Raw genomic sequence first — 72,089 nt, forward strand, 5'->3', positions numbered from 1 at the left:
ACTGACACAGTTATCATATACACCATCACAAGGCAATGCTTTAAAATAAAAAACATTATTATAAAAAGCATTAATACCACCACATTCATTATCAAATGAAAAAGTAAATCCTTGTTTGTACAAACCGTGAAAGGAAATAATATTTCTCGCCATTTCAGACGAGTAACAACATTTATTCAAATCTAATCTTAACCCACTACTTAGCAACAAAGAGTAAACTCCAATCTTGGTGACATGTGAAGCTTTCCTATTCCCCATGATCAAGTTTATCTTCCCGTGCTCCACATTCTCACTTCTTCTTAGTCCCTGCAAATCAGAACATATGTGAATACCACAACCTGTATCAAGGACCCAAGAATTAGAATATGGTGAGTTATTAGACAATATACCTGCATGGTTGGGTTTCACTTTCCCATCCTTAACATCTTGCAAGTACTTTGGGCAGTTTCGCTTCCAGTGCGCCTTTTCATGGCAATAGAAGCATTCAGCCTCTTTAGGGTTGGCAAAAGGAGTGACATAACCACCTTTGGTTCTACTTAAAGAGGAGCCATCAAGAGACTTTCCCTTGGTACCCTTCGAAGGGGTCTTCCTCTTCTTCCCTTTACCTTGCCCGATGTCCAGAACAGGGGCGGTGGTAGGATTAGGAGTGATAACAAGCGATTTACCTTTAAGACCACTTTCGGCGGTCTTCAAAAGTCCTTGAAGTTTTCTGAGTGTGACCTCCTCCTTGTTCATATGATAGGTCATTCGGAACTGATCATAACAAGTAGGTAAGGAGTGCAATATGATGTCAATAGCCAACTCCTCGGGGAAGTTCACATTCAACTTCATCAGACGGTCCACAAACCTTTGCATTTTTTGCATGTGGCCCGTGATGGGTTCACCATCCTTCATTCGGGTTGTTATCATGGAGGAGATTATTTCATATCGCTCTTGACGAGCACTCTGATGGTATCTTTCCATCAAATCCTGGTGCATCTCAAAAGGATAAAAGTCCTCATAGGACTTTTGGAGCTCGGCTGTCATCGTGGCCAGCATGATACATGCCACTTTAGTGGCATCTCTCTCATGAGTCCTGAAGTCAGCGATCTCCTCTGGAGTAGCAGAAGACTCATCAAGTTCCTTCACCATGCAAACTCACTTGGTACCCTTAATATTATCACCTAATCGATGTACCGGTTAACCACACACGCTCTACCGATCTATGATAAACATTAAGTGTACATGCAACCCTAATACCACTGTTGGGTTTTGAGCATTCTAACACTGTTGGGTTTTGAGCATTCTAACACTTCCTAAGTGTACGCAATTTTGCATCAAGTATCAACAAACAAGCCTAGGCTCTGATACCACTGTTGGGTTTTGAGCATTCTAACACTTCCTAAGTGTACATGCAACCCTAATAAACCTTGGATCTATGTTTGTCTAAAATACATGCAAAATTTGTTTTACAAGGTTTATAACTTATCTAGCATGGCATGGGGAACTTTTAAACATAATAGAACTAGATGAATTACATACATTTGTTTGTGAATTGATTCCTTAGGAGTTTGAGAGCCAAACACCAATAATGTGAATGCCTTAAATGGAAATCACAAATCACCACAAACTTGGAAAACTTACGAGAGAGTATATCTATGCTCTAGAAATCGGCCACCTTTCTTCACACACACTAGGGTGTCATTTCATGCATTACAAGCTTGTTTATATAGTGCACATGATTAGGGTAAACCCTAATAACCCATGTCTTTTCCTTTCGAAGGATCCATGGGTTAAGAGCTCCATGGATCATCCATGGACTCCCATATAAGCTTAGCCCATTACCATAATGAGTGTTAGCCCACACTATATAAATATAATAGCCCATGTTTAATTAGTCACCATTTGATCACTAAATTAATTCATAATTAATTTAAGACGAATACTAATTAAATAATACAATTTCATATTAATATATTATAACTTATAATATATTAATAAGCCGCAAATATATTCTTCTCATAATGTTATCCATATAAATAGTTCGGGTGAAGTGCAACCCAAATGGACCATGTCGGGTCGGGTCAAGTATATACCAAATAAGTTATGGACTTAGACACCTTATCCAACACAGGGCTGGCAGGAGCCCGCCAGGCCAGGCTGGCGCGCTAGAGCAGTCTAGGCCATGCTAATGGACCATATATCATCAAGTCCCCCCAGTCTGATGTTATTGGTACGCGGCCAATGACATCGGACTGGACTTAGTCATATAAATCGTGTGTCGTCAAGTCCCCCTAGTCTGATGCGATTGGGTTGCTGACAATCGGATCGGACTAGATAAAGCACCAATACATTAAATAATAGAGAGAACGATCGAACCTCATCCACGAGAGCCGTGGGGTTGTGCAATGAGCCAAACATTGCTTATGCGGCTTGAGCTGACTTGATACTCCTTCATTGAGAGGAGTGCGATCCGGTTGGTGTGACGCAACACAACTGTTGCTGCGGTCATGTGGATCAAAGCTGCAAATAATGTTATTGCGGAGCGGGGCTGTTGTACGACATGGATGCCGTAGCGTTTCTATCGTTTTGGAGAAATGTCATCGATAATTATCTTCACAGTCTGTTTTGCATGAGCATTGATAAACATTCTGAAGGTGTTTCTTGCTCGAGCTATTCCTAGTTGGACTTCCCCTAGTCTGATGTGGGTAGTGTAGGTAGCCGCATCAGACTATGTTGTCAAACCAATAAACCGTAAGGTTGTTGAGCATAATATAAGTGGCAGATATTCCGAGAGCTGTGCGATTAGGTTGCTAGTGAGGGTCACGCAGTGAGACTATTGCCGATAGCCAGATAACAGAATTCTTGAGAGACAGGAAGTGAGGCTATTGGTAGGATATATGCAGCGATATTGTTGTTGAGAGCCAGGCAGCAACGACGTTGAGGGATACGCGGTGAGGCCGGAGGTATGTGTTGGGCAGCAAGACCGTTTCCGAGAGCCAGGAAACAGAGATGTTGTGGGATACGCGACGAGGCTACGGGTAGGGTTGCACAGCAAGACCGTTTCCGAGAGCCAGGAAACAGAGATGATGAAATGTAGTAGGTAGCATGGTCGATGTCGGGAAAACCTTCTTGCTGGAGAGTAACCTCACTATACCAGGATGCAATGTAGACAACGCTTCATCGATTGTCCGAGCACAAGAGAACCATGATGATTGTGAGAGAGGAAACACCAAGAGCGTGGTGTTAGGTGTAGAATAAGCTTGCGATGCGCGACTTATGGTGCGAGACGATGCGAGACTTATGTTGTGTGACATAGAAGAATGGCTTAGGCTTAGAATTCGGCGATCATGGAGAGGTTACGCGAGAGAGTGTCGCATGGAACAGATCGGGCTTAGCTACCAACGATCATAGATACATCATGCGAGAGAGCATTGCGTGGAATGGATCGGGCTTGACTGCCAGCGATCGTAGATACGTCATGCGGGAGAGCATCGCGTCGAATGGATCGGGCTTAGCTACCAGCGATCGTAGATACGCCACGCGGGAGAGCATTGCGTGGAATCATATACGCAAAGGTTGCAAGCCTTTGAGTCTCGTTGGTGGAGCATGCCGCTGATGGAGTCGGGCTGAGAAGCCAGGCAACTCGAGGCGGGGGTACTGAACCTCGCATGCGGAGCTTGCCGCTATAATGGAGTCGGGCTGAGAAGCCAGGCGACTCGAGGCGAGGGTACTGAACCTCGCATGCGGAGCTTGCCGGTATAATGGAGTCGGGCTGAGAAGTCAGGCGACTCGAGGCGAGGGTACTAAACCTCGCATGCGGAGCTTTCCGCTATAATGGAGTCGGGCTGAGAAGCCAAGCGACTCGAGGTAAGGGTACTGAACCTCGCGTGATTGGGTGTAACATCCCACAATCTATGCGTCTAGCTCGTGTGATCAGTCTGGGTTAAAGTGGAATGGTACCTGATGCTTTGCTGCATCGCTGGTCGTACTAATAATTGATGCCTCGGTGTCTTGACTATTTGTCGAGGGCTATACGGGGATGCTACTTAGAGCTGGATAGTGTAGCTACCGTCAAGTGGTGCGTAGCGAGACCGTCGTCGAGAGCTGGTCATCAGGGCCGCTGAGAACTAAGCATCGAGCTGCTAGCGATAGATGAGCAGCACGACCACTGAGAGCTGGGCAACGAGACTACAGAGGGTTGAACGACGGGGCTGATCTTTTGACTCGGAATATTAATGTCACCTCGGGAGTGCACTATCATGTATAGCATCAGCTTTTCATCTACTTTAACTCCGCCCCTTCGGAATAAAAATCGCTTCTGCATAGTGTCGTACCAACCCTACTCCCCCCCCCTTCTTAGAGGAGGCAAGGAAAGGAAACAATGGATGCATAGTTGTAGGAAATTGGGCAACACAGCTACTGAGAAAAGCTAAGCGACCCAAGTACTAACAAAAACTGGGTAGCGCAATTAGCACGACTGCTGGGAGTCAGACAATGTAACTGCTGATGACTAGGCTTTGCAGCTGCTGAGCTGGGCCGCATGGCTGATGAGGGTCGGGCTACACGACTGCTGAGGTCCAAGCAATGCGGCTATTGAGAGCTGAGCAACGAGATTTCCTAAAGTTGGTCACCATAGGTGTTGATAACCAAGCAACACAATTGTTGAGGGTTTTTTCAGAATTCTTCACGAGTAGTAGTGATGTACTACTCTTTTCCTCCTTTTTTTTGAAAATATCGAGTGATCCGGGCCGCAACGTGTATTCTGAAAGCGTATTTGCTGCGTGGGGCTTGCGGCACGCGGGTATAAAATTGTTGATTTTGTCTTGCAAAATTGGACCATTTTGTATTGTGGAGGAAGCCCATTAAGTACAAATTTGTATGAAGCTCAAATTGTCACAGCCCAAAATTGCTATTATTTTCCGTTAGGGCCCGCAAATAATTAGCCCCAATTCATATTCTCTTGTTTTTTTTTTGAAAATATCGGATTTGTTGGATAAAATCGCAGCACATGCCGATTAACCCCTTTTGTCTTGCAAAAGATAACCCACTATTATGTTGTTGAATAGCCCATGGAGCGGATATAGGTGAAACCCAAATATTGTAGCCCAAATACTGTGATCCATTTATGAAATGGACGCTTCTACATGTAGGCCATCATTTATCAGGCTTAAAGAAAAAAGGATACGCCAATTGGTCTTCACTGTCGCAATCCCAAAAGAAGAAAACACGTCTAGGGATGGTATTCGTCGTGGTCGCCAGATGTAGAAGAGGTTCGGCGGTGTCTGATGTCCTGCGTCACTCGCTGAAGGTAACCGGTGACTATAAGAAATCTGACGATGGGGGAAGGCCATTGCTGGAGTGTGCTGGTCGGAAAACACCATCAAAATAGCAAGGCTTTGGCCTCGCTTGCTGCCGATGGTTATTGTAATGGTGGGGCAGCGGGTGACGATGGCGATGTTGGGCTGTTGGGAGTCGCCGGAAGTGTTCGATGGTGACCAGAGCGGTGATTTTGGTGGTTTTCGTTGGAGAATCGCCGCCTGGAGGCTAGATCGGCTAGATCGTTTGAGCGGTGTGGCTTTGCCGGCGGCGCCGATCAATCGCGTCGTCTTGGTTAGGACCGATCGGCCAACGGATGCAGTTGTGCTTTAGATCAAACCGGCGACGACTTAAGAGAACAGGGGCTGCAATCACCATCGGCGCTGCTGTGAGCTACCTATAGATTGAGTGCGATGGCGACCAGGTTCTTATCATCGGAGTCAAGGGCGCTTGGTGGTCTTTCAGCCATCCAGGGAAGAAAGTTGGAATCAGTAATCGACTTCTAGGAGTGGCTGGTCTGCTGGGTCACCATTGTTGAAGGTAGATCGGAGGTGGCCCAGCGATGCCTGATGCTAGAGCTGTTGTTGTCGGGTATTGATGATGATTGGTTTGACTAAGGTGCCTTAACTTCAGGGTGGTAATCACGGTGGTAGCGATGTACGTCTGGTGGCAACGATGGTTGTTGACATTGAGTCTGCTACTGACGGAGGGCTGACCGGTGGCGCTAGCATTGACCGGCAATTGCAATTGTTGATGAGGGTTTTGTTGACTGCCAAGAAACATGTTGACCGGGAGGGCCCCAACCTTTTTGTCTTCTCTGTTCATTGATCATTGGACCACGTGGGTCCCACACGGGTTTTTAACTTTTGGCTTATGGTGTACAACCTGTACACCCTTCCCTTTTGTCGGTTGAAAAGAAACAGACTGTAAAAGTCTTGTAACCTCTTTTTTTTGCTGTTTACTATAAGATTGTAACCTCTTGTAACCTCTTTTCTTTTGCTTGAAATGAGCTGTATACATTTTCATTCTTTTTAGACTTTCCGTTCTTGGTTGTATTGGTTGGATATCTCTTTTTTTTTTGGAAACCATTTACTGAAATGGTAACTAAAAAGTTAGGGTAACTCCATTCCCCCTTTTCTTGTTTTTGTTGTTGGCTCAAAATGTTGGCTCAAAAGAAACATATTTCACCATTTTTCCATCCCCTCTCTCTTTCTCTCTCTCTTTTTACTGCAGTAAACTATGAAAAGGCCAGGGTATATTTTTGAGGTAAAAATTATAAAATATAATCTAATGGGTTTAGTGAGAAAGGATTAACGATTTTGTGGGTTCTGTGACATGTACAATGTATACAGCTGTGTGTACAAAAAAATAATAATTTTAGGGGTAGAATTTTCACAGGATATCATGAGCTTAAGGGATTTTTTTGAAGGTTTTTGTAAAATGTACAAGCCATATGGTTGTATGTACAAATGGTTGTTACAGAAAATGCATAACTGAAGAAGAGTTTGATAATATGTGAACAAGAGATGGGGTAAAACCCATAGAGAACCTCTTTTCTTCTCAACTTACTGAAAAAACCTCATCATATTAAACAAAAACGAATCTAATCAAGTGTTCTTCTCATTAAACCTTCTTTACTCTTCAGTTTGCTCAACAGGTATGAAAATCTTTTGTTTTCCATCTCTAAGCTTCTAGAGGAAGCACCAAATAAACAACTTGAATGAAGTTGTACATGAGAAATTAGGAACCAAAACCGATTTTCTTGAAAATGAGCAAGCAAAAGAGATAAAGACTTGTAAAATATTGTTTGTCCTTCAATTTGCTGAATAAAATTCGAAAATATGAACAAAGATGGAGGAGAACTCATAGAAATTTCTTTTCTCCCCAACTTTCTGAATAATCCATCAAAATATAGATGAAAATGAGATCTGATAAAGTCCTTTAAGACTTGAGAGTTGCTCAGATGAACTAAAACAAAACATATCTAGACATCTGAGCAAAAAACAAGACAGATCTGAAGATGTAAGAGAGAAAATAGGTTGATCAAAAGATTTATATGAAAAACTAAGCAGATCAATAGATCTGAACGAAAAACTCATAAAAATTTCTTTTCTCTTCATCCTACTCAAGAAACCCCCCAGAATATGAACCAAAAACGATTCTAAGAAGACTTTTGCAGACTTGGGGAGTGTTTGAGTGAAGGAAATCATATAGATCCATATATCTGAACTAAAAAACATGATGGATCTACAGATCTAAAAGATGGTGAAGCAAATTTGAACAGATCGTGGAAAAAAATAAATAGATCTGAACAAATGATACTAGAAATTAACTGATCTGAGGAAACCTGAGATGAAAACCCATAAGATCTGAACAGATGTGAGTAGGAACGAGCTTGAAACCAACTGAGGATTTTGCTACTTGCTCGAATCCGGGATGGCGCCAAATGATGAGACCTGGCTCCGAACCACCTGCTCTGAGGATGTGCTTCTGCGCCGGAGACGAATCTGCGAGGTCACAACAGACAAGGCCGTTAGAGCCGCCCCAGGGACTGTGCCCCGGGAGCGGACTCCGACGGTCAAGTTAGATCATCTAGAAGATCTGAGATGGTTCTCTTTAGCTAGAGAGAACCATCTTGGTGCTGGTGGTGTATGGTGGTTGACGGCGGAGGGTGGCGGCTGAGCCACCCAGCCGGAGTCTAGGGTGGCGGCTGAGCCAAAGGGAAGGATCCCTCTCCATGGAGGAGGTACTGTTCATTATATAGGGTACAATTAGGTCAAGGGGAATTAGGCCAGGCCTTGGGCCAACCCAATTCAGGCCCAGCTAGCAAGGAGCCAGGCGAGGTCGCCCAGAGGCGTCAGGCGGGGCTGGCGAGCGCGCACCAGGCAAGGCTGGTGGGCGCGCACCAGGAAAGGATGGTAAGGGAGCGCCAGGCCGGGCCGGCAGGAGAGTCCCCAGCGAGGCTGGCAAGGGAGTCCCCAACAAGGCTGTCAAGGGAGAGCCAGGCCAGGGAGCGCCAGGCCGGGCCGACGGGGGAGTCCCCAGCAAGGCTGGCAAGGGAGTCCCCAGCGAGGCTAGCGGGAGCGCACCAGGCATGGCTGGCACGCTAGAGTGGTCTAGGCAATGCTAATAGACCATACATCATATATATATATATATATATATATATATATATATATATATATGTATATATATATATATATATATATATATATATTATTAACTTATAATACTATAAAGTATAAGGGTTGAATTTTAACTTTTAAAATTCTAGGGGTTGGAACTAAAGTTTTATAAAGTGACTTTACAAGTTCCAAAACTTGAGGGCATGTTTTGTAACTATTCAAAACTTTTCAACTTCATAACTTATGAGTTAATGGTTTATTAAAATGAAGACTCTTCATTTTATGTAACCTATGTGTTCTTTAATGGACTTTAAAAGAAAAGACTTTTGGTAATCCATAACTTGAGGACAAATTATGGACTCCATTAACACATTTAGATCAAGAATTAAACTAACAAACAATTTGCAAATAATTCTTATGATCTATCAAACTCATAAGCGTGTGAAATTCATATCAACAATTTCAAGAATCATATAAACACATATAAAACTTGAAATTTTGATAATATCCATTGAAAATGGATTAGCATAATCATTACCACACCAAAAATAGGTTTTACAAGTCCAAAATGGTTTAGGGTAATGATTCTAGTCCATTTCCAACAACAAAACTCAAAAATCTGCACAGGGCCTCCTACTCGCCGAGTGCAAGAACCTACTCGACGAGTAGGATGAGTTTACACTTGGACTCGTCGAGTCCCCCCATGAACTCGGCGATTCCACTGATCAGTGAACAAAATTTTTGACTTTTTCAAGCATTTTGCATCAAGTATCAAGAAAGCAAGCCTAGGCTCTGATACCATTGATGGGTTTTGAGCATTCTAACACTCCTATGGTGTACATGCAACCCTAGAAACCTTGGATCTCTGTTTTACTAAGACACATGCAAATTTGATTTTTCCAAGGTTCTTATCCTAACTAGCATGGCATGGGGTACTTGTAATATAAAAGCAAGTAGAATAACATTCCTTTCTTGTTGCTTGGATTCCTTAAGAATTTTGTGAGCCTAGCATCCCAAATGTGATGCCTCAAATGTTTCACACAACACCACAACTCTTGGAATAACTTGAGAGAAGCACACTATCACTCAAAATCGGCTAGCCCTCCTTGTTCTTGTCTATGTGCCGATTTTGCTAGCCTATGGGGTCTTTATATAGTGTGTCACAAGTAGGGTTACACCATGTAAACCCTAATTGACATGGTTTTTCATTTCCTCCATGATCCATGGGTTTTAACCTCCATGAAGCAACCATGGAGAACCCTATGGGTTTTAGCCCAATCTAATGAACCATGGATCATAAGCCCACTATATAAGAATGAATAATTTACACAATCAATCCCCATATATTTAATTAGTCTCCTTTTGATCACAAAATTAATTCCAAATTAATTCTTAATCAATACTAATTAAATAATATGATTTCATATTAATATATTATAACTTATAAAATATTAACAAATCATAAGTGTCCTTTTTTTTCTCATTTTGTCTATCCAATTATCATGATGCCATGCAACCTAAATGGACCATGCCAAACCGGGTCAAGTACATACCAGAAATAGTTATGGACTTAAACACCTTATCCATCAATAACAAACATAATCAACTTAGCATATCATATCACAGAAGCATCTATCATACTACATAACACATACATAAACCTATAAGGATGTCGTGGGCACCCCCACAGTCTTATACCATCATGCCATAGGCTCCTCCACATGATCGTTACCTAGGAATGTCATGGGCTCCCCCATATGGTCTTATATCCAACTGCCATGGGCTCCCCCCGGGGTCTTCCATGCAAATATCACATAATCACTAGTATACCACTTAATATAGAGCTAACTATCATACCATATATCTCTAATACAACTAGTGTACCACATATCATAAAATGGACCGACCTTGGTGCCTTAGACCCATTGGTATGGTGAGAAGACTCACATCTCACGAATGCGGAACTGACAAGCTAGAATCAGATACGTCCCACGTGCTGCTCCAACTCAACTGCCTATAAGCATCATAAGATAGACTTGTCATCATCCCAAAATTACCCTCAAAGTCAACCCTGGTCAACCTTGGTCAAAGTCAAGGTCAACAGTCCATGTTGACCTCAACTCGTCGAGTGCATCTAGCGACTCGTCGAGTTCCTATCGAGTCCAGAAAACCTGGTCCAACCCTAGCCAACTCGTTGAGCTGTTTCATCAACTCGACGAGTTCACTTGATATCCAGAAGGCGGGGAAACCCAATCCGACTCGTCGAGTTGCTAGAGCAACTCGTCGAGTCCCTTTTCCTGTTTGCTTGTTTTAATGATACACCGAATGCAGGGACTCTAGGGCTTGGATCTGAAGCCCTAAGGTGTCTAGAAGGATAAATTTTCCAACTTTACCCTCTAGAATCAGTCTAAATGCTCTAAGGCCCTTATTAAAGGTTGGAAAGCTCCAAAGCTTTTCCATAAGTGTTGGGTTATGAGCATTCTAACACTCCTAAGTATACATGCAACCCTAAATACCTTGGATCTATGTTTTCTCTATTATACATACAATTATGAACATCCAAGGTATTATCCTAATCTGGCATACAAAATAATAAATATAACAAGATAGAATACATACCTCTTTGATGTAGAATGTCTTCATGAAGCTTGAGTGCCTAGTGCCCCAAGTGTGACACCTCAAATGGTTCACACAACACCAAATGCACTTGGAATAACTTGAGAGAAACTTGAACACTCCTTGAAATCGTCTAGCCCTCACACTCACACATTAGTCCACGATTTCTTGAGCCATGGGATTCTTTTATATGGTGGCTATTAGGGTTACACCATGTAACTCATAACTTTACCCATTCCTTATGCTCCATGGATTTTAACCTCCATGGAGTATCCATGGGTCACCCCATGGACTTAGTCCAACATAAGGAATCTTGGATCACAAGCCCACATATATAAGAATGAATGATTTACACAATCAACCCATATATTTAATTAGTCTCCTTTTGATCACTTAATTAATTCCAAATTAATTCTTGATCAATACTAATTAAATAACCTTATTAATATATTAGAACTTATAATATATTAACCAACCTTAAGTGTTATTTCTCTCATTATAGTCTATCCAAATGCATGATGCCATGCAACCCAAATGGACCATGCCGGGTCGGGTCAAGTCTTACCAATTATAGTTATGGACTTAGACATTAATCCAACAATAAGGTCCAAAACTCTAGGGATCTGGAATTCCTCCTTTCCAGAAGAGTTTCTAGTCCTCAAAACGTTCCAAAGATGGAGGCTTTATGGATTCAACCCACGCTCATTTGAATCACTTCATGGATTTTATCACGAGTGATCATGAGACGATAATATCTTATATTCTTCAAACCTAGAGATATGAGTTGTTACTATGAGTTGGTTATACATTGATTGCACGAAAACACATTGGTAACTCGATGTTATAAAACGTGTCTTTGTGTATGATTCAACAAGTAGCAGAACAAGCCTTATGAGTCGTAGTTTATCCATTCCTTTTACCTTCGGGATAAAAGCGATATCTGTGGGCCCCTCGATGATTTAATGATGACACATGTGAGTGCTTGGCCAAGCCAGGACTGATTTGATCTGTTCAATCAGTCAGTCGTCATGAATCGGAAATCGGGAAACAACACATGGACAGAGAGAATCATTTATAATCCATGTCTCAGTCCATATGATATCTAGAATGGAGGAATATATGATCCCTTATCTAATGGACAAGTCATTGACAAAGGTCAGAGTTCATCGGCAAGGTCAGAGTTCGACAGAAGCTTTTCAGAGCTACGATTGCTAGTCAGGGTTTGAAGTCATACTCAATAATAGTTTTAGACTTATCCAAGTGGGAGACTGTTGTATTAATGTCTAAGTCCATAACTATAATTGGTAAGACTTGACCCGACCCGGCATGGTCCATTTGGGTTGCATGACATCGGGACAATTGGATAGACAAGATGAGGAAAAAGGATACTAGTGATTTATATTATTATATTATAAGTTCTAATATATTAATATATAATCATATTATTTAATTAGTATTGATCAATAATTAATTTATAATTAATTAAGTGATCAAAATGAACTAATTACATATGGACTCTAAGATATATGTGTATGATGGGCCAAGTTCATTGAGGTTGGGCTAAGCTTTCATGGATAGTCCATGGAGTGTTTAACCTATGGATCATATGAAATGAAAGGTCATGGGTATTAGGGTTTAACCCTAATCTCCACACTATATAAAGATGTCCTTGGTTGGTGAAATGGGCACTAGTGTGTGTACACAAAAGGGCAAGGCCGATTTCACTAGAGATAACCAAAGTATCCTTATTCTCAAGGTTATTCCAAGTGTTCATGGTGTTGTGTGAACCATTTGAGGTGTCACACTTGGGGCACTAGGCACTCAAGCTTCGTAAAGACAAGTTACATAAAAAAAAGGTATGTATTCTATCTATTTTATTACCCAAGTATATGATATTTGTATGCTAGTATAGGGTAATATCTTGGAAACTTCATATTTGCATGTATAATAGAGAAAACATAGATCCAAGGTATTTAGGGTTGTATGTGCACCATAGGATGTTATAGTATACTAAAACCCAACAGTGGTGTCAGAGCCATGGGTTGTTTTCTGTTATATTCATGCAAATGTTTGATTTTCAAAGTTGAAAGAAAAGAAAAAAAAAACATGAAGTTTGTCAAATTTTAAGATAATTACTTGTTTTGTGAAAAACTAATTATTTGTAAAATTTGAATCATTTGCTATATGAGTTGAATTATGTCAAATTTAGTAAAAGATAAAATGATATGATTATTTTATTAGTTTTAAAAGTTTGATCCAAATGTTTTAAGGAGTTACAAATTTTGTCATAAAATTTTGGAGCTCAAAAAGTTTTTTTAAAGTTGTGATCTTATGTGTTTTGAAACCTCCATAAGTTATGGATATGAAAAGGTTTTAATTTTTTTTTTGTTTTTATGGAGTTACAAAATTTGGTGTTAATGTTTTAAAGAATTCCATAACTTATTCTTAAGTTATGGAACATGAAAAGTTTCATCATAAAACAAGCATTTAACTCCATAAGTTATGGATTACCAAAAGTTCTATGTTTCCTTGATTTATGAGTTAGTTTAGATTAATGGAAAAAAAATTTGTGTTTTAGTTGTTTTCAATCCTAATTAATCTAAAAGTTGTTCATAAAATGTGTTTTTTTTGTAACTTGTCCTCAAGTTATATGAAAAGTCACATTTATGAATCTTAAAAAACTCATAAATATGCCTTAGGTTACAAAAAAAATGAAGAGTCTTTTCTTATAAATAGTTTTTATGGCTCCATAACTTGTCCTCAAGTTATGGATGTCCAAGAGTCTCTTCATTAAAAGTTTTAAAGCTTTACTTAAAACAAAGAGTTTTGAATAGTTTCAAAACTTGCCCTCAAGTTTTGGAATTTGAAAAGTTTTCTCAACTGAATACTTTAATTCCAAGTTAAGCCCTTAGAATTTTAAAAGTTAAAATTCAACCCTTATACTTTATAATATTATAAGTTAATAATATATATATGTGTATAAGAGCAAGTCAGTCTTACCATTAAGTTTTCTAATCTTACACAGATAACTTCCACTTATGGAGACAACTCCATATTCTCATTTTGACTATCACTTCATAATAAGAGATGCCTCTTTTCAGAATATGTCAATATGGTCCTTCCAAAATTAGCACTATACTTCCAACTGTCCCGAAGCAACCAATCTTTGGTAAACCTCAGATTGTCCTCGACAATTGCTTAATCATTTTAGTCATATCCAATTCTAGACCTTTTCCCTTCTTAATGCCTCTGGGCATTTGGAAAAATTTAGAAATGACAAATATTATAGCACATGCAATCGATCCTGTACCCAAAGCAAATGGTACACGATTCATGATGTCTCACATAAAGACATGATTCTATCAGTCTTTTGCTACAATATTTTTATTTGCCATGTTTTCAAAATTTGACTATGAAGAGGGATGCCGTAATCATAATCGAATTTTGAGAACGCAATATATAGAATTTCCTTAAGTTGAACCAATCCAACATGAAATTCATATATATATTCTTGACTAAAGATGATTAAGGTCTCAATCTAAGCCTTTAGAACTGAAATGAAGTATATCCTCTCCCTTAATTATAGCAAAACAACTTTTTCAATCCCTGCAGCCTCACGAATTGAAACTTCTGATACGAGATGCTTTGATAAAACTTTATCAAAATCATACACCTCTCTTAGATAGCTCACATGTGTGTCTAAACAATTTTAGAACTATGAAAAGGGATGTCGTAATCATAGTCTCAATTGTTTAGACATTTGCCACTTCTCACAAGTCCATGTTAGTGTGCCGGTAAACCACACACTCTCCACTAACGACTTTGAGAATGCAAATATCTCAATTGCTATCTAGCTAAAATCTACTTAGTGAAAGTGTTTCCTCACCATCATTTTCATGAATCGGAGAGAAACCTTATGACACTTAGATTTAATAGTGTATGTGTTCTTATCCATGTGATTTTGTCAAAACCATAATCACAAGACAAGGTTAGTGACAAATCCAAACTCATATTGATTAAACTTGTGCAATCTTAAATTCTTGCCATTTGGCAGCTCAGGTGCCTGCCATTGCTTCCAAGTAGTTGTGCAACCAATTGAGAACTCTCAGAACTCCTATGCAAAGCCAACTTGAATAGGCACAAAAATTTCAACACGATAGGTTATAAACCTCAAGTCGTGTGCTAGTGAAGAACCTGAGGTTTTATTCTTGATTAGTTCTTGAAATTCTTTTTAGGATCTTTAAGACTCCCACTATCCTCTTGACATATAAGACTATCTTGCCAAATATTCAAGAGATAGTGCAGACTCTTTATCAAGACAAACACTTCACACAATTGGCCTTAGTTGGTCTTTGTTTTATCCAAAACATCACAACTTACCAATTTCAAATGTACAAGAGTAGGACACTTTTACTCTTACATTTGACAAGTGTTTTAAACCTTTCTTTAAGATATGTCACTCAAGTTACAATCTTGGAGTATGACTCTAAGAATTGTTTTGGAATGAAGTATGACTCATCTTCCTGATCTAACCATTTCAACAATTCATGACTCCTCTTCTTAGTCATAAGAATGCACTAAGATGACCTTTAGAGGACTAATTATGATATGATTTCTAAATCATTAAGATGATCACAAACATGATACTAAAGTACTCTCCCATCTTTTCAGATTTGAGAAACTTTTATCTTTCTCCCTAATTTGATTCTTCCTATTCGTTCTGCCATACATTGAGACTTTTCCAATGTTTTAGAATTATACTTAAACTTGTAAGTATAACCATATTTACTAAACTTTAGTAAATCAAATAGTCTTAACGAGCTTTGTGGTGGACATGACCAGTACACAAGAATGTGTACTCGATCCCTTTAGTCCTTCACTTGACTCACACATCCATGTGAACAAGTAATTAGTCTTGATTTTCCAATGCTTGAAAGTTCTCATTCATCATACTATTCAACTTGCATGATTCCAAGTTTCGGTCCAATTGAAACTTGGGTGATGAGGAACTTTCCTGATTTGGTAAATTTAGACACTACCACAAATGAAAGAATCAAATCCATTTTCCAATATTGCTGTCAGTGGAATCATATAAGCAACAATTTTCCACAAATGCCATTGTAAGGATACTTCAAATAAATAAAATTAAAAACCTTTTTCTTTTATTTTAAAACTTTGCGGAAAAACTTATCCTTACAATCCATATGAAAACCTTGTTGTTATCTATTCCTAAGCAATATAAATATCATAACTCTTAAGTAATAGCCCAAAATTCTGATCACCGAACCATGCGATTGAAATCCATCTTCGCGATCAGAATCAGCATGTACTTAATAGAGTTAGACAATGGACTTTACCTGAAGTAGAGCCAAACTTATTGACTTTAACATCCTTAGGTAAATTTGGCAGCTTCGTAACCAATGCCCCTTCCTTTGGCAATAGTTACCTATGGACCCTTGATAATGGAACTATCTCAGACTTCGCCTCTCTCTTTACCATTGGGTCAACCGAGTTGACTATGGCCGATCCCTTTCCATTGGGAAGAGAGAGCTTTACTGGATATCCAATGTCATCATTGTCAATGTCCATAGCGTTTTAGGAAGTTGATCTTAGCAAATAGATAAGATCATTAAGGGTCTTGTCTTAGTCTGTTTCATAGGATTCCCAAAAGAACTCACTATGTAACTTAGAAAGTAGTTGAGCCACCAACTTTCTCAAGACTTTGACACCCAACTCTCCCAGCTTGTCAATATGTGACTACAACTCCAAGATGTGATCACACCTAGACCTTGCCTTGCCAATAGGGCTTGAGTGACCTTAAACTTTTTAGGAACTTGTGGGTTAGGGAGAATAATTGGAGGAGGTGAAAGAAGTATGATATCCATGGGACATCATCTTCATTTAGGAAAGCTTGTTTCAAGAGATTTGGGAAGATCATAAATGTCTAGACCAGACATCTTTTTGGGAGATATTCAAGATAGTTGATTTAAAGTCCTTAATATGACACCCAATATGAAATATTAAGGCTAGGACCCAACAAACTATTTTATAACTTAGAAGAGGGATGCCGTAATCCAAGCTATAAAATATTTGAAGGTAGGTGAATGACGATTCACCAATTTCCACCATGAAAAACGAAATAATTTATTAGGTTTTAATTGGATTTGAAAGTCCTAGATCTTTGAGATTCATTGAACTGTTCAAAGGCATGTTTCAATCTCGAGTGTGCCCTTCAGGTTTTGTGACTGGGATGCCGAGGATCACAAAACAAGGTGTGAATAACCATGCAAATATACTTGGTACCCTTAATATTTACCCCTTAATCAGTGTGCCGGTTAACCACACACGCTCCACCGATACTATGATAAATATTAAGTTACCCTTTGCCTACCTTGTTAAGTCCAGGTTAGTGTGCCGGTTAACCACACACGCTCCACTAACGACTTAAGCAAAGTGCAAAGTGTAATTTCATGGGTTAGCACCAAATTCACATTTTCCTAAGTAACTAAGATTGGGTATTAATAAGAGTTTAGTTACTTAGTATTTATCATTAATACTTTTAATGAAAGGAGAATTATAGTCCTTGTCCTACCCGTTCGGCTAACGACCCTCCACCAGTCAAGGAAGCGGTGGGTGAGAGTGGACACCCATTAAACTGCCATTTTATAGGCAGTAACCTTATACCCCCTTATAGACCGGCTTCGTGAATGAGACCTACTAACGGTAAGAATGACTTTACTCTTATACATATATATAAATATTATTAACTTATAATATTATAAAGTATAAGGGTTGAATTTTAACTTTTAAAATTCTAAGGGCTAACTTGGAATTAAAGTATTCATAAGTGAAATTTTTTCAAATTCCAAAACTTGAGGGCAAGTTTTTGAAACTATTCAAAACTAATTAATTCCATAACTTATGAGTTTAAAGTAGTTTTAATTAAAAAAAAAACTCTTCAAGTTCCATAACTTGAGGACAAGTTATGGAAGACTTTAAACTAATTAATAAAAAAAAATAACTTTTTTTTATTGTAACTTATGGAACTAATTAAGGTTACATGTTTTTTAATTTAATGAAGAGACTCTTCATTTTGTAACCTTTGCCAACTTTTATGAGTTTTATGATTCTTAAATGTGACTTTTCATATAACTTGAGGACAAGTTACAAAAACACACTTTGGAATCAACTCTTAGATTAAAATGGATTGAAAACAACTATTTCACACAACTTTTCTATTAATCTAAGAACCTCATAAGAACAAGATAATTCAAATCATCAATCTTCAAGAAATTAGCATGAACATACAAACTAATACAAATCTTGAAATTATGACAATTATCTTAGAAATTGGATTAGAATGAACATTACCACATCAAAAACAAGTTTATAAGTCCAAAAACATCTTAGGGTAATGTTCCTAGTCCAATTCCAGCCAAAACAATCGAATATATGCATCCAACTCGATTTTTCAGCTACTTTTGCAAGTATAACAAGAAAACAAGCCTAGGCTCTGATACCACTGTTAGGTTATGAGCATTCTAACACTCCTAAGTATACATGCAACCCTAAATACCTTGGATCTATGTTTTCTCTATTATACATACAATTATGAACATCCAAGGTATTATCCTAATATGGCATACAAAATAATAAATATAACAAGATAGAATACATACCTCTTTGATGTAGAATGTCTTCATGAAGCTTGAGTGCCTAGTGCCCCAAGTGTGACACCTCAAATTGTTCACACAACACCAAATGCACTTGGAATAACTTGAGAGAAACTTGAACACTCCTTGAAATCGTCTAGCCCTCACACTCACACATTAGTCCACGATTTCTTGAGCCATGTGATTCTTTTATATGGTGGCTATTAGGGTTACACCATGTAACTCATAACTTTACCCATTCCTTATGCTCCATGGATTTTAACCTCCATGGAGTATCCATGGGTCACCCCATGGACTTAGTCCAACATAAGGAATCTTGGATCACAAGCCCATATATATAAGAATTAATGATTTACACAATCAACCCATATATTTAATTAGTCTCCTTTTGATCACTTAATTAATTCCAAATTAATTCTTGATCAATACTAATTAAATAACCTTATTAATATATTAGAACTTATAATATATTAACCAACCTTAAGTGTTATTTATCTCATTATAGTCTATCCAAATGCATGATGCCATGCAACCCAAATGGACCATGCCGGGTCGGGTCAAGTCTTACCAATTATAGTTATGGACTTAGACATTAATCCAACAATAAGGTCCAAAACTCTAGGGATCTGGAATTCCTCCTTTCCAGAAGAGTTTCTAGTCCTCAAAACGTTCCAAAGATGGAGGCTTTATGGATTCAACCCACGCTCATTTGAATCACTTTATGGATTTTATCACGAGTGATCATGAGACGATAATATCTTATATTCTTCAAACCTAGAGATATGAGTTGTTACTATGAGTTGGTTATACATTGATTGCACGAAAACGCATTGGTAACTCGATGTTATAAAACGTGTCTTTGTGTATGATTCAACAAGTAGCAGAACAAGCCTTATGAGTCGTAGTTTATCCATTCCTTTTACCTTCGGGATAAAAGCGATATCTGTGGGCCCCTCGATGATTTAATGATGACACATGTGAGTGCTTGGCCAAGCCAGGACTGATTTGATCTGTTCAATCAGTCAGTCGTCATGAATCGGAAATCGGGAAACAACACATGGACAGAGAGAATCATTTATAATCCATGTCTCAGTCCATATGATATCTAGAATGGAGGAATATATGATCCCTTATCTAATGGACAAGTCATTGACAAAGGTCAGAGTTCATCGGCAAGGTCAGAGTTCGACAGAAGCTTTTTAGAGCTACGATTGCTAGTCAGGGTTTGAAGTCATACTCAATAATAGTTTTAGACTTATCCAAGTGGGAGACTGTTGGATTAATGTCTAAGTCCATAACTATAATTGGTAAGACTTGACCCGACTCGGCATGGTCCATTTGGGTTGCATGACATCGGGACAATTAGATAGACAAGATGAGGAAAAAGGATACTAGTGATTTATATTATTATATTATAAGTTCTAATATATTAATATATAATCATATTATTTAATTAGTATTGATCAAGAATTAATTTATAATTAATTAAGTGATCAAAATGAACTAATTACATATGGACTCTAAGATATATGTGTGTGATGGGCCAAGTTCATTTAGATTGGGCTAAGCTTTCATGGATAGTCCATGGAGTGTTTAACCTATGGATCATATGAAATGAAAGGTCATGGGTATTAGGGTTTAACCCTAATCTCCACACTATATAAAGATGTCCCTGGTTGGTGAAATGGGCACTAGTGTGTGTACACAAAAGGGCAAGGCCGATTTCACTAGAGATAATCAAAGTATCCTTATTCTCAAGGTTATTCCAAGTGTTCATGGTGTTGTGTGAACCATTTGAGGTGTCACACTTGGGGCACTAGGCACTCAAGCTTCATAAAGACAAGTTACATAAAAAAAAGGTATGTATTCTATCTATTTTATTACCCAAGTATATGATATTTGTATGCTAGTATAGGGTAATATCTTGGAAACTTCATATTTGCATGTATAATAGAGAAAACATAGATCCAAGGTATTTAGGGTTGTATGTGCACCATAGGATGTTATAGTATACTAAAACCCAACAGTGGTGTCAGAGCCATGAGTTGTTTTCTGTTATATTCATGCAAATGTTTGATTTTCAAAGTTGAAAAAAAAGAAAAAAAAAACATGAAGTTTGTCAAATTTTAAGATAATTACTTGTTTTGTGAAAAACTAATTATTTGTAAAATTTGAATCATTTGCTATATGAGTTGAATTAGGTCAAATTTAGTAAAAGATAAAATGATATGATTATTTTATTAGTTTTAAAAGTTTGATCTAAATGTTTTAAGGAGTTACAAATTTTGTCATAAAATTTTGGAGCTCAAAAAGTTTTTTTAAAGTTGTGATCTTATGTGTTTTGAAACCTCCATAAGTTATGGATATGAAAAGGTTTTAAATTTTTTTTTTTGTTTTTATGGAGTTACAAAATTTGGTGTTAATGTTTTAAAGAATTCCATAACTTATTCTTAAGTTATGGAACACGAAAAGTTTCATCATAAAACAAGCATTTAACTCCATAAGTTATGGATTACCAAAAGTTCTATGTTTCCTTGATTTATGAGTTAGTTTAGATTAATGGAAAAAAAATTTGTGTTTTAGTTGTTTTCAATCCTAATTAATCTAAAATTTGTTCATAAAATGTGTTTTTTTTGTAACTTGTCCTCAAGTTATATGAAAAGTCACATTTATGAATCTTAAAAAACTCATAAATATGCCTTAGGTTACAAAAAAAATGAAGAGTCTTTTCTTATAAATAGTTTTTATGGCTCCATAACTTGTCCTCAAGTTATGGATGTCCAAGAGTCTCTTCATTACAAGTTTTAAAGCTTTACTTAAAACTCATAAGTTATAAAAAAAAAGAGTTTTGAATAGTTTCAAAACTTGCCCTCAAGTTTTGGAATTTGAAAAGTTTTCTCAAATGAATACTTTAATTCCAAGTTAAGCCCTTAGAATTTTAAAAGTTAAAATTCAACCCTTATACTTTATAATATTATAAGTTAATAATATATATATATATATATATATATATATATATATATATATATATATATATGTGTATAAGAGCAAGTCAGTCTTACCATTAGTAGGCCTCATTCACGAAGCCGGTCTATAATGAGGGTATAAGGTTGTTGCCTATAAAATGACAGCTTAATGGGTGTCCACTCTCACCCACCGCTTCCTTGACTGGTGGCGGGTCGTTAGCCGAACAGGTAGGACAAGGACTATAATTCTCCCTTCATTAAAATTATTAATGATAAATACTAAGTAACTAAACCTTTTATTAATTCCCAATCTTAGTTACTTAGGAAAATGTGAATAAGGTGCTAATCCGTGAAATTACACTTTGTACTTTGTTTAAACCGTTAGTGGAGCGTGTGTGGTTAACCGACACACTAACTTGGATTTAACAAAGTAGGCAAAGGGTAACTTAATATTTATCATAGTATCGGTGGAGCTCGTATGGTTAACCGGCACATCGATTGAGGGGTAAATATTAAGGGTACCAAGTATATTTGCATGGTTACTTCACACCTTGTTTTGTGATCCTCGGCATCCCAGTCACAAAACCTGAAGGGCACACTCGAGATTGAAACATGCCATTGAAAAGTTCAATGAATCTCAAAAGATCTAGGAGTTTCAAATCCAAGTAAAAACCTAATTAAATTATTTCGTTTTTCATGGTGGAAATTGGTAAATCGTCATTTACCTACCTTCAACTATTTTATAACTCGGATTACGGCATCCCTCTTCTAGTTATAAATAGGTTGTTGGATCCTAGCCTTAATATTTCATATTGAGTGTTATATTAAGGACTTTAGATCAACTATCTTGAATATCTCCCAAAAGATGTCTAGTTGAGACATCTATGATCTTCCCAAATCTCTTGGAACTTTACTTCCTCCACCTCCTCCAGTTATTCTCCCTAACCCACAAGTTCAAGGTCACTCAAGCCCTAATGGCAAGCAAGGTCTATGTGTGATCACATCTTAGAGATGAAGTCACATATTGATAAGCTGGGAGAGTTGGGTGTCAAAGTCTTGAGAAAGTTGGATGTTCAATCACTTTCTAAGTCACATAGTGAGTTCCTTTGGGACTACTATGAAACAGACTATGACATGAACCTTAATGATCATATCTATTTGCTTGGTGCTGCTGAATCAGCAATGATTTGGAACGATAGTAAAGCAAATTTGATTAGAAGATCAACTTCCCAAAAACTTTATGGACAGTGACAATGGTGACACTGGAAATCTAGAAAAAGCATTCTCTTCCCAATGGAAAGGGATTGGCCATAGTCAACCCGGTTGACCAAATGGTAAAGAGAAAGGCTAAGTCTGAGATAGTCCCATTACCAAAGGGTCCATATGTTTATTTTGGAAGGGGTGTTGATTGCAAAGCTGCCAAATTTACCTAAGGATGTTAAAGTCAATAAGTTTGACTCTACATCAGGTAGAGCCGATTATCCAACTCTGTTAAGTTCTATTCTGAGATCCTCATTACATGATGTGACTGGGTCACATGTTGATGTTTTAAGAATCAAAGAATAGAGAGAAATCTTAAAGGAAGTATATGCTGATTCTGATCGCGAAGGTGGATTTCGATCGCATCAGAATTTTGAGCAGTTACTTAAGAAGTTATGATATATTGCTAAGGATTAGATAACAACAATTTTCCATGTGGATTGTAAGGATAAGTTTTTTCCGCAAAGTTTTAAAATAAAAGAAAATTGTTTAATTTTATTTATTTGAAGTATCCTTACAATGGCATTTGTGGAAAATTGTTGCTTATATGATTCCACTGACAGCAATATTAGAAAATGGATTTGATTCTTTCATTTGTGGTAGTGTCTAAATTTACCAAATCAGGAAAGTTTCCTCATCGCCCAAGTTTCAATTGGACCGAAACTTGGAATCATGCAAGTTGAATAGTATGATGAATGAGAACTTTCAAGCATTGGAAAATCAAGACTAATTACTTGTTCACATGGATGTGTGAGTCAAGTGAAGGACTAAAGGGATCGAGTACACATTCTTGTGCACTGGTCATGTCCACCACAAAGCTCGTTAAGACTATTTGATTTACTAAAGTTTAGTAAATATGGTTATACTTACAAGTTTAAGTATAATTCTGAAACATTGGAAAAGTCTCAATGTATGGCAGAACGAATAGGAAGAATCAAATTAGGGAGAAAGATAAAAGTTTCTCAAATCTGAAAAGATGGGAGAGTACTTTAGTATCATGTTTGTGATCATCTTAATGATTTAGAAATCATATCACAATTAGTCCTCTAAAGGTCATCTTAGTGCATTCTTATGACTAAGAAGAGGAGTCATGAATTGTTGAAATGGTTAGATCAGGAAGATGAGTCATACTTCATTCCAAAACAATTCTTAGAGTCATACTCCAAGATTGTAACTTGAGTGACATATCTTAAAGAAAGGTTTAAAACACTTGTCAAATGTAAGAGTAAAAGTGTCCTACTCTTGTACATTTGAAATTGGTAAGTTGTGATGTTTTGGATAAAACAAAGACCAACTAAGGCCAATTGTGTGAAGTGTTTGTCTTGATAAAGAATCCGCACTATCTCTTGAATATTTGGCAAGATAGTCTTATATGTCAAGAGGACAGTGGGAGTCTTAAAGATCCTAAAAAGAATTTCAAGAACTAATCAAGAATAAAACCTGAGGGTTCTTCACTAGCACACGACTTGAGGTTTATAACCTATCGTGTTGACATATTCTGTTCCCATTCCAGTTAAAGTTGGCTTTGCATAGGAGTTCTGAAAGTTCTCAATTGGTTGCATAACAACTTGGAAGCAATGGCAGGCCCTGTACTGCCAGGTGGCAAGAAGTTAAGATTGCATAAGTTCAGTCCATATGAGTTTGGATTTGTCATTATCCTTGTCTTGTGACTATGGTTTTGACGATTCACATGGATAAGAACACATACACCATAAAATCTAAGGGTCATAAGGTTTCTCTCCGATTCATGAAAATGATGGTGAGGAAACACTTCCACCAAGTAGATTTGAAGCAGATGGCAAAAGGTCTAAACAATTGAGACTATGATTACGGCATCCCTTTTCATAGTTCTGAAATTGTTTAGACACACATGCATGCTATCTAAGGAAAGGTGTATGATTTTGATAAAGTTTTATCAAAGCATCTCGTATCAGAAATCTGAACTTTGGTAAGAAAGTCAATAAAGTATTGATTTCTAGAAGTCCAGCTGATTTCTGAGTACATGTCAAAGCTAGTGGGAGCATAAGTGTTATGCTAATAATCATCATGTTAGTGGGAACATGATGATTATTGTTAGTGTTGCAAGTTAGCAATGTTAATTATAGAAAACAAAAGTTTCAATTCGTGAGGCTGCAGGGATTGAAAAAGTTGTTTTGCTATAATTAAGGGAGAGGATATACTTCATTTCAGTTCTAATGGCTTAGATTGAGACCTTAATCATCTTTAGTCAAGAATGTATATATGAATTTCATGTTGGATTGGTTCAACTTAAGGAAATTCTATATATTGCGTTCTCAAAATTTGATTATGATTACGACATCCCTCTTCATAGTCAAATTTTGAAAACATGGCAAATAAAAATATTGTAGCAAAAGACTGGTCTAGAATCATGTCTTTATGTGAGACATCATGAATCATGTACCATTTGCTTTGGGTACAGGATCGATTGCATGTGCTATAATATTTGTCCTTTCTAAATTTTTCCAAATGCCCAGAGGCATTAAGAAGGGAAAAGGTCTAGAATTGGATGTGACTAAAATGATTAAGCAATTGTCGAGGACAATCTAAGGTTTACCAAAGATTGGTTGCTCAGGGACAGTTGGAAGTATAGTGCTAATTTTGGAAGGACCATATTGACATATTCTGAAAAGAGGCATCTCTTGTTCAGAAGTGATAGTCAAAATGAGAATATGGAGTTGTCTCCATAGGTGGGAGTTATCTGTGTAAGATTAGAAAACTTAATGCAAGAATGATGTTTCCATGGAGTTGATCTCCATTGGAATACTCTGTAATGTTTGTTGACAAGTCTTTGTGACTTTGTACATATTCATTACAGGAGGGTCAGTGCATATAAGTTTAAAATCTAAACAAATTTCGATAAATGATAGGAATTTGAAATTCTGACATTTTTCGATAAGGATTTGGAGGTGTGAAATTAGAATCATTGAAATTATGTTCAATTGGTTTATTTCACAAAGTAAGGATCATAGACAAACATAGAGTGCATACTTAGTGTATGGCAAAGCTATTGTTTAGAAAAACATAGTGTACATGCTTAGAGCATGGGACAACTAGTGTTTTTAATTCAGGTATAAAGTTGATAAAACCGAAACAATGAAATAATAAGTAATTAGTATGGTGATAAATAAAAGTGGTCTATTTATATTCATAGGGTTTGATACCATATTTGATTCATTTATTCTTGTGTTTCATTTTGCATGTTTTGACTTCCAGAATAAACTAGGTCATTCTTCCTGAATGACTAAGTTATTCAAACTATCCACAGTCGGTCATATGTTGGAAGTAGATATGAATCAAGACTGTCATGGGTTGGCTTGTAGAGGTCTAAGATGTTGGACAAAGCGGTGCTACAACACTCATGAGTGCTCATAAGTTCTGAGTATTGGATTCAACCCACGCTCATTTGAATCACTTCATGGATTTTATCACGAGTGATCATGAGACGATAATATCTTATATTCTTCAAACCTAGAGATATGAGTTGTTACTATGAGTTGGTTATACATTGATTGCACGAAAACGCATTGGTAACTCGATGTTATAAAACATATCTTTGTGTATGATTCAACAAGTAGCAGAACAAGCGTTATGAGTCGAAGTTTATCCATTCCTTGTACCTTCGGGATAAAAGCGATATCTGTGGGCCCCTCGATGATTTAATGATGACACATGTGAGTGCTTGGCCAAGCCAGGACTGATTTGATCTGTTCAATCAGTCAGTCGTCATGAATCGGAAATCGGGAAACAACAAACGGACAGAGAGAATCATTTATAATCCATGTCTCAGTCCATATGATATCTAGAATGGAGGAATATATGATCCCTTATCTAATGGACAAGTCATTGACAAAGGTCAGAGTTCATCGGCAAGGTCAAAGTTCGACATAAGCTTTTGAGAGCTACGATTGCTAGTCAGGGTTTGAAGTCATACTCAATAATAGTTTTAGACTTATCCAAGTGGGAGACTGTTGGATTAATGTCTAAGTCCATAACTATAATTGGTAAGACTTGACCCGACCCGACATGGTCCATTTGGGTTGCATGACATCGGGACAATTGGATAGACAAGATGAGGAAAAAGGATACTAGTGATTTATATTATTATATTATAAGTTCTAATATATTAATATATAATCATATTATTTAATTAGTATTGATCAAGAATTAATTTATAATTAATTAAGTGATCAAAAGGAACTAATTAAATATGGACTCTAAGATATATGTGTGTGATGGGCCAAGTTCATTTAGGTTGGGTTAAGCTTTCATGGATAGTCCATGGAGTGTTTAACCCATGGATCATATGAAATGAAAGGTCATGGGTATTAGGGTTTAACCCTAATCTCCACACTATATAAAGATGTCATTGGTTGGTGAAATGGGCACTAGTGTGTGTACACAAAAGGGCAAGGCCGATTTCACTAGAGATAACCAAAGTATCCTTATTCTCAAGGTTATTCCAAGTGTTCATGGTGTTGTGTGAACCATTTGAGGTGTCACACTTGGGGCACTAGGCACTCAAGCTTCATGAAGACAAGTTACATAAAAAAAAAGGTATGTATTCTATCTATTTTATTACCCAAGTATATGATATTTGTATGCTAGTATAGGGTAATATCTTGGAAACTTCATATTTGCATGTATAATAGAGAAAACATAGATCCAAGGTATTTAGGGTTGTATGTGCACCATAGGATGTTGTAGTATACTAAAACCCAACAGGTGGAAGGTCAGCCTCAAGGCTCTTAAGGAGATTATATAGGGTGCAAACCCTAAAATTAGGGTTTTTTCCCTTACAGCGCCTACTCGTCGAGTTGGCCTTCCAACTCGTCGAGTAGGGTGTAGATACCGCGTCCTTGAAAAGTCCTCTACTTTACGAGTCGGTGATACTACTCGTCGAGTCCCATCATCAAATCCCTAAAACTTGGAAAAATCAAATAATACCTGGGACAGGTGTTACACTTTCAATCCATTTGAGATGCTTCAACTATGGTTGTTTTGCATAATTCACCATTTATTATACCAATCTCATGTGACTGTTAAACATGAAATAGAATCTTGCTACCAAGATGTGTCAATGTCATTCTTTTATCAATCCATAAGTTAAAGGAAATGCGCCTTGTGTAGTCTTTGAAATATATGATTTGATCTTAATAACGATGCATTATCCAAATATGTGTTCAAAGTTTTAATTGAAGTGATAACATAAAGCTATAGATCTGAATCCATGGTTAACGTCTGGAAAGGGCAAAACTTTATAAATAGAATTGTCCACAACATGTAACTATACATATGTCATAGACATGATCCTTTTCTATCTAGCATACAATAGTGTTATCATGTATTCATTTGATGATAAACCAAATTCTAATTCACGACAACTTTCTTCCGTGAAAAAAGCTGGTTGTTTAGGTGGAGGCAACATAACTTCACTAACAAGCATTGAAACCACTAATGACATAGTTGGCCTATCTTCTGCATGTTGTTGCACACACAATAATCCAACGTGTATTGATCGTAACACTTGGGAGACCACACACGAGTTGTGTAAGGATGCATTTATAAGTTCAATCGACTTGTCTTCTTTGTAGAGTCTCCATGCCTGAATGAAATCAAACTTCATACGATTATATATGCCAAAAAGGAAAACATAAAGAAAACACCAATTAATTTTTTGTTAAACTAGTAGGGGTCAAATGTTTAACCATTAAACGAAAAAAAAACCCTTAGGAGGTTGTTTCTTTTTTCAGTTGATGGACTTAATGGGTTAAACCATATGCTGGACAAATATACATGCTATTTATTTTTGAGTCAATTTGGCCAAATTTACATACGGCTTAAGTGAAAAAAGTCTGGTTTAATGTATTAAGAAACTATCTTTTTTCTTTTCTTCATATTTTCTCCCAACTCTACTAGCATTAAAACTGATTAATATTGCTAAAAATGGTAATTGTTGTAAAATATTCAGTATGCACCAGTAAAATTGTCATTTAGTCCCATTTGATTTGTTTAAAAAGAAAGAAACATACTTTAACACTTTATCCAAACATGCATTACTATCCATTCGGCCACTTTAATCATAACGGGAGAAAGAATACAATTATTCTACCAAATAAACTTACATGTCCAAGAAGGTTGTCGCTATGACCTTCATGAGAGAATCCTCTGTTTTTCCTCCCACTCACAATCTCCAACACAACAACACCAAAGCTAAATACATCCGACTTCACTGAGATATGCCCATGTACAGCATACTCAGGAGAAATGTATCCACTGTCGACAAGGCCAAGTTCAATTAATAAACACATATTAGAAACAAAGTTTGGCGTTTGTTTGTGTAATTTTCCAACTAAAGTTTTGAAAAATACGTGTAATCAAACATAACCAATCTAGTAATCCATGTTTTGTAGATTATTCTTACTATGTTCCCACAACGTTCCTTGTCTTAGCCATGGCATCCAGTCCGACAAACTTTCGAGCAAGGCCAAAGTCAGATATTTTTGGGTTCATTTCGCTGTCCAACAAGATATTAGATGCCTTGAGATCTCTATGGATAATTTGGAGGCGTGAATCTTGATGTAGATAAAGAATACCTTTAGCGATACCATGGATAATATGAAACCTCTGTCCCCAGTCAAGCATTGAACTTTTGGTTTCATCTGCACAATATAACTGAACTAGTTATATGAAATTTTAAACAAATTTGACATCATGGATTTCTACAAGAAGTTTGAAAGTAAGGTACTAGAGATCTAGAATCGAACCAAATAGAAATGAGTCCAAGCTTTTATTATCCATGTATTCATAAATCAAAATCTTTTCATTTCCATCAATGCAATATCCAAGGAGCTTCACAAGATTTCGATGCTGAAGTTTGGCAATACACATGACTTCATTCTTGAATTCATCAGGTCCCTGTTGAGAAGTTTCTGAAAGTCGCTTTACAGCTATTACTTCTCCGGTTTTTAACACACCCTAAAAGACAAAGGTTGCAATTCATATACATCTTACATGAGGCTTTCTTTTTCTTTAATCATACTGATATGAATTGCATTTTATTCAAAATGGATTAATTAAATTACCTTGTAAACAGGACCAAAGCCACCTTCTCCTATCTTATTATCAATGTGGAAGTTAGCGGTAGCCTTAACTATTTTATGAAGGCTAAAAAAAGGTAGCTCATCAAGGTTTTCCACCTGATCATCCCTGTTAAGGGTATTTGTCCAGCAACCTACAAAATGATAAGTTCATGTTCAGTTTCTCTTGATTACATACAAAAAATACGAATTTTTTTGGTTAGTTTTACCTCGTGCTTTCTTTTTATTTCTACATGCATATGCTACTACAGACAAAAGTAGTGCAACTGATGAAACTGACAGCACCACCACGATTATTAGCTTCTTCCTTTTGAAGCTGGATTTGCCTTGTGTTAATCAATACCATTATTAGTATGATTGTAATCCAAAGGTATATTAGAGCATGCAAAACCACACAATTAAACCTACAGAATATGAACTTTTTATAAAGATACCTTAGATGTGACTGTGTTAAAATAAACTTCTAAAAGCATCCATTATGGCGTCTTTTTGAGAGGTCCATAACATTTAGGCCATCGGCACTAGTGATTAGTGAGTATATATGTGTCATATTAATTGATGGGTCTTATATGCCATTGCAATGGTTATAAATCTTAAAAAGAATATATTGATTAATTGGCACTCAAATTGGATTTGAAAAAACATTTGCAAGGCAAGCCGCAAGTGTGATTGACAACCACTATATTAGAAGTTTGTTTTTTAAATTTATGCAATTGACTTTATGGCGGATTGGTGTGGACTGGTAAGATAGGGTGTTGTTTACTCATTTTAACGTTTTAGCAAAGTGGGCACACCAGTAGAATAGATTGGCCAAGAAGTCGTTTAATATATATATATATATATATATATATATATATATATATTATATATATACACACACTAGTTTATAACCCGTGGGAACCACGAGTTATAAAATTAATTAAATTTTCATAATAAAAATTTATAATTATTAATCAATTATTTTAAATAAATTATTAATTAGAAGATATATCAAAATTTTAAATTTATTATAACTTCAAATTTAACATATAATTAGAAAATATAAATTTGAATTTTGAAATTTGAAATAAGTTGTCTAATATATCTACATGACACATAACATAATATTAATGAGGAGTTGTATTAGAGTGACACTTGACAAAAAGATATTAAAACTATTCATTTATTAGAATAGTATATATATATATATATATATATATATATATATATATATATATATATATATATATATATATATATATATATATATATATAGAAGCGTATATTTGAAGATCCAGAGGGAAAAGAACTCATGTTTCTGCTTATGCGCTACAAGGGCTGTTCATTAGTGGTGAATAAAGAGAGTCATGATCATCAGCTCAACATGATCGGATTCCGAGTCATGTTATGGCAAGAGAGGGGCAACCACCCTTTTGAAACTTCCCGTCTCTCTCGTCGGAGCCTCCATTTTTTCCGAGCAAACTTAACCCAACTCGCCCTGTTTATCTGGTTTTTGTGGTTTAAAACTGTAGGACTTGAGGAGTATTGGATCTAATAGGCTTTTTAGAAGCCAATAAGGGCTGACAAGGCCCAGCCCAAGCTGAACAAATATGTTCTATTTCATTAGATTTTAGTCATTTTTCAATGCATCAATGATCTTTGTTAGGACTTAGGTTTATTATAAGTAGCAAGGATGGACATTGTGTTGTGATGGGTCTATTATTTTATATTTTTGATGATATAAAATAAAAATAAAAATAAAAAAATAAAAGTCGTAAGAGATCTAAATTAGGACCTAAAACGAGCCTTTATTAACACATTTTTCCATTGAGACACACATCCTTCTATTTTTAAGCCACAAAAGATATATATATATATATATATATATATATATATATATATATATATATATATATATATATATATATATATATATATATATATATATATATATATATATATATTGTAACACCCCGATTCTCAGGTATTGTTTAAATAAGAATTTAATTGGTTTCAATGCCTACTCGACGAGTTGGTTGCCCTACTCGTCGAGTAGCAGCGGGTTGGTTCGTGTATTTAGTGACCTACTCGCCGAGTCCATGAAGGGACTCGACGAGTAGGAGCTGGTAGAGGAAACCCTAAATCCCGGGGTTTTGCACCCTATTTAAGGAAGCATAAGCCTCCTTTGGCCTCTTTGCAGTCCTTTGAGAGCTCAGAAAACCCTAATTCGTGTGGTGTTTCATTCTTGTGTGTCTAAAGCTTTGGAGAGGAGATCTTTTGAGAAGAAGAGCTTGGGGAACAAAAGGCTAGGAGCAAGGAAGTGTGGGAAATCAGAAATCTACCTCAGATAGCATCATTTGGAGGTATCAAGTCGTCACCTTTTCTTCTCTTTCCTTCTAGACCTCTTTTGGTTGAGATCTAGGGTTTTTATGGTTTGGTTGAGATGGTAATGGGGGATATGAGCTAGATCTGAAATTGTAACTTCAGATCTGTAACCTTCTTGGGTTCTAGAGTCATAAAGCTCCAAATTTGGTCATGTATGAAGCCTTTTTTAGTATGAAACCCCCATTGTGAGCTTGGATTTGACATTAAAAGCCTTTGTAGCTATGCATGCACGTAAAGTTTGCAACTTTACGTGAAAAGCATGCCTTAGAAGCTTGGAACTGTAGTTTGGAGCCGCTGCATGGCTCAAATGAGTCTGTATGGCAAAAAGGACTGAAGGGACTCGGCGAGTCGCATGGTCGACTCGACGAGTCATATGAAGATAGGAATGAACTCGGCGAGTTGAAGAACAACTCGGCGAGTCCAATGAAGATTGTCGTAGACTCGACGAGTGGATGAACAACTCGGCGAGTCGGTTAGGGTTTCCCCAATTTTTGTATGCGCGGGTAACCGTCGAGTTGCAAGAGGGAAGCTGACAGCACCACCACGATTATTAGCTTCTTCCTTTTGAAGCTAGATTTGCCTTGTGTTAATCAATACCATTATTAGTATGATTGTAATCCAAAGGTATATTAGAGCATGCAAAACCACACAATTAAACTTACAGAATATGAACTTTTTATAAAGATACCTTAGATGTGACTGTGTTAAAATAAACTTCTAAAAGCATCCATTATGACATCTTTTTGAGAAGTCCATAACATTTAGGCCATCGGCACTAGTGATTAGTGAGTATATATGTGTCATATTAATTGATGGGTCTTATATGCCATTGCAATAGTTATAAATCTTAAAAAGAATATGTTGATTAATTGGCACTCAAATTGGATTTGAAAAAACATTTGCAAGGCAAGCCGCAAGTGTGATTGACAACCACTATATTAGAAGTTTGTTTTTTAAATTTATGTAATTGACTTTATGGCGGATTGGTGTGGACTGTAAGATAGGGTGTTGTTTACTCATTTTAACGTTTTAGCAAAGTGGGCACACCAGTAGAATAGATCGGCCAAGAAGTCGTTTAATATATATATATATATATATATATATATATATATATACACATACACACACACACACACACACACTAGTTTATAACCCGTGGGAACCACGGGTTATAAAATTAATTAAATTTTCATAATAAAAATTTATAATTATTAATCAATTATTTTAAATAAATTATTAATTAGAAGATATATCAAAATTTTAAAGTTATTATAACTTCAAATTTAACATATAATTAGAAAATGTAAATTTGAATTTTGAAATTTGAAATAAGTTGTCTAATATATCTACATGACACATAACATAATATTAATGAGGAGTTGTATTAGAGTGACACTTGGCAAAAGGAGATTAAAACTATTCATTTATTAGAATAGTATATATATATATATATATATATATATATATATATATATATATATATATATATATATATATATATATATATTATAAAACATATTAGTTATATCTTTAATTTTAAGAGGTATAAGATACAATTTTCTTTTGTACAAATCAGTTTTATATAAAAAAAATTATTAATACTTACCAAAAGTTTAAAAACATGAATTAAAGAAGGTTATTAAGAAATTTAATTTGAAACAAAATGAAAATTTTAAAATATTAAATTAATGCATATAAATTAATTTATATTTCTTAAATTAAACACCGATAATAATTAATTACATCAAATGTATAAACAAACAATATAAATATAAAAACTATACATAAATATTTTATTTAAAAGTGGTAATTTTTTATTACATAATAACTAATAATAAAATAAAATAGTTATTTCTCCGTTAGAAAACTATTCGCCAAAAGAGCTAATTATCGCCGATGTTTTGCGCGGACACACATCTAATTTATTTATATATATATATATATATATATATATATATATATATATATATATATATATATATATATATATATATATATATATATATATATATATATATCTTCATTTCAAATGCTTCTTTATATAATAAATCTTCACATTACCTCTTACTTTTTAGAAACATAGATCGTTAAAAAGATGGTTGGATAAATTTATCCGATACTAAAACATAATAAGTTCAATTATAGTTTTTGAATTTATTTTTTTTATAAGCGTAAAATGTCCGAATTAGTCTATTTAAAGATTTTTATGGTTAAAGTATCAAGGGGTAAAATTAAAATGTGTTTTCTATCTTAATCAGGACTTTTAAATATATAAGGAGAGATTAACTTTTAAAATACTTATTATTTAAGTAAATTGTTCTATTAAAAGACTTAAAATAATTTATTAACGTGTCAAAGACCAATAATTCAATAAATATTTTAAATAAGCATCCAAACCCCAGTGAATTACACCATTAAAAAACTAATTAATATGTTGAAAAAGATACATGTTTGACAAAAAAAAAGTGTTATAAATTTCTTTTAGTTCTGTAAGATATCAATATTAAATGTGCTATAACAATGCATAAAAAAATAGTTTATGTTAAATATATAAATTATACATGGGATCCATTTTGTCAAGGAATCGTGCTAAACAAATCTCCATTGCGTGTTCAAACTATATAGTTTTTAGCAATAACAAAACCTAATAAAAAGTCTAATCGATCGTAATGATTATGTAACTTTGTTTTTTTTTTTTTTAATGTTTTGTAATCTTTTTGTTGATATACTCTGTCAGCATAAATAATCCAGCGGTTGGCGACTTGACGGGATGTTTGGTCAGACCCGTCGGGTAAAAAAACTACACACGAGTTTTACATAGTTAGTGTCGGAATTTTAACGGAATTGGCCGTCGCTATTAGGTTATGTTTGGTAGTAGTGAACAGATTTATAAGATGTACGTAAAGGTTTACATCTTGCGGAGCACATTGCTATAGACCTCTAAAAGGTTCATTGCATCGAAGATGCTCCTAAAGCCACTTAAGATCTTGGGAAAATGACTTAATTAATGGTTTGGCTCATTACATTAGCAACAAATCACATGTCCAGTCCATTTAATGGTAATACTCACTCTTAAATATAGATCGAAATGTGTGTACCTGGTAACTCAGATGTGGCCATTCTTATGTGAAGATCTTGATTGTCATCATACTCTCTTATGTCCATGAGTTCATCCAACCATAGCAAACATCCACTTCCCCCTTCTCTAATATCTAAATTTGCATAAGCTCTACAAGAACAATTCCTTCTACAGGCCATCTCGCATTCTCTAAGAGACATGCTCACGTTGAACCATGAATGTTGTGTGTCTGGAAATTTCACTCCTGAAATTTTCTGAAACCCATCGTCCTGAGTACTCCCACAATCAAAAGCCTTTCTACGTTGACACCCACTTGACCAATCTCCTGAATTCCATTCTTCTACGACTTTTGGCTCAAAGCCTTCCATACAATTGCATGGAGGATATGTTTTCGTACTACACCTTCCATAAGGACCACATCGTCCATATTGACTACAGTTATCAACAACGACATTTCCATATAAAACCCATTCTTGGGTTCGATTGATCCAACTGAATTGAAGATGGCTTCCGTCCCATGTAAGAATTATCCTCTGAAGAACTGGACTTTTAAGTTTATATGAATATGATATTTCCTTTTCGTTGACAACAAACTCTACGGAAAAAATGGGATTGGTGTTTTCTCGAGGAAGCCCACTAAACCCTTCACCATTCCATGGTCCAAACCTTGAGTGTGGAACTTCACCTTCTACCTCAAATGTCTGTGGATACCCATTTGTGTTTAGAAAGACTTTATATCGACCTATAGAAGGATCATCAGGGCTCTTCCACGATGTTAAGTTCTTCTGAATTCCTGTTAGCAAATCCTTCCCTAACTTCTGTCCTGGTAGCAACGTGTCTCCGGGGTAGTCAAAACTTTGCCAGATCGGAGCTTCTTTGGTGTTCGTTTCATCCCACACGACAAGATTTCCGCTGTCCAGAAGCTGTGCCACCGGAAGATTAACATTCCTGATCGATGCCGAGGATTTGGATGACCAGATTAGGGTATTGTTACCACTGAGAATTAGAAGCTTTCCTTCGTTACTGAGTTGAAACTTCCCAGATGTGTCGTTGATTGGTGTGTCCCTGTTAGCAACCCACACAGTGGTAAAAGTTGAGACATGCTTGTACCATATCCCCAAGTATCGATTCTGGGACTTTCCAGGGCTGAAAAAACCAAGTTCGTACGTCTCATCTTCTGAAACGAGGGTGTTGCCATCTTTGATTGGTTGATTTGGAGTTATTGTATCTATTGCAGCAGAGGATGATAAGAAAACGAATAAGGTACTGGAGAAGAACATAAGAAATGGATATACCTCCATTTGAAAAGTGTTGTTGAAGATGCGTGGGAGTTTTAGAAGAAGATGGTAAAATATTGTCAAACTCTTTGCCGAATCCCTAAATATAACAGGGAGAGTTTTGTTGGATTTATGTGATTACGTAATTTGTGTCAGATTAGAGTCTGGCGGTTATATTTGATAATTTCATAGCAATACTCTTTAAAATATTGATTCATTACAATACAATTTTATATTTCGTTGGAGCGTGTTTTTTAATGGTCGCTTCTTGAATATTTGAATTTAATTAAGTCATCTAGTTGAATTCCTTCAATGGATTTTCATATTATCTTTTTAAAATATATACGACTTTATATTTAATTCTATAAAATTCAATAGAATGTAACAAAATATAATTTATAGTAAATATTTAAGAATTAAAAATTTTCGTTTTTTCTATTCAATAGTTCAATGATTATTAAACTCAAAATCTATTGAATGTCAACGTGGCATCTCATAATGATAGAGTTTCATCAATTGAATGTCATATAGACTTGTCACCTCATTCAACTCTCTCATTCAACTCACAATTATGGATACTCTTATAATGACTAACTTGTTTTTGGACCGAACACCAAAATAATTAAGATGGACCATAGTGACTAGGTCGGTCGTAAAAGAGTTTTGGGGGTTAACGACACAAAACGTTTGTAGTGTTTAAGAGCTTCTAGCTTCTAATATTTAACAAAACGCTCCATTTTGAACAAAAAGTTTCGTTTGACACTACAAGTTTCTACGTTTAGTTTAAACAAAACGCTCCAAATTCAAATGTTACTTCACGTAGCGTTTAACAAAACGCTAATTCACGTAATGTTTAACATAACGTTACCCGCTACCTGCAACCAGTTATTTTTCCCGAACACGCCTTAAGAGTGTTGAATATTGTGGAAACCTTTCTTTTATATATATATATATATATATATATATATATATATATATATATATATATATATATATATATATATATATATATATATATATATATATATATATATATACTTGGAATTTAAGGGACTAATGTTTGGAGTATATGGGTTTGACCCAAAAGTTGTTATCTTTTTTATGTTTATAAGTTGGTTATCCAATGTATCGAAAGAGTTGAATAATAGCATAGGCCTCAGGTTTTTGTCCGTAGACTAACACACATAGACCAAACCATGTTAATTTTTGGTTTCACCTCTTTTTTTTTTTTTTTTTTTTTTTTTTTGCTTGCACAATATAAGTCGATAATAAAATATAGAAAAACATGGTTGCAAGCTAGTGGGGCAAAAAAGTTGCACTTAACAACGTTGCTGACAGCCTAGAACTTAATCACAAGAAGCATTTGCATTTGTATTCATTACAAAATACCATTAAGTGGTTATTAGCAACCCAACTATTGTCAGCAAAAAAATTTATGAAAACTTAATCACAAGAAGCATATAACCCTCAACTTTGTAAGATTCACTTATAGAAAAGTAAATAATACAAGCAACTAATCAAGCCTACCGCTTTTGACTTCAAATGCGCAGCCAGTATCTTAATCATCTCTGATTTGAATAGAGATTCTTCATGCAATTAAGGTCCCAATCAAGTTATTACTCTTAGTGCTCTAGGAACACTGAACATTAATTAACTCAAGATGAACTCTTAGTGATCTAAGAACATTGAACAATTAACCCACGATATACTTATTGACAATTAAATATTAATAATTGCCTCACATTGTTCACGCAACAGCCCCAAAGGGACCCCAAGATGTTCCACCATCCACTTTTCCAAAGAAGTACGAAAACACAAAACTATCTAATTGATGACATGTCACTCGAAAATAATAGCTAAGTGGCCAAGTGAGAATTTAATGAAAACTAAGAAAAACATGAAGTGGAGCTGATAAAAAAAAACGTAGCATGCTTAGGTTCCAAAGTGAGGCTATTTCCGAAACAAACACAAACATAATTACAAAACTTGATAACAACAAAATTATTTGCATGGAATAAATATGAGCACTTACAATGTTTCAACGATGCTCATACAGATATCAAAGAACCGGTGACTTTAGTATCTGTGAATTAGCTTAGTGAAATAAAAGAATCTGCACACTACTAAAAAAAGGGGGCTATTCCGTTGTCATTTCTGAAGGATTTTTCAGTCCTTTTGTTGTCCGAAATTTCCCCTTTTGTGGTAGTGACATAAAATGCTGCAAAAAATCAAAACATCTCCAAGACCAAAGAATCTCCATGTATTCTTTGTTGTTCATCGTTTAATCCAACATATGATACAAAGTATTAGTCAAGCTTAAGGTTCAACATCAAAAATAGCATAAAATTTGAGAACAATGTGGAGGTTCAAAAGTCCACTGTCAAAAGTTAACTTTAGCGTTGTCTCACAACTTAGTCAAATTATTTGATGTTTATATGATTTTTGATCAACAAGTAATGATCTTATACCGTCAAGCAATCTTAAAATATGATCATCATCAATCATGAGTTATAACATGTTAAGATGGGAGAATAGATAACTATCAAAGTCAACAAATTCGTGTAACTACTAACTACTTGCACTACTAGAAAATTTTGTTTTAGCTACAAAAAGTTACCTACGAATATATTTTGTAGGTAATTTCCATTAAATTTCCAACAAAAATGCAATAAAACAGAAATCCACAAAATTCCAACAAAATACCAATGAAATTAGAAACCAAGAAAAGTCCGTTGGAAAAGCGTTGGTAATTTCCAACAGATTTCCTACGGAATATTAATTACTATTAAAAAATTCAATTTTATTGGAATTCCTCTAGCAAAACTAAAAGCGGAAAAACTAAAATTGTTTCTCTCCTTTTCTTTTTGCATTTCCTTTTTTTTTTTTGCCTTGCCCCTTTTCTATATAAATGTTATTATTACTTCAATTGTTTTACATTACTTTTATTATTAGTTCATATTATTATCAACACAATACCTATAGAAAAATGCATCAAAATAAAACTCTTTTGGAAAATAAAACCGTTGGAAATTTGTTGGAATTGACCGTAGGAATTCCGTCGGAAAAAAGATTTATAGGAAATCCGTAGGAAAAATTGTGTTAGGAAGTTTTGTTGGAACTTTGTTGGAAATTTCCTACAAAATATATTGTCGGAGATTTGTTACACATTTCATTGGAAATTTGTAGGAAGTGTGTTTCCCACGGCCCTTTTTCCAACAAACCAATTTTGTTGGAAATTTGTGGCTAATCCTTGTTTCCTACTAAATACCAACACAATAGCTCGTAGGTAACTTTCAATTTTCTAGTAGTGTTGTCAAATTATTTGACATTTTTATATTTATTTTATGAACACAATAATGATATTTTCTAGTTTTAGAATGTGATCGCCATAAATCACACGTTATATATACTCCAAATGGTTGGAAATGTCAACAATCAAAATCAACTAAAGGGTTGTAGCACAACTTATCAAACTATTTTCTTTGATAAGAAGAATGATATTATCTATTTTTTAAACATTTAACAATTAACTCTAAATATTTTTTTTGTCACATGTCAGTTTGTGATTATTTTAAATTAGTTTTTTTTTCATATGTTATTTTATCTTTTATTTTTCATTTTATAAAATTCATATAATATTTAAATGTACTAATTACAATAAATTTAATAATAAATGCATAACAATTTTATTAATCGACTTTCATTCTAATTTTAAAATTTCTAAATTAAAGCCTCATTAATTTTCTTTATTTATTTATCTAAATTATTTGTTTAAATTTAAAAGAGAAAAAAACACTTTAATTTAATAATTCAATATTTTTCATTTTTTTATAAATTCAAACTTCTCAAATATTTAAAATTTCATATTTTTTTAATGAACTCATTTATTACATGGGTTTTACACCTAGTATTGTTATATAGACGACTTTATAAATAAAGTCTTGGATTTTGGATCTTAACTAAACAATATAAAATTTAATTTATGTTTTTGTTTTTTTAGTTCCTATTGTATGTTATTGTCATTTTAATAAAGTAATTTAATTCATTAAAAATATATAAAATTTTTGATAATTAAACTATAAAAACTTCGTCCAAACTAGTAAAATGATAAATATATGAATTTTTTTCATTTCTTATTAAATTTATCACAAAAAATCTATTATTTACAATAAAGACAACTAGAGAAGATTCCCGTGTCGCGAGGGTTGAAGAGTATTCCTTTGCAAAGTATGATTTCATATTAGCCGATAACACGGATCATTACAAGCTTTGTCATCTTCTTGAGACTCATCAGGGGTAGTGAACTGTTGTGGTTCCGACTGGCAATAATTACAGTAAATGAAAATATATGCATTAGTTATAACATATACACTTGATAGCTGTAAAAAGGTTACAATAATTTTCGAATGGTAAAAATGCTTACAGGAAGGATAGTGGGCTGGAAATTGTCATGGAGATTACAATCAAATACCTGTGAATTTAAGTTTCGACAGAGACATTAATTTGGTTTAGAAAGGGGCAAAAATGGAAATTTGCAGAATTTCAAGGTTGAAAAAAGATCTAAACGCCAAATCCATTCTACTCAGCTAAAATATTTAAAAAAACAAAAAATGCAATCATAAATATTATTAAAATGGTAAAAGGACAAATATCCATAACTCATCTTCTGGGACAACAACTTCTGAAGCGATCAATAATCACCTGCCATCCTTTGATACGCACCATAGACTCCCCAACATGAATCCCTAAATACATAAAATGGAAGGAACATGGCGCACACCCCGTGATGGATGCCAGATTAGTAACATCAACATCACCAACTCCAACTTCATAAAGATTGAATTTAAGGAGAATGACCTTTAAACCAGAAACCAAATAAAAGCACCTGAGAATACGCATCAGATTACGAACATTAACTTCACTCCATTCTCCCAGGAAAATAGTGTCATCTGCGTAGAAAAAATGGGAAATAGAAATATCCCCCGAACCGAAAGGAGCGCTCATAAATACTCCTACAGAGACCACATCCTTCATAGCTACATGAAGACCCTCAATAGCAATTATAAAAAAAAGGGAGCTAACGGATCTCCATGTCTCAAGCCCAAGAGAGAGAATTCATCAGTAGGAGAGCCATTAATAAGAATAGAAGATCTAGCAGTAGAGAACATAGCTCTAATCCAAGACCTCCACCTAACTCCAAAACCCATAAATGATAAAATCGTATCCAAGTAGTCCCAACTGACAGAGTCATACGCTTTGTCAAAATTAAATTTTAAAATCACAAGCTTCTGCTTTTTCTTTTTAAACCATCGGACTAGTTCATTAACAACCAGAGGCCCGTCTAAAATTTGTCTGCCTTTTAGAAAAGCAGATTGCTCTAAACCAATAACATCATGAAGAACTGGAACCAATCTATTAGCCAACATTTTAGCTATAACCTTAAACTGAATACCAATAAGACTAATAGGGCGGTAATCATTAATAAAAATAGGATCATCAACTTTTGGGATTAAAGTGATAAAAGAGGAATTACACCCATGGCTGAAAAGATTCATATAAAATTCTTGAACAAAAGAGATAACATCATTCCCTAATATCTCCCAAAAGTTCGAATGAACTGAAATGTGAACCCGTCTGGACCAGGAGCACGGTCCAAACCACAATCCCAAACTACATCTGTAACATCCCAAATTTCAAGCCCAAAAATTTCATTTTTAATTAAGTAATTCACAACATAGTTTACCGAAACAATTCCCATGCCATGTCATCTGTAAAAAGTAACTTAACAATGCGTCTGGAAATCATATCGTCAAAAGTAAAATAAATCAGAGTACATTCCCAGAAAACTCCATGCGGAAACCATGTGTGTGTGTGATGCACTGCTACACCGCCGGCTCCTTCCCCTTAGACGAAGAGGTACCTGAAACCAAAACTAAAACTGTAAGGACAAAGCTTACTGAGTTCCCCCATCATACCACATACCATACAATCACATAGCATACATATTGCCGGGCAATTCTGGGGCGCCCGTCCTACCCATGTCAAGCCATTCTGGGGTGCTGACCTACCCATGTCAAGCCATTCTGGGGTGCTGACCTACCCATGTCATGCCATTCTGGGGTGCTGACCTACCCATGTCAGGCTATTCTGGGGTGCCGACCTACCCTCCGGTCTTTCAACCGAACACGGGGACTATTTCACCCCCTACCGCTAACACATAATATCATATCTCAATCATGCTGTCAGACATATCTCGGGTGTCCGACCTACCAGTAGGTCCTAACGACCGATTCGGGGACTAGTCCCCTCCTACTCATACTAGCTCACATAACATAGCAAACTAGCATAGTCACATATCAAGCAAACTAGCATACTCGCATATCAAGCAATAGCAGACCAGACAATTATCACAAAGACAATCATCTCAGCTAAACAACTACTAGTGGGCCGGCCTTGGTGCCTTAGACCCACTTCTACTGGGAGGTAACTCACCTCGATGTCCTGTAGTGTCTGAATTGTCCTCGGCGTGAAGGTCGGCTCTCCTCGACCTCTCAATCCCTACACGACAACCCTCAAGTCATCAAACATAACAAACAACCCTAACCAGGGTCAATACTAAAACCAAGCAAGGTCAACATTGGTCAAAGTCAACACCCAGTTGACCTGACTCGCCGAGTTGGTCTACCAACTCGTCGAGTCCATACTCCACTAACCCGATCCAACCCCGACTCCACTCGTCGAGTCTAGCAAGAACTCGACAGGTTCTCCTTCATTCAAAACATCAGGACCATCTTCATTCGACTCGTCGAGTTCCTCCTTGAACTCGACGAGCTCATCTCCTTCATAAGAATGTGTCCGGTCTACGACTCGCCGAGTTGTATGAACAACTCGTCGAGTCCATCTTCAAAGGTTGGGAGATTGCCTTGGACTCGCCGAGCCTGCTCATGCACTCGTCGAGTCCCATGATTCCCAGGTCCCTTTTCGCGTCTAAACATCTACGGGACTTTACTCCCTAACAACTGGTCCATCCACAAAAAGGATTTGGTGGTCATTACACCGCGACTCGCTGAGTCCCAAGAACAACTCGTCGAGTCCATCCTTAAGCAATACTATACAGTCGATTTCAATGGGCCTTAACACCTCAAAACCATAGATCTGGCCCCCTAATGTTCATTTCATACGTAAAGTTCCAAACTTGGTACACATGAAAGGGGTCTTTGGCCCAAAAAGCCATAAAAGATGGCCTCCATGGTGCATGGGGTGTTCATGGCAACAAAATGGGCACCTTTGTGCCATAACCCCCCCCCCCCCCCAATAGACCTGGATCTAAAGCATACACTGACTTCCAACACTAAATCCTGAATACCACCTCTCTAGGGCTTAGAAAGATGAAGGAAAAGGCCCAAAAATCAAGATCTATAGACAAAGATTCAGCTTCATACCTCCAATGAGCTGAAAATGAGCTCCAAACTCTGGATCTTCTTGTTTCCCCTTGGTCTCACAAGCTCCTTTCCTCTTCTCAAGCTTCACAACCCACCAAAAAGCACCAAAATGGCCTTAGAACACACAAAAACGGCTAGGGTTTCGTTACACAGCTTTCTGGGAGTGATAAGGGCGATGGAGGCTGAGATAAGGTGTTTAAATAGGGTGCAAACCCTCAGATTTAGGGTTTCATTCAAACAGCACCTACTCGCCGAGTTAGTCTCCGACTCATCGAGTAGGTCACTTATACTGTCTGCGGGTCTCGACTCTACTCGACGATTTGGGCCTCCAACTCGTCGAGTCCCAGAGAAAATACATACAATTCTTGAATAAAATACATACCAGGGATCAGGTGTTACAAATCTCCCTCACTTATTTTAGACTTCGTCCTCGAAGTCTGCCACTGGGTCCTGAAAAAGCTCGGGGTAATGCTCCCTTATCTCGTCCTCCGGCTCCCATGTCCATTCCGAGCCCTTGCGGGGCTGCCACTGCACCTTTACCAGCTCCACCCTCTTGTTCCTCAGATCCCTTGACTTCCTGTCAAGGATTTCCACTGGCCGCTCGATGTAGTTCAGGCTATCATCCACCTGAATATCCTCCAAAGGTACCACCGCCGAATCGTCCACCAGACACTTCCGCAACTGGGAGACGTGAAAAGTGTTGGATTAATGTCTAAGTCCATAACTATAATTGGTAATACTTGACCCGACCCGGCATGGTCCATTTGGGTTGCATGGCATCATGCATTTGGATAGACTATAATGAGAGAAATAACACTTAAGGTTGGTTAATATATTATAAGTTCTAATATATTAATAAGGTTATTTAATTAGTATTGATCAAGAATTAATTTGGAATTAATTAAGTGATCAAAAGGAGACTAATTAAATATATGGGTTGATTGTGTAAATCATTCATTCTTATATATGTGGGCTTGTGATCCAAGATTCCTTATGTTGGACTAAGTCCATGGGGTGACCCATGGATACTCCATGGAGGTTAAAATCCATGGAGCATAAGGAATGGGTAAAGTTATGAGTTACATGGTGTAACCCTAATAGCCACCATATAAAAGAATTCCATGGCTCAAGAAATCGTGCACTAATGTGTGAATATGAGGGCTAGACGATTTTAAGGAGTGTTCCATTTCTCTAAAGTCATTCCATGTGCATTTGGTGTTGTGTGAACCATTTGAGGTGTCACACTTGGGGCACTAGGCACTCAAGCTTCATGGAGACAAGCTACATCAAACAAAGGTATGTATTCTATCCATTTGATTACCCAAGTATCAAGTATTGTATGCTAGATAGGGTAATACCTTGGAAAGTTCATAATCACATGTATAATAGAGAAAACATAGATCCAAGGTATTTAGGGTTGCATGTACACTTAGGAGTGTTAGAATGCCCAAAACCCATCAGTGGTATCAGAGCCAAGGCTTGTTTTCTTGTTATACTTGCAAAATTACTTGAAAAAAATTTTGATGTGAATTATCTTTGTTCATATGAGTTTATTAGATTAATAGAAAAGTTAATTGATTATGTGTTTTCAATCCATTTTAATCTAAGAGTTGATTCTAAAATGTGTTTTTGTAACTTGTCCTCAAGTTATATGAAAAGTCACATTTAAGTTTCATAAAACTCATAAAAAGTTGGCAATGGTTACAAAAATGAAGAGTCTTGTCCTCATTAAATGGTTTTATGACTCCATAACTTGTCCTCAAGTTATGGAGGTTCAAGAGTCACTTCATTAAATGATAAAATGTGTAACCTTAATTAGTTCCATAAGTTACAAAAATAAAGAAAAGTTACATTCTTTTATTAGTTTAAAGTCTTCCATAACTTGTCCTCAAGTTATGGAACTTGAAGAGTTTTTTTTTAATTAAAACTACTTTAAACACATAAGTTATGGAATTAATTAGTTTTGAATATTTTCAAAACTTGCCCTCAAGATTTGGAATTTGTAAAGTTTTCCCCATGAATACTTTAATTCCAAGTTAGCCCTTAGAATTTTAAAAGTTAAAATTCAACCCTTATACTTTATAGTATTATAAGTTAATAATAAATATATGTATAAGAGCAAGTCAGTCTTACCGTTAGTAGGCCTCATTCACGAAGCCGGTCTATAAGGGGGGTATAAGGTTACTGCCTATAAAATGGCAGTTTAATGGGTGTCCACTCTCACCCACCGCTTCCTTGACTGGTGGAGGGTCGTTAGCCGAACGGGTACGACAAGGACTATAATTCTCCCCTCATTAAAAGTATTAATGATAAATACTAAGTAACTAAACACTTATAAATTCCCAATCTTAGTTACTTAGGAAAATGTGAATAAGGTGCTAATCCATGAAATTACACTTTGCACTTTGTTTAAACCGTTAGTGGAGCGTGTGTGGTTAACCGGCACACTAACCTGGGTTTAACAAAGTAGGCAAAGGGTAACTTAATATTTATTATAGTATCGGTGGAGCTCGTGTGGTTAACCGGCACATCGATTGAGGGGTAAATATTAAGGGTACCAAGTATATTTGCATGGTTACTTCACACCTTGTTTTGTGATCCTCGGCATCCCAGTCACAAAACCTGAAGGGCACACTCGAGATTGAAACATGCCATTGAAAAGTTCAATGAATCTCAAAAGATCTAGGAGTTTCAAATCCAATTAAAAACCTAATTACATTATTTCGTTTTTCATGGTGGAAATTAGTAAATCGTCATTTACCTACCTTCAACTATTTTATAACTCGGATTACGACATCCCTCTTCCAGTTATAAATAGGTTGTTGGATCCTAGCCTTAATATTTCATATTGGGTGTTATATTAAGGACTTTAGATCAACTATCTTGAATATCTCCCAAAAGATGTCTAGTTCAGACATCTATGATCTTCCCAAATCTCTTGGAACTTTACTTCCTCCACCTCCTCCAATTATTCTCCCTAACCCACAAGTTCAAGGTCACTCAAGCCCTAATGGGAAGCAAGGTCTATGTGTGATCACATCTTAGAGATGAAGTCACATATTGACAAGCTGGGAGAGTTGGGTGTCAAAGTCTTGAGAAAGTTGGATGTTCAATCACTTTCTAAGTCACATAGTGAGTTCCTTTGGGACTACTATGAAACAGACTATGACATGAACCTTAATGATCATATCTATTTGCTTGGTGCTGCTGAATCAGCAATGATTTGGATCGATAGTAAAGCAAATTTGATTAGAAGATCAACTTCCCAAAAACTTTATGGGCAGTGACAATGGTGACACTGGAAATCCAGAAAAAGCATTCTCTTCCCAATGGAAAGGGATTGGCCATAGTCAACCCGGTTGACCAAATGGTAAAGAGAAAGGCTAAGTCTGAGATAGTCCCATTACCAAAGGGTCCATATGTTTATTTTGCCAAAGGAAGGGGCGTTGATTGCAAAGCTGCCAAATTTACCTAAGGATGTTAAAGTCAATAAGTTTGATTCTACATCATGTAGAGCCCATTATCTAACTCTGTTAAGTTCTATTCTGAGATCCTCATTACATGATGTGACTAGGTCACATGTTGATGTTTTAAGAATCAGAGAATAGAGAGAAATCTTAAAGGAAGTATATGCTGATTCTAATCGCGAAGGTGGATTTCGATCGCATCAGAATTTTGAAGCTGTTACTTAGGAGTTATGATATATTGCTTAGGAATAGATAACAACAAGTTTTTCCGTATGCATTTGCACATAAGGATAAGTTTTTTCCGCAAAGTTTTGAAATAAAATAAAAGTTTTTAATTTTATATTTATTTTAAATATCCTTACAAATGGCATTTGTGGAAAATAGTTGTTTATATGATTCCATTGATAGCAATATTTGAAAAAAAATGGACTTGATTCTTTCGTTTGTGGTAGTGTCATAATTTACCAAATAAGGAAAGATTCTCATTCCCAAGGCTTCAGTTGGATAGAAACTTGGAATCATGCAAGTTGAATAGTATGATGAATGAGAACTTTCAAGCATTGGAAAATTAAGACTTGTTCACATGGATGTGTGAGTCAAGTTAAGGACTAAAGGGATCGAGTACACATTCTTGTGCACTGGTCAAGTCCACCACAAAGCTCGTTAAGACTATTCGTCATGATTTACTAAATTTTAGTAAATATGGTTATACTTACAAGTTTAAGTATAATTCTGAAACATTGGAAAAGTCTCAATGTATGGCAGAACGAATGGGAAGAATCAAATTAGGCAGACAGATAAAAGTTTCTCAAATCTGAAAAGATGGGAGAGTACTTTAGTATCATGTTTTGTGATCATCTTAATGATTAAAGAACCACATCACAATTGGTCTTCTAAGGACATCTTAGTGCATTCTTATGACTAAGAAGAGGAGTCATGAATTGTTGAAATGGTTAAATCAAGAAGATGAGTCATACTTCGTTTCAAAACAAGTCTTAGAGTCATACTCCAAGACTATAAGTTGAGTGACATATCTTAAAGAAAGGTTTATAACACTTGTCAAATGTAAGAGTAAAAGTGTCCTACTCTTGTACATTTGAAGTTGGTAAGTTGTGATGTTTTGGATTAAACAAAGACCAACTAAGGCCAATTGTGTGAAGTGTTTGTCTTGATAAAGAATCCGCACTATCTCTTGAATATTTGGCAAGATAGTCTTATATGTCAAGAGGACAGTGGGAGTCTTAAAGATCCTAAAAAGAATTTCAAGAACTAATCAAGAATAAAACCTGAGGTTCTTCACTAGCACACGACTTGAGGTTTATAACCTATCGTGTTGACATATTCTGTGCCTATTCCAGTTAAAGTTGGCGTTGCATAGGAGTTCTGAAAGTTCTCAATTGGTTGCATAACAACTTGGAAGCAATGACAGGCCCTGTACTGCCAGGTGGCAAGAAGTTAAGATTGCATAAGTTCAGTCCATATGAGTTTGGATTTGTCATTATCCTTGTCTTGGGACTATGATTTTGACGATTCACATGGATAAGAACACATACACCATAAAATCTAAGGGTCATAAGGTTTCTCTCCGATTCATGAAAAAGATGGTGAGGAAACACTTCCACCAAGTAGATTTGAAGCAGATGGCAAAAGGTCTAAACAATTAAGACTATGATTACGGCATCCCTTTTCATAGTTCTGAAATTGTTTAGACACACATGCATGCTATCTAAGGAAAGGTGTATGATTTTGATAAAGTTTTATCAAAGCATCTCGTATCAGAAATCTGAACTTTGGTAAGGAAGTCAATAAAGTATTGATTTCTAGAAGTCCAGCTGATTTCTGAGTACATGTCAAAGCTAGTGGGAGCATAAGTGTTATGCTAATAATCATCATGTTAGTGGGAGCATGATAATTATTGTTAGTGTTGCAAGTTAGCAATGTTAATTATAGAAAACAAAAGTTTCAATTCGTGAGGCTGCAGGGATTGAAAAAGTTGTTTTGCTATAATTAAGGGAGAGGATATACTTCATTTCAGTTCTAAAGGCTTAGATTGAGACCTTAATCATCTTTAGTCAAGAATATATATATGAATTTAATGTTGGATTGGTTCAACTTAAGGAAATTCTATATATTGCGTTCTCAAAATTTGATTATGATTACGGCATCCCTCTTCATAGTCAAATTTTGAAAACATGGCAAATAAAAATATTGTAGCAAAAGACTGGTCTAGAATCATGTCTTTATGTGAGACATCATGAATCGTGTACCATTTGCTTTGGGTACAGGATCGATTGCATGTGCTATAATATTTGTCCTTTCTAAAATTTTCCGAATGCCTGGGGCATTAAGAAGGGAAAAGGTCTAGAATTGGATATGACTAAAAGGATTAAGCAATTGTCGAGGACAATCTAAGGTTTACCAAAGATTGGTTGCTCAAGGACAGTTGGAAGTATACTGTTAATATTGGAAGGACCATATTGACATATTCTGAAAAGAGGCATTTCTCGTTCAGAAGTGATAGTCAAAATGAGAATATGGAGTTGTCTCCATAGGTGGAAGTTATATGTGTAAGATTAGAAGACTTAATGCAAGAAGGATATTCAAAGCAATGTGCTTTGAGACTTCGTCTCCATGGAATTCATCTCCATTGGAATAACCTGTAATGACTGATGACAAGTCTTTGTGACTTTGTACATATTCATTACAAGAGGGTCTGTGCATATAAGTTCAAAATCTAAACAGATTTTGGTAATTGTTAGGAATTTGGAATTCTTACATTTTTCGATAAGGATTTGGGAGTGTGAAATTAGAATCATTGAAATTATGTTCAATTGGTTTGTTTCACAAAGTAAGGATCATAGACAAACATAGAGTGCATATTTGGTATATGGCAAAGCTATTGTTTAAGAAAAACATAGTGTACATGCTTGGAGCATGGGACAACTAGTGTTTTTAATTCAAGTATAAAGTTGATAAAACCGAAACAATGAATAATGAGTAATCAGTATGGTGATAAATAAAAGTGTTTATTTATATTCATAGGGTTTGATACCATATTTGATTTAATTATTCTTGTGTTTCACTTTGCATGTTTTGACTTCCAGAATAACTAAGTCGCTCTTCCTGAATGATTAAGTTATTCAAACCATCCACAGTCGGTCATATGTTGGAAGTAGTTATGAATCAAGACTGTCATGGGTTGGTTTGTAGAGGTCCAAGTTGGTGGACAAAGTGGTGCTACAACACTCATGAGTGCTCATAACTTCTGAGTATTGGATTCAACCCGCGCTCATTTGAATCACTTCATGGATTTTATCACGAGTGATCATGAGACGATAATATCTTATATTCTTCAAACCTAGAGATATGAGTTGTTACTATGAGTTGGTTTTACATTGATTGCACGAAAACCCATTCGGTAACTCGATGTTATAAAACGTGCCTTTGTGTATGATTCAACAAGTAGTAGAACAAGCCATATGAGTCGAAGTTTATCCATTCCTTTTACCTTCGGGATAAAAGCGATATCTGTGGGCCCCTTGATGATTTAGCGATGACACATGTGAGTGCTTGGCCAAGCTAGGACTGATTTGATTTGTTTAATTAGTCAGTCATCATGAATCGGAAATCAGGAAACAACAAATGGACAGAGAGAATGATTGATAATCCATGTCTTAGTCCATATGATATCTAGAATGGAGGAATATATGATCCCTTATCTAATGGACAAGTCATTGACAAAGGTCAGAGTTCATCGACAAGGTCAGAGTTCGACAGAAGCTTTTGAGAGCTACGATTGCTGATCGGTTCCTGAAGTCATACGCAATAATAGTTTTAGACTTATCCAAGTGGGAGACTGTTGGATTAATGTCTAAGTCCATAACTATAATTGGTAAGACTTGACCCGACCCGGCATGGTCCATTTGGGTTGCATTGCATCATGCATTTGGATAGACTATAATGAGAGAAATAACACTTAAGGTTGGTTAATATATTATAAGTTCTAATATATTAATAAGGTTATTTAATTAGTATTGATCAAGAATTAATTTGGAATTAATTAAGTGATCAAAAGGAGACTAATTAAATATATGGGTTGATTGTGTAAATCATTCATTCTTATATATGTGGGCTTGTGATCTAAGATTCCTTATGTTGGACTAAGTCCATGGGGTGACCCATGGATACTCCATGGAGGTTAAAATCCATGGAGCATAAGGAATGGGTAAAGTTATGAGTTACATGGTGTAACCCTAATAGCCACCATATAAAAGAATCCCATGGCTCAAGAAATCGTGCACTAATGTGTGAATATGAGGGCTAGACGATTTCAAGGAGTGTTCCATTTCTCTCAAGTCATTCCATGTGCATTTGGTGTTGTGTGAACAATTTGAGGTGTCACACTTGGGGCACTAGGCACTCAAGCTTCATGGAGACAAGCTACATCAAACAAAGGTATGTATTCTATCCATTTGATTACCCAAGTATCAAGTATTGTATGCTAGATAGGGTAATACCTTGGAAAGTTCATAATTGCATGTATAATAGAGAAAACATAGATCCAAGGTATTTAGGGTTGCATGTACACTTAGGAGTGTTAGAATGCGTAAAACCCATCAAAAAGTGCTATGAATCGGACTGAGTTCGGCTGGCAGATCCAGCCTATATGCCACCTTGCCCACCCGTGCTACAACCCTGAAGGGTTGAATATACCTGGGGCCTAGCTTGCCCCGCTTCCTGAATCGAATGACGCCCTTCCAAGGCGACACCTTCAGGAGCACCATATCCCCAACTTGGAACTCCAGATCCGATCGATGCTTGTCGGCATAACTTTTCTGCCGACTCTGAGCAGTCTGAAGCCTGCTCCGAACCTGTTGGATCATCTCCGTAGTCTCGAGTACCACTTCGGTACTCCCCATGACTCTCTGTCCGACCTCTCCCCAGCATATCGGGGTCCTGCACTTCCTCCCATACAACATATCGAAAGGAAGACGGTCGATGCTCGCATGATAGCTATTATTATAAGAGAACTCCGCCAACGGAAGGTAGGTATCCCAACTACCTCCGAAATCTAAAACACATGCCCGCAGCATATCCTCTAGCGTCTGGATGGTCCGCTCACTCTGACCATCCGTCTGCGGGTGAAAGTCGGTGCTAAAATGCAGACGAGTACCCAGCTCGTCATGAAACTTCTTCCAAAACCTGGAAGTGAACCGCACATCCCTGTCGGAAATCACTGAAACTGGCACCCCATGCCGCGCCACTACCTCTCTGATGTAGATGTCGGCCAACTTTTCAGCCGAAATACTCTCCTGAATCGGAATAAAATGGGCGTTCTTGGTCAACCGATCAACAATGACCCAAATCGAATCCACTCCACGCGCAGTCCTGGGAAGCTTCGTAATGAAGTCCATCGTAATATCCTCCCACTTCCACAGCGGGATATCCAATGGCTGGACCTTGCCGTGAGGTCTCTGGTGCTCAGCCTTGACCTTCCTGCAGGTCAGACACCTCTCCACAACCCAGGCTATGTCCCTCTTCATACAGGGCCACCAATAATCGAGACGAAGATCCCTGTACATCTTCGTTGCCCCGGGATGGATAGAGAACCTGGATTTGTGTGCCTTTGCCATCAATACCTGGCGCACACCCCCATGATAAGGGACCCACACCCTATGGTGAAGAGTCAACAACCCCCTACTATCATAGTCGAAGGAGGAAACCTGACCCACAATTTGCTCACTCTTCCGATGTTCCTCCTTCATGGCCTCCTGCTAGGCCTCCCGAATCTGCTCCAACAGCGGAGTCACAACTATCATCCTCAGACAGATGTACCTGATCGACGCTGCCTTGCGGCTAAGTGCATTGGCCACGACATTGGCCTTCCCTGGGTGGTAGAGGATCCCGCAATCATAATCCTTCACCACATCAAGACACCGACGCTGCCTCATATTCAGATTTGGCTGGTCCATGAGATACCTCAGGCTCTTGTGGTCCGTGTAAATGGTACAACGAGCCCCATAGAGGTAATGACACCAAATCTTGAGGGTGAAAACAACAGCCCCCAGCTCCAAATCGTGCGTCGGATAATTCGCCTCGTAAGGCTTCAGCTGCCTCGAAGCGTAAGCAATAACATGCCCCCTCTGCATCAATATCGCTCCCAAACCTGAGATGGACACGTCGCAGTATACAACAAAATCCTCCATGCCCTCCGGCAGGGCTAAGATTGGCGTCTCACACTTGGAGAACTTAACATACAAGTTCTCCCTCCTCAAAGTACCCAGAACCTCTCGCAAGTGCTCCTCATGCTGCTCTCGTGTCTTGGAATAAACCAAGATGTCATCGATGAAAACTATCACGGATCGATCCAACATCGGTCTGCACACGTGGTTCATGAGGTCCATGAATGCGGCAGGAGCATTGGTGAGCCCGAAAGGCATCACCACAAACTCATAGTGGCCATAACGCGTCCGAAACGCAGTCTTCTGCACATCCTCCTCTCTGACCCTCATCTGATGATACCCTGAATGCAAATCAATCTTGGAGAACCAAGATGCTCCCTATAGCTGGTCAAAGAGGTCATCAATCCTCGGGAGTGGGTAACGGTTCTTCACCGTTACCTTATTCAGCTCCCTATAGTCTATACACATCCGATGCGACCCGACCTTCTTTTTCACGAACAGAATCGGGGCTCCTCAGTGTGAACTGCTCGGTCTAATGAATCCCTTGTCTAACAGCTCCTGCAGCTGTGTAGACAACTCCTGCATCTCAGGAGGAGCCAACCGATACGGTGCCTTGGCTATCGGAGCCGCACCAGGGACTAGGTCGATCCTGAACTCTACCTGCTTCTCCGGAGGTATCCCAGGCAACTCCTCGGGGAATACATCCGCAAACTCTCGTACCACTGACACATCGCCCACCGTCGCCTTACCCGCCTCCCGAGTATCCATAACATAGGCGACAAATCCTGCACAACCCTGTTGAAGGTAGCGTCTAGCTCTTGCTGCTGAACATAAGGCTGGTCCTCGTTGTGGCCTCTCACCCTGAATCACCAGCTCTCCCCCACTTGGGGTCCTGATCCTCACCAACTGTTGCGCGCAGTCGATCACTGCCCCATTGGGGCTTAACCAATCCATACCAATAATAACCTTGTTCCCCCGCAAAGGTATGGGAACCAAGTCTACCAGGTAACGTTCCTCGAATAGCCTCAAACCACAATCTCGGTAGACCTCTGATGCTTGCACCGACCGGTCATCCGTAATCTCGACCTCTAGAGGGGAATCCAACATGCCCGAAGACTCAGGAAACTTCTTGCTAAGCGCAAGAGAGACAAACGATCGGGTAGCACCCGAATCAAACAACACCTGAACCGGGATACCGTTCACATGGAACGATCCTAAACAGATCATAAATATAACATATCAAAATCGCAGCGGCACAACATAAAAGATAAAGAGAAGAAATCATACTCGTCACCACATCGGGTGCAGCGCGTGCCTCCTCGGTTGTCAACTGAAATGCTCGGCTCCGCACCACTGGAGCCTCGGTCTTGGCCTTCCAGCCATCTGCAACCCGCGCTGACGCTGGGGTTGGCGCCGCCGCTGGCGCTGCTGCTGTCGCTGCTGTTAATCTAGGGCAGTTGGCCTTCTTGTGGCCCCTCTGATTGCAATGGAAGCAAATCAGGTCTGACATCTGCACTGTAGGGGCGGGGGCAGTACAATCTCTGCCAAAGTGCCCAGTCTTGTCGCACTTGTAGCAGCCGGACGATCCCACTCTACAAGCTCCCTCATGCGGCCTGTCGCATTTCCTGCAGCGGCTCTGGCCCGGCTGGCCCTTTGACCTAACGTCGGATCCCTTGGGTTTCTTCCCCGAAACCCCTGTAACCTGCTCAGACTCTACTTTCCTCTTCCTGACATGCTCCAAATCGAGCTCCCTCTCCCGCGCCCTGGCAATCATGGACTCCAGGGTCGGGCAGGCTGAATAGCTGACATGCTCTCTAATATCAGCCCTCAACATATCATGGTAGCGGGTCTTCCGCATCTCCTCATCCCCCGCATATTGGGGTACCAACAGGGCTCTCTCCCTGAACTTGGCGGTGATCTCTGCCACTGACTCAGTCGTCTGCCTCATATCTAAAAACTCCCTGGCCAGCTGCTGAAGCTCCATAGTCGGCGCAAACTCAGCCCTGAATCTGGTCACGAAATCAGACCACGCCATAGCCTCGACGGCTGGGGCTCCCAATGAGTCACCAACTGACTCCCACAAGTCTCTAGCTCTATCCCTCAGACATCCCACGGCAAAGCGGACCTTCGACCCTTCCGGGCAGAAGCTCGTCAACCGCGGAGACTCAATGTCTAAGATCCATCTCCGGGCAGCAATGGGGTCCTTCACCTCGTGAAAATCTGGCGCACCACTCCCTTGGAAGTCCTTGAAGGACAGTGTGTGCGTACCCGTCTGGCTAGACGTCAGATCACTCCTGAATGCCCGGAGGCGATCCTCCATCAGCTCAACAATCCCCTCCTTGATCGATCCGAAAATGACCGGGGTCGACTCAAGGATGCCTCTCGTGATCTCAGACGCGATGAACTCGCGTAGCCCGTCATCAACCTGCTCGGATCCTGCACCCGAGCCTGATCCTGATCCTGATCCTGAACCTCCCGCTCCATGTCGTGTGATTGCCATACTGCAAATAAACACATAAACGTCAGGATCATACATGCGCTCGAGAGGTATCACACACTCTCCAAGTTCCCTAGTTCCATCTCGGCCCTCCCTGAATCGAGTACGGATCCTCTACTTCCAGTAGTACGGGCCCATACTACCTTCCACATCTATTCGTACTTTTCCTCAAGGATTGCTTCAACTTCACCAAGTCCCTTTACCGATACCCTTTTCCACTAATCTCGTCCTAGGCTTTCCTAGGGCACTCTCCGACCTACTCTCTGCCATCAGCTGCACAAGGGCCCCCTGCTATCCTTCCATATCTAGCTTGCGAATACTGTTACATATTCGCTCACTAGATAGTTAAAGTTAGCCAGAACCCTTGTTGAGAGAAAAACTTGAGAAACACACTTGAACAAACGTTAGAACAAGTTTATATTGCGGAAATTAAAGTTAATCTCAAAGGATCATAAAGCTCAACAATAATATAAGTCAGAGTTAGATAGTTAGATGATTAGTTGCGGAAAGATAAGGAAATATAAAAGACAACAAATATTATATCAAGTATACACTTAAGTTGATTCTTAACAAGGAATGCAATCAGACCAAGTTAGTAAGTGAGATCAAACTTACGCCTTGTTCCCAAGTTTAATTGAGTTTCATTAAACGAAAGAAAAGAAAGGGTAGGAAAATATGGAGAGAAAAGAAAGGGAGGGGAAGGAAGTGATTAACTTTTTCGTGTTCCCGAGTCCGAAGGAAAGGAAAGGAAGTTTTTTTAAAAATGTGTTCCCGAGTTCGAAGGAAAAAAAAAAGAAAAGAAAGCTAAATAACATTACAATTTTATCCTTATTTTTTTAGCAATAATATTACATACATAATTGAAATTGAAAAAAAAATGTTGATTTGCATGTCATCGTCATATTTTTTGTCTTCACATTCGTTTACACACATACATATATATTTTGTCAAATACTACCTACATATAATATTAAATTAAATTATCAATGAGTAGCAAAACATAGATAATATTAAAATGAAAACACTTGTGGATATATTTTAATAGCATTTGTCTAATTGAAAAGAAACCAAACTATAAAAATCATCCAAAACAATGTAATTTAATCCAACTACGATTCCAAAAACCATAATTCAATTCGTGAAGCCAAAATAAAGTCGAACAAAGAACCAAGAAATAAACATGTATTCTCCCAATTCATCATTTACCTGCGCCCATCATTTTTTTAGTAGATCCTTCCGTATGTTCATTGGACAAGTAAACAACGTCCTCGCATCTGCTTGGTTACGAGCCAAATACATGAGAGCACATGGTATTTCATGGGGTTCCAAACCCATCGGCTGCAATTCTTGATAAATTTCATCACCTGTTAACTCATGATGGTAAGCTCTTTCAAAGATTTTGTTACCTTCCCTCATAGCATTAGCCACATTACCAACAACATTCATAATCTTTGTTTCAAATGTTTCAGGCTCAGGTTCAGGTTGAGGCTGAGGTTCAACTTCCTTTTCTACTTTATTTACGAGTTTTCTTTTTTTAGTTCTACATTTTTTTGCACTTGAATTTTGTTCAGGCGTAGGAGATACCACTTGAATGTCATCTTCATCATCATCTACACGTTGTTTCTCCAGTGTAACATCATTACTTGCTAATAAAGCATCAACCTCTGAAATACTTTCTATTTTGATGTCCGTAGTATTGTTTAACCTAGCATTTCTCTCCTTTGCTGTTTCAGCATTTTCTCCTGAAGCTCTATCTCTTGCAAATAACACCAACATTTGTTCAAAGTGGGCCACCTTTTTGTCTTCAGTATAACTGCTTCAGGCTTTGACTGTTTATAAACCCCAAAATACATTAAAATTGTTAATAATAACATAATATAAAAATAAACTAAATACAACCTTAGATGAACACTAACCTTAATTAAGTTATCCCAAACCTGCTCATCTGCTTCAATTAGTTGGGTATCAGCATTCCAACCAAACCCACTCAAGGAAATCCCATTGAACATGTCATACCATTGTGAAAAACTAGATTTCAAAGTTTTCAAACGATTTTTTAGATGACTTTTAGTTAAATAACACAAATAAATTCACAAAACAATGTTCAATACAAAACCAAATTGCAAATGAAGTAATATAACGAAATACTCTTAAACTATGTTGACATATTTATTTCATTGTTTGGATTCAATAAGTAATTAGTCCACATTTGATTTGCAATTGAGTTCCTCAGTTGCTCTGCCATGCTGTTACCCTCACGATCTTCGACTATCAAAAAGTTATGTAAAATACAACACGCCAAAAAAATGTCTGATTGTGTTTTACAAGAATAAAAAGGTTCCTGTGTACTTCTAATGATAGGGAACCTTCTTTTTAGAACACCAAATGCCCTTTCTATAACATTACGTAATGAAGCGTGATGAAGATTGAACAATTCTCTAGCATTTTGTGGTGCCCGAGTGGAATATTCTTTTAAATGATACCTAACACCTCTATATGGCGCCATTAATATAGTTGAGTGAGGCAAACCCGCGTCTACTAAATAATAGCGACCTATAATTAAATTGTAATTAGCTTTTTAATAATAATTTAAACAAAACATGAAAAGTTGGTACTAGAAATTACCATTTGGAATTACTAGTTTATCATCTCTATTGAGCGCATTCTTCAGTATCCTTGAGTCTGATGCAGTACCCTCCCAACCGGTTAAAACATACGTAAACTTTAAATCAAATGAACAAGCAGCTAAGACATTTATCGTTTGGTAACCCTTACGACCACGATATCTAGGGGCATCTCTATTAGGTACTTTGACACGAACATGAGTACCATCAATTGCCCCTACACAATTCTTGAAGTAAGGAAATAATCTCTTTTTCTCTTGAATTTCTTTAGGGACAACATCACCTTGTGGTTGTTGAATATAAAGACTTTCTAATGCTATAATCGAGCGCAAAACTCTATGGAAGCACCTACTCGTTGTGGATTTCGAGCGCCGATACATCCAAGAGACAAATGTATTTCTCAAATCATTACCTACAATGTGCAAAATTCTTGCAACATGCTCTTCAACAGACATTCGTTGAGTAGGTCGAAAACCACCATCACGTCGTAAGAGAACACATAGCTTCTTAAAAGCTGGCTCACTCATACGGATAAGCTCACGACATTGACCACCATTTGAAAGGTTATGTAACAACTCTTCCCGTACACGTCGACGTTTTAAAAGAGTTTCTCTAGTAGGTAAATTAGGACCATTGTTGATGGTAAGTTTGCGTTGTGCCATAATAACCATCAACAAGCAAATTAGATGAATAACTTGCATTTGTCTTGATTTTAGAATATGAGCGGGTGAAGGAAGGTCATTATCCATTGAAATCAATGTGACCTATTTTATGTACAAAATGTGAAGGATTGTAAAGAGGGCATCCTAACAGCAGCAAAAATCAGCCACACACCAAAAATAAAAGCAAGGGCAAAATAGTCAAACGGGAAAGTTTGTAATGAACAAAAAAATTTAAAATCATTTTAAAATTTTTACCTTCTAAATTTATCATATTAGGCAGGTTCATCAACATATCCCAATAAATAAATTGAAAGTTGTGTTTAAATGTGAAGCCAAGAATTAAAGTTTTTGGGAAGTTGAGTGATGGTTTGAGGAATTATGCTTATACAAAGAGAATTGGTGTTTACGTGAGAATGTCCCATTATTTGGTTAAGGAATTAGGTAGCATCATCTTGAATATAAAATGGAAGTAGTGATATTAAATTTTATATTTATATTAATACATGTTGGCAAACCGATTGGTAAATAGAAATCATGGCATGGATGGATGGGTAATTTTGTACAGCAGGTTACACACCCATACAAATCACAAAATGTTTTAAATGTAAATTGTTTCAACATAAACAAATCACATTAACTTCATATTACTTTCATATAATTAACATCTATATTTACTTTCATATAATGACATTCTAAACATAAAATCACGGGCAACCTAATGCATGAAGTCAACTTTAAGAACAATAATGAAGAAGAAAGCAATCATATTAAACCAGAAAAAAAAGGCTGTAACATATATTGTGAAAAAGAAAAATACAGGGGAGTTCCGATTGGAACCTGATGGATGATGGACCGATTTTTTGTTGTATATTGTGAACAAAAGAGGTCTGCAACAGGGTCGTAGAAGAAGCAGCGTCGTTGAAGCAGCAGGAAGAAATACCGATTTTTTTTTGTTTGTTGATAATGATATCGTGAACTTATATAACCATGTGTTGTTATCCTTATCATTGATTCTCTTCTCTCCAAATCTCTCCAATTTGGGAGGAAGATTAGGAGGGAAGATTTTCCTCTGATTTCCTTTCTTTTCTACCTAAATCATTCCAAAAAAAAACTCGGGAACACGATGGATTACTCTTTCTCTCCGATTCCCTCTCTTTCTCTCCACTTCCCCCGTTAAATGAGACTCGGGAACAGGGTGTTAGTGATTAAGTCTAAAAAGACTCGCTCTTGAAGAGAGATTACGAGTTACGATTATATTTAGGTGATGAGGTAGTAGAGAGAAAGACAAGTAATAAGATTCAAGATGCGTAAGAGAGGTAGAAGTTTTTTTTCATTGAGAAATAGAAGACTCTTTTTATAGAGTCTTGAAGATTACATACAACCTAATCTGTTTGAGTTGCCACGCAGGGCACTATGGATAAAAGAAAGTACTTAAACAAAAGAACAGATAAAAGACTGAATCTAAGAACTGATGACAAAGACTGCGGTTGCTGAACTGACTGCGTGGAGAGGTTGGTTGCGGTTCCATGAGTAACTACGGATCTCTTTTTAGTTTAAGAGGGTCACTTAATGTTTCAAGAATTTCCCCCCTAAGTGACCTCTTCAACTTTTCTTCAAGTATTGAGCTTGAGGAACTTGATAAGAATCCACCAAAATTTCCTGACTTCCTTAAGCCATGCAATCCTCCTTGATATTTCAAGTTTCACTTCAGCAGTCGTATGTTTGGATTTGTTGACTGCGGCCTGAATAACCTCCAACTGCTTCCGGGTCATACGATTCATGGCAGTCATCGGGATGAAGTATTTAGTTTCATCATTTTATCGTTTGAAGATGACTCCAAGATCTGGAAAGTTGGTTGCTCCAAGGGATCTTTCTTGAAAGCCTTCAGTCAGAACCGGAGCTGGTTCAAGAGAAGGAAGATTGAATTTTTGAGCAAGGACAGGGTGGATATCAGCATCAATCTTTGCGAAGTCACACACAGTCTCTTTGAGAAAGGTACAGGACCTTTCATAAGCAGTTTTCATCCTTGGGTGCTTTTCAGACTTATTCTGAAATACCTTTGCAATCAGGAATATTTCTTCCGGATTCATGCAAGGGAAGTCAGCTTGGTTTCGGACATAGTATGAGCTTCTTCTGGTGAGAGTGTACTGGATGAATTCTGCCTTCATGAACTTTCGAGGCTTGTAATTCTTGACTGCGGAGGGTCTGTCATTTGACCAGATTTTCTCTATAGAGGACCCATGTTTGGCATGAAAACTGCTGAGCCTTTCAAATTCTAAGGGTAACCTCTTATCATCAGGGATACTGCGGTCAAAGGGTTCAAACACAGTGAAGTATTTTGCATTGGGAGAGATAGGAATGTCCCAATAACCGTCAGTAGGAGGTTCAGCGTATGTGAGGTAGGGCTTGTAGTCGTCATTCTGTAATCTTCTGTGCAGATTGACCCATGAGTTGATAAGGGACTCATCCATTGTAATATCAACTCCATTCTCCCTCCAGATCATCTCAGTGAATTTTGCTGATATCCAATCCGCCTTCTTTTGTTTGGTTGCGGGGGAGTCGTTTGAGTGATGTGATGACATGTGGGAAGCTAAATTTTTGAAGTGAGGTGGAGTCTCGGGTCTTTCAGGAGAATGTGGTGGGGATTACGGTGGAATTTGAATTGGTGGTTGTTGCGGTGGAGATTGATTACTTGGACTCTTGTGAGGAGAAGGTTGCAGAGAAGGTTGAGGAGTAGGAATTCTTTCATTTATGATGGGAGATCTTCTATGTTGGTGTGGATGGGAATGCTGATGAGAAATTTGTTCTGAGTCTTCACTTCCCCCTATTGAGGGAGGAGCCACTGGTACTTCCTCAAACCATTGACAAAGACCTTCGATTTTTCCACAAACTGTATCAAATTGAGCTTTGAGAGCATCCGCAAGTTGTTGGTTGTTTGGAATTGTGGGGTTGAAGAGCATACGGTGAATCTCCTTGGTGAGTTGCAGGACTTCTGGACCGTGAAAGTTGGAGGATAGTGACCTGCGGAGATTGTTGATAGTTGACTGTAGAACAGAGATTGCGGATTCATACGCATTGTGTGTTTCATCAACAACTTTCTGAGACTGAGCAGACTGGTCCTTGATGATGGTCTGAAGATCCGATTTGATGGAGGATACCTCAGAAATGAGTTTTTCAGCAGTGGAAATGAAGTGTTGATGATCAGCCTGGCGGTTGTTGTCTAGAGCCCTGATCCCCATTTCCACTCTGAGGGAGATACGTTCTGCATCAAGACGCTCTCTGGCTTCCACTCGTTCTATGCGGTCGATGAGAGACTGCGGGCCAGGCGAGTCCTCAGATTGCGGTTGGGATGATTTGACTGCAGCCAGAATCTGATCTACTTTGTTTTGTAGAGACAGGAATTCTTTTCAGGAGACTGCTTGCTTCTTTTTCTCTTCTTGCTCTTGGGCTTAGAGGTTGAGTGCTGAGATCCACTGGACTCTTCCTCCTCATCAAAAATCATCATGACATCATCAGATGGGTCCGGTTGATTGACCTCATTTAACTCGATGTCATCGAAGCCAAAAGTTGGAGCTGAACTGACTTCGATGGCAGTTCCATCCTCTTCAGAGTTGTTATCAGCAATGGTTGGAGGGGGCTTGGATGTACCTGCACCAACTGGATTGGCCTGATCTTTGTGGATTGTCTCAGCCATTTCTTCCATCCAGTTCTGGACCTTGAGGATTGTGTCAGCGGTATTGGCATTGCTGATGGCGTTGGCCCAGTATCTAGCTACGGTTTCAATATCCTGCTGCTTTTGTTGAAGTTGCTTGGTTTGCTGATCTTTCCTTTCTGCTAAAGCTCTTCGAAAGGCGTCAAACTTTTTGATACCTGATTCAGATACAGGTCTATAGTGTGACAACCGTCAATTTTTGGCCAAGTCAAAGTCAACAAGTCAAACCGGTCAACTCATCTAACCCTTGTACATTAGGGTTTCCATTATGTTCCTTATTGAACTACTCGCAATCTTAATACAAAGTATCACTTAGAGTTTTCACGTGTTCGGAAAAAAAATCTAAACCCTAATCAGGGCAAGTGATGAAACTACTCGATAAAACATTATTCCATACCCCTCGAGAGCGTATAACAATCATAACAAGACTTAATGAGGTTTACAAACCTTGCGTTACAAAGCCAAACACTCAAAAAGGTCACAAAAGAAATCTCTCCCAAATCTCTCTCAAAAATTCCTTTAACTTTTATAATCATTCGGGTCAACCCGACCCTTAACCGGGTCAAAAACCACTTAAAACAGACTAATTATTGGAAAAACAACCTTTAGAACCGAAGCCTCTCAATAAAGGACCGAAATTCCAAAGAGCCGAAACCATAGGGACCGAAGGTGATAAGAACCGAACTGAGTCGGACCGAACCCGAAGCTGCCTGCGAACCGAACCCGAAGGTCCCTTCGGACCGAACCTTCCGAACCGAAACCCTTAGGACCGAACCGAAGTCTGATGATCCGAACCCGAAGTTCGCTTTCGCTCCTGACCTTCGCCTTCGGGCTATTTCGCTCCACCTCCCCTTCGGGCCCAGCAACAGTAGGAACCGAACCTCCGGCCCAATCCGAGAAGCCTCGTTGTAATGCACTTTTCTTTCCGGTTTTCAACTACGACTTCATTTTAAGCCTGTTTTTCATGATTTTAACGTGGTATTTTCGCCCAAACTCATATTTTGACATATAAGACTCTATATATTCATATTTTAATCACATCCCAGGGATTTATTAATTATAAATCAATATTTTACATTAAAGAAAAGGGCTTAGGATATTTTATGTTACAAGTGGGTCAAGTGTGCCCACTTGCCTCCATGTGTCACTTCCTCATTAACCCAACCCTATCCACATCACACAAACCAAGGCAAACATCCTTTCATCTTTGCAACTTGCTCCAGCCACATCTATATAAAGAAATCCTTGGAAGAACTCTTGATTTACTTTGATCATTTCCACACTTTTACACTTTTCTTACCCCACAAGGAAGCTTATTTTCTCTCTACTTCCAGCCACTTATTGGAGGTTTTCTTGAGCTATTACTTCAATTTTTGGTAAGTATTTCGTCTACACTCAAGTGTTATTCAAATATTTCATAACACTCTTGGATCATTGACTCATATCTTAACAACAAAAATCGTTCTTAGGATCATCCAAACTCTCACGTGTTCATCAAGTGTTCTTGACTTGATACTCCTCGTCTTCGACCTTCCGCTCTTCCAAGAATCACTAAAGGTGAGTTCATACCCCTATATTTTCATGTTTTCTTCAGTTTTCAGGGGGGGATACAAGTTAAAATACCAAAAACTTAACTAAACTCAAACAACAGCTTTCATCAGAAAAGTTGAGTCTTATTAACGGACTGTTTTGACTATCTTAAACTTAACATCTTTCAAAACCGTATAATATGCAAATATTTCAGGTTCATATCTTTAAAATGACTACTTGCACATCTCCATACGATTTTTCTACGATTTATGGTGATTTTTACAAAACTGCCTATCATTTCAGAAACGAATTCAGACCAGTCTGTGAATATGAATATTTTAACACAAGTTAAAGACTTCCAAAAATCATAATAAAAATTATGAATAAACTAGACACATTTTATGAACTCTCAGAATTTACGGAATCAGTTTTCGACTTCATATGATTTTTTTTATGATTTTCCTAAAACAGTGCTGAAAGGTTAAAAACTAGTCAACAGCTTATAACTTTCATAACACTTTGTAATATGTTGAGCAAAGTGTATAACATTAAGTTCTACATATTGAATATATTTTTCTTGTTAGTTTATCATCATAAACTGAAATTTAGTCATTCATAAAAAGGATTCTTCATTCATTTCGAACACATATAATAAACTACATTAAGCATGGTTTATAGATTTTTACTACATGAAAAAGGTTTTACTCTCAAAACAAAGGGGTTTTCACATAGTACTTGATAAACTATAATAGTAATAGTTTATGGATTCATAGCACTAATGTATTTTCATAAAAGGTGATTTCACTTCCTCCACGGAAGAGGTTTTAATATCAAACTATGTGTAAACTAGTTAACTTAGGTTGTGAGGCAATTCTCTCCCCGTACGTTCGAGTACGGGATCCCAATTCCTGTAAGTTATAACCAGAATCTCTTGTAGGGAGAGCGTGATAATTGTGTATAGATTTATATTCGGATTGACACCCCACACCTCGCTGCTAGCTACAGCCGGACCGGCAGGTCTACGGGTGACAAGAGTCATAGTATCTTAACGTCTGAAAAACGTTGTGCAAGTTATTTCTCGTCATAGTATGGTTATAGCGACTCACATAGGTAGTTAACAATCTTTCAAGTTTACATTTAAAATTCTACTTCGAAAAGGGGTTTTACTTCTAAACTAAACGAGTTTATGTCGATTTAAACTTGCATGAATTACTTTAAGTATGGTAAAATACTTGTTTATTCTCGGTCCTGGGATTTAGGGCTACATAACTTTTATAAAGAAAATATTGGATTTTCTTGGAAACATATTTCTATTAAAACTACATTTCATCTAGAATTGTTAGACTTCAGCTATAATTGCTAAGTGTATATGCTAGAGTTATATAAGAATCTAGTCACAATCGACTTAGAATTGGTGGGCCCGCCTTATCTCCTGTTCCTTGTTTGGTTGTGGACCTCGGGCAGACCCATTATTTTCAACGGTTTATTTAACTTAAATTTTATATAACTTATATACGTTGGGAGAATATAGGAGAAATCTATGGGTCTTTCTAGGGTTCATTATCGCATAACATAGGAGCATTCATTCCACACTTAACTAAGAAAATATTGGATTTTCTGGAGGTCATATTTTATCGCTTTTACAAGGAAAACGATTTCTTCCTCAAACAAAACTCTTATGAACTCACCAACGTAATTGTTGACACTTTTCAAAACTACTTGTATTCTCAGGAAATCAGTGAAACAGGAAAACCAATAGCATTTTGAGGATGGGACGATAAATCGTCAAACAGTTCATTTTGTCATCATAATGTAATTGATTTTAAACATGTAAACATATACTTTGATGTAACCTTTTCAATTATATTTATGATGGTTGTATTTACTTTGAGCACTTTTATACTCGTTGTTGTGATACTAAACATGAAGTCTTCCACCCCCGGACGTTTCCGCCATCCTTGGTTTGGGGGTGTGACAGATTGGTATCAGAGCATTGTTTATAGTGAACTAAGTATATCGAACCACATAAGATATACAAACTATAAATGCATTGGGACTAAGGTCTCTGATTTAACATTTTCAATTAACTATACTTTTAGAAATAAATAGTTTCTTGTTGAAAGTATACATGCATGCATACATACTAAGGTCAGCATCATTCTAGAACAAAACAAAAGTTGTGATTGTTGAATGGCACAAGTAGGCTTGGGGATGTATGGTCAGGTCTGGGAATGACATAGCCTGATCAACTATGTCTGACCCAGAAGTGATTAGCATATGCCCGGGAATGGTTGTGGCGTTGCAACAAGTCAAAAAAAAACTTACCAACTCTATCTACAAACAAACATTGAAAAACATAAGTCAAACATTAAAATACTATAGGAGTATTTTGTGATACTATAACCAACTTACTTGAAAACTAAAGACCCCTATTAGTAGGTCTATAATGACTGAGTGCATACGCCAAGGTTATACATAATTAAAGATATTATAGACTCAGAATCTATGACTATTGCTCTACTTCCTGTTCCTTGTTTGGTTGTGGACTTAGAGTAGAGTCATTTATTCGAAGGTCTATTCTATCTCAGGTTATGTATAACTGGTATGCACTATGTGATTATAGACGTGACTAATAAGGATCACCCCCTATAAGTAATTATAGGATTAGACGTCTATTAACTATCTCTTCTACCCCTATTCTCGCACGAGCAACATGATGGGTAAATCTTAACGCCCGTACAAAACCCATTTCTACCCACTACCATAACTCCGTCTCAGGGACGTTAGCAGAAACACCGAGAATAGTTCAGTAAAGTGCGAAATTTATTACGTGTGTATATAAATGGTAAGGATATAACCAAAGTATATCAATAAAAATTGGCATGCATTTTATTTCAGTGGGAGTTAACCACATAATTCATAACCTGTTATTCCAAACAATTTGCTTATGGTAACTCTAAGATTACTTGATGTATACCTCAAGGTTATGTGTAATTAAGAGACGATCGGCTTAGAAATGGTAAGTCTGCCTTAGGTCCTGTTCCTTGTTTGGTTGTAGGCTTAGGGCAGACACATTAAGTTCAACGGTCTATCGGACCTTAATTACACACAACTGGTATACATTGGGTGATCTTAGGGGTGGATCGGGCATAGAACAAATCGCAAGATTACAATCGAGTCATTCCTACTAAATTCAAAAGTTTATTTATATAGACCTCTGGTATGAATTGTTTTCCACACTCGAAAAATCAGGAAATGCCATACTTGAAAACTAATAACCTAGTTTTACGACGCCCGACTAATAACCAATACTAAAAGACGTATACTCATTTCTGTTGGATTAATGTCTAAGTCCATAACTATAATTGGTAAGACTTGACCCGACCCGGCATGGTCCATTTGGGTTGCATGGCATCATGCATTTGGATAAACTATAATGAGAGAAATAACACTTAAGGTTGGTTAATATATTATAAGTTCTAATATATTAATAAGGTTATTTAATTAGTATTGATCAAGAATTAATTTGGAATTAATTAAGTGATCAAAAGGAGACTAATTAAATATATGGGTTGATTGTGTAAATCATTCATTCTTATATATGTGGGCTTGTGATCCAAGATTCCTTATGTTGGACTAAGTCCATGGGGTGACACATGGATACTCCATGGAGGTTAAAATCCATGGAGCATAAGGAATGGGTAAAGTTATGAGTTACATGGTGTAACCCTAATAGCCACCATATAAAAGAATCCCATGGCTCAAGAAATCATGCACTAATGTGTGAATATGAGGGCTAGACGATTTCAAGGAGTGTTCCATTTCTCTCAAGTCATTCCATGTGCATTTGGTGTTGTGTGAACCATTTGAGGTGTCACACTTGGGGCACTAGGAACTCAAGCTTCATGGAGACAAGCTACATCAAACAAAGGTATGTATTCTATCCATTTGATTACCCAAGTATCAAGTATTGTATGCTAGATAGGGTAATACCTTGGAAAGTTCATAATTGCATGTATAATAGAGAAAACATAGATCCAAGGTATTTAGGGTTGCATGTACACTTAGGAGTGTTAGAATGCGCAAAACCCTTCAGTGGTATCAGAGCCAAGGCTTGTTTTCTTGTTATACTTGCAAAATTTGCTGAAAAATCGAATTGTATTACTTTAAAAGTTATGCTAATTACTTGAAATTTTTTTGATGTGAATTATCTTTGTTCATATGAGTGTATTAGATTAATAGAAAAGTTAATTGATTATGTGTTTTCAATCCATTTTAATCTAAGAGTTGATTCTAAAATGTGTTTTTGTAACTTGTCCTCAAGTTATATGAAAAGTCAAATTTAAGTTTCATAAAACTCATAAAAAGTTGGCAATGGTTACAAAAATGAAGAGTCTTGTCCTCATTAAATGGTTTTATGACTCCATAACTTGTCCTCAAGTTATGGAGGTTCAAGAGTCACTTCATTAAATGATAAAATGTGTAACCTTAATTAGTTCCATAAGTTACAAAAATAAAGAAAAGTTACATTCTTTTATTAGTTTAAAGTCTTCCATAAACACATAAGTTATGGAATTAATTAGTTTTGAATATTTTCAAAACTTGCCCTCAAGTTTTGGAATTTGTAAAGTTTTCCCCATGAATACTTTAATTCCAAGTTAGCCCTTAGAATTTTAAAAATTAAAATTCAACCCTTATACTTTATAGTATTATAAGTTAATAATAAATATATGTATAAGAGCAAGTCAGTCTTACCGTTAGTAGGTCTCATTCACGAAGCCGGTCTATAAGAGGGGTATAAGGTTACTGCCTATAAAATGGCAGTTTAATTGGTGTCCATTCTCACCCACCGCTTCCTTGACTGGTGGAGGGTCGTTAGCCGAACAGGTAGGACAAAGACTATAATTCTCCCTTCATTAAAAGTATTAATAATACATACTAAGTAACTAAACCCTTATAAATTCCCACTCTTAGTTACTTAGGAAAATGTGAATAAGGTGCTAATCCATGAAATTACACTTTGCACTTTGTTTAAACCGTTAGTGGAGCGTGTGTGGTTAACCGGCACACTAACCTGGATTTAACAAAGTAGGCAAAGGGTAACTTAATATTTATCATAGTATCGGTGGAGCTCGTGTGGTTAACCGGCACATCGATTGAGGGGTAAATATTAAGGGTACCAAGTATATTTGCATGGTTACTTCACACCTTGTTTTGTGATCCTCGGCATCCCAGTCACAAAACCTGAAGGGCACACTCGAGATTGAAACATGCCATTGAAAAGTTCAATGAATCTCAAAAGATCTAGGAGTTTCAAATCCAATTAAAAACCTAATTACATTATTTCGTTTTTCATGGTGGAAATTGGTAAATCGTCATTTACCTACCTTCAACTATTTTATAACTCGGATTACGGCATCCCTCTTCCAGTTATAAATAGGTTGTTGGATCCTAGCCTTAATATTTCATATTGGGTGTTATATTAAGGACTTTAGATCAACTATCTTGAATATCTCCCAAAAGATGTCTAGTTCAGACATCTATGATCTTCCCAAATCTCTTGGAACTTTACTTCCTCCACCTCCTCCAATTATTCTCCCTAACCCACAAGTTCAAGGTCACTCAAGCCCTAATGGCAAGCAAGGTCTATGTGTGATCACATCTTAGAGATGAAGTCACATATTGACAAGCTGGGAGAGTTGGGTGTCAAAGTCTTGAGAAAGTTGGATGTTCAATCACTTTCTAAGTCACATAGTGAGTTCCTTTGGGACTACTATGAAACAGACTATGACATGAACCTTAATGATCATATCTATTTGCTTGGTGCTGCTGAATCAGCAATGATTTGGAACGATAGTAAAGCAAATTTGATTAGAAGATCAACTTCCCAAAAACTTTATGGACAGTGACAATGGTGACACTGGAAATCCAGAAAAAGCATTCTCTTCCCAATGGAAAGGGATTGGCCATAGTCAACCCGGTTGACCAAATGGTAAAGAGAAAGGCTAAGTCTGAGATAGTCCCATTACCAAAGGGTCCATATGTTTTTTTTGCCAAAGGAAGGGGCGTTGATTGCAAAGCTGCCAAATTTACCTAAGGATGTTAAAGTCAATAAGTTTGACTCTACATCATGTAGAGCCCATTATCTACCTCTGTTAAGTTCTATTCTAAGATCCTCATTACATGATGTGACTGGGTCACATGTTGATGTTTTAAGAATCAGAGAATAGAGAGAAATCTTAAAGGAAGTATATGCTGATTCTAATCGCGAAGGTGGATTTCGATCGCATCAGAATTTTGAAGCTGTTACTTAGGAGTTATGATATATTGCTTAGGAATAGATAACAACAAGTTTTTCCGTATGCATTTGCACTATAAGGATAAGTTTTTTCCGCAAAGTTTTGAAATAAAATAAAAGTTTTTAATTTTATATTTATTTTAAATATCCTTACAAGTGGCATTTGTGAAAAATGGTTGTTTATATGATTCCATTGATAGCAATATTTGGAAAAAAAATGGACTTGATTCTTTCGTTTGTGGTAGTGTCATAATTTACCAAATAAGGAAAGATTCTCATATCCCACGGCTTCAGTTGGATAGAAACTTGGAATCATGCAAGTTGAATAGTATGATGAATGAGAACTTTCAAGCATTGGAAAATTAAGACTTGTTCGCATGGATGTGTGAGTCAAGTTAAGGACTAAAGGGATCGAGTACACATTCTTGTGCACTGGTCAAGTCCACCACAAAGCTCGTTAAGACTATTCGTCGTGATTTACAAAATTTTAGTAAATATGGTTATACTTACAAGTTTAAGTATAATTCTGAAACATTGGAAAAGTCTCAATGTATGGCAGAACGAATGGGAAGAATCAAATTAGGCAGACAGATAAAAGTTTCTCAAATCTGAAAAGATGGGAGAGTACTTTAGTATCTTGTTTTGTGATCATCTTAATGATTAAAGAACCACATCACAATTGGTCTTCTAAGGACATCTTAGTGCATTCTTATGACTAAGAAGAGGAAGTCATGAATTGTTGAAATGGTTAAATCAAGAAGATGAGTCATACTTCGTTTCAAAACAAGTCTTAGAGTCATACTCCAAGACTATAAGTTGAGTGATATATCTTAAGGAAAGGTTTATAACACTTGTCAAATGTAAGAGTAAAAGTGTCCTACTCTTGTACATTTGAAGTT

At 37.1% G+C, this 72,089-nt stretch overlaps 1 protein-coding gene across 2 annotated transcripts; it reads right to left on the reverse strand.

Moving 5' to 3' along the window:
• Nucleotides 1–28,187: 28,187 nt before the first annotated feature.
• LOC145125247 (G-type lectin S-receptor-like serine/threonine-protein kinase At4g27290) lies at nucleotides 28,188–36,905 on the reverse strand. Of its 2 annotated transcripts, XM_079060737.1 has the most exons (7): nucleotides 35,519–36,905; nucleotides 30,266–30,382; nucleotides 30,042–30,190; nucleotides 29,724–29,934; nucleotides 29,381–29,618; nucleotides 29,082–29,232; nucleotides 28,188–28,561 (listed from the first exon to the last, which is right to left on the reverse strand). In XM_079060737.1, the coding sequence occupies exons 1-7, from the start codon at nucleotides 36,798–36,800 to the stop codon at nucleotides 28,274–28,276; spliced, it is 2,436 nt and encodes an 811-aa protein (XP_078916863.1). In that variant the 5' UTR covers nucleotides 36,801–36,905; the 3' UTR covers nucleotides 28,188–28,273. The 2 variants fall into 2 exon arrangements, with proteins under 2 accessions (XP_078916863.1, XP_078916864.1); XM_079060738.1 differs by lacking the exon at nucleotides 30,266–30,382.
• Nucleotides 36,906–72,089: the final 35,184 nt, after the last annotated feature.

The sequence above is a fragment of the Lactuca virosa genome, chromosome 7 (assembly GCF_052849685.1).
Source record: "Lactuca virosa cultivar CGN04683 chromosome 7, Lactuca_virosa_CGN04683_v6, whole genome shotgun sequence".
NCBI classification, from domain to species: domain Eukaryota; kingdom Viridiplantae; phylum Streptophyta; class Magnoliopsida; order Asterales; family Asteraceae; genus Lactuca; species Lactuca virosa.

Bases quoted from the DNA above. Each gene is read 5' to 3' on its own strand.
- LOC145125247 (XM_079060737.1), bottom strand. From the start codon at position 36,800: ATGGAGGTATATCCATTTCTTATGTTCTTCTCCAGTACCTTATTCGTT. The intron at 30,383-35,518 runs GTACACACATTT...GATTAACACAAG, and splicing joins GGCCACATCTGAGTTACCAG to GCAAATCCAGCTTCAAAAGG. The intron at 29,935-30,041 runs GTAATTTAATTA...TTTGTCTTTTAG, and splicing joins GCTTTGGTCCTGTTTACAAG to GGTGTGTTAAAAACCGGAGA.